This window comes from Pseudorasbora parva, chromosome 24 (assembly GCF_024679245.1).
Source record: "Pseudorasbora parva isolate DD20220531a chromosome 24, ASM2467924v1, whole genome shotgun sequence".
NCBI classification, from domain to species: Eukaryota; Metazoa; Chordata; class Actinopteri; order Cypriniformes; family Gobionidae; genus Pseudorasbora; species Pseudorasbora parva.
In genome coordinates, this window is record NC_090195.1 from 7,588,697 (window position 1) to 7,660,785 (window position 72,089).

General features: G+C 39.9%; 2 protein-coding genes across 2 annotated transcripts; one reads left to right on the forward strand and one right to left on the reverse strand.

The window, feature by feature from the left end:
* Window positions 1-29,834: 29,834 nt before the first annotated feature.
* On the reverse strand, window positions 29,835-35,158 carry LOC137063773 (uncharacterized). Its single transcript, XM_067435044.1, has 7 exons — window positions 34,890-35,158; window positions 33,200-33,317; window positions 32,040-32,094; window positions 31,342-31,450; window positions 31,140-31,259; window positions 30,987-31,065; window positions 29,835-30,892 (listed from the first exon to the last, which is right to left on the reverse strand). The coding sequence occupies exons 2-7, from the start codon at window positions 33,258-33,260 to the stop codon at window positions 30,801-30,803; spliced, it is 516 nt and encodes a 171-aa protein (XP_067291145.1). The 5' UTR covers window positions 33,261-33,317; window positions 34,890-35,158; the 3' UTR covers window positions 29,835-30,800.
* A 1,053-nt stretch (window positions 35,159-36,211) lies between these two features.
* Window positions 36,212-47,377, forward strand: steap2 (STEAP family member 2, metalloreductase). The gene is made up of 5 exons (XM_067435043.1): window positions 36,212-36,392; window positions 37,156-37,694; window positions 41,441-41,968; window positions 44,518-44,682; window positions 44,773-47,377. Exons 2-5 carry the CDS (start codon window positions 37,194-37,196, stop codon window positions 45,055-45,057), a joined length of 1,479 nt encoding a protein of 492 aa, XP_067291144.1. The 5' UTR covers window positions 36,212-36,392; window positions 37,156-37,193; the 3' UTR covers window positions 45,058-47,377.
* Window positions 47,378-72,089: the final 24,712 nt, after the last annotated feature.

Below are 72,089 nucleotides of genomic sequence, written 5' to 3' on the forward strand. Positions count from 1 at the left end.
ATCGTTTGACTGGACCTAACTGTTTATTAAAACACATATATATTGGAGACGGAGTTCAGACTGGCGCTCAGGTTGTGTTTGCTCACGTAATAACGGTAACGTCATACGCACATGACGTCAAGGAGGTGCGTAAAGCGAGTTACTCCTCCCACTTCTGCTAGTTTTACTGAGATGTCTTATCCCGTGCGAATTGGCCATTAATATTACAGACGTCCTGAGGTAAAATGACTTTACCCCCATGTCCCCATGTTAAACTAATCCAGTCCGAATAGGGCTATTGTCCGTAATGATTACCGAGATGGCACATTCGGACGGGACTAAAATCACAGAGAACCTCTGGTAATAATTACTTTACCCCCACGTCCCCATGTTAAACTAATCCAGTCCGAATAGGGCTTTAAAATTACAAGTGTGAAACGTTCCTTTACCCCGGGTTAAAAGTGGGGTTAAGAAAGATACCCCAGGGTTAAGCGAGGGTGTTGGCGCAAAAACAGTGTAGGGTTTATAACCCCAGATAATAAGTGGTGCTAATCCAGTTTCTTAAATTACAAGTGTGAAATGTTCCTTTACCCAAAGTAAAAATTGAGGTTTAGAATCATGATACCCCGGGGTTAAGCGAGGGGGTTAACAACACAAAAGCAGAGCAAGGTTTATAATCCCAGATAATAAATGGTGCTAAACCAGCTTTTTAAATTACAAGTGTGAAACATTCCTTTACCCAGGGTTAAAAGTGGCGTTTAGAAAGATAACCCGGGGTTAAGCATGGGGTTAGGAGCGCAAAAGCAGAGCAGGGTTTATAATCCCATATAATAAGTGGTGCTAAGCCAGTTTCTTACATTACAAGTGTAAAATGTTCCTTTATCCAGGATTAAAAGTGGGGTTAAGAAAGATAACCCAGGGTTAAGCGAGGGTGTTGGTGCAAAAGCAGTGTAGGGTTTATAACCCCAGGTAATAAGTGGTGCTAACCCAGCTTCTTAAATTACAAGTGTGAAATGTTCCTTTACCCGAGGTAAAAATTGAGGTTTAGAATGATGATAACCTGGGGTTAAGCGAGGGGGTTTATAACCCTGGGTAATACGCAGTGCTTCTTAAATTACAAGTGTGAAACATTCCTTTACCTGGGGTTAAACGTGTAAGGTTTCAAATGATGATAACCCAGGATTAAGTGCAGTGTGAAATGCCCTAGTGAAGTTGAAATCATCCGTTAGTAATGACTCCTTCCACTCCCCCTCGTTATGCAAATTATCATTAGAAATCATTGTAGTTCTTCCCACAAAATGAGTGTTTGTGGTGTTTTGCCATGTGTTCCCCACTGGGGGGCTGAGTGCTGGTCTGTGCACCGGCAGCTTGTGATGAATGAGCTGAGGGTGTGTTTTCATTAGGCTGTTTAATTTGGAGAACAATTAGACTTCATCCTCTTTTAGAAGACAAAGCAGATTCTAAAGTTGTTAATTAAAAGGCAGAGTTGCAGACAGTGAAGATGGATGTGAATGCAGGGAATCCTCTCCAACAACAACATTGCACTCCAAAGTCAATTCTTCCTTGCCTAACTAGCTGCTCTACTCTCCTCAACAACAAAAATGAGTTAGATCACTACCTAGTTCCATCTTTTGTTTCCTCTGTCCTGTTTTGTTCTTTTAGTCTCCTTTTTGTTCCATCACTTTTCTTTTTGTCTGGTTTCCTCTCATCTCAGTTTATGTTTTTTTTTCATCTCCTCTGCTCTACTTTTGTCTTGTGGTTTCCTCTTGTCTCATTTTAATTTAGCTTTATTTCATTTGCTCTGCAGTGCACTCTTCCCCATCTCCTCTCTTCGTCAAAAATTAGTTAGTAATCACCCCCAGTTCCTCATTTTGTTTCCTCTGTTCTGATTTGTTCTGTTCATTTATTCCCCTCCACTGCCGTCGTCTTATAGCTTTCTCTGCTCTTAACATTTCAAACATTTCATTTCGTCTCACCTGCTCTTGTCTCATCTCATTTCGTCTCACCTGCTCTTGTCTCATCTCATTTTGTCTCGCCTGCTTTAGTCTCATCTCATCTAATTTTGTCTCGTCTCATCTCACTTGCTCTCGTCTCATCTAATTTCTTTTCTCACCTGCTCTTGTGTGGTCTCATTTAAATTCTTATCTCACTTGTTCTAGACTCTTCTTGACTCACCTGCTCTTGCCTCATCTCGTCTCATCTCGTCTCACCTGGTGTAGACTCCTCTCACCTGCTGTAGTCTCGTCTCGTCTCACCTGCTGTAGTCTCGTCTCGTCTCACCTGCTGTAGTCTCGTCTCGTCTCACCTGCTGTAGTCTCGTCTCACCTGCCGTAGTCTCGTCTCGTCTCACCTGCCGTAGTCTCGTCTCGTCTCGTCTCACCTGCTCTTGCCTCATCTCGTCTCACCTGCTGTAGTCTCGTCTCGTCTCACCTGCTGTAGTCTCGTCTCACCTGCCGTAGTCTCGTCTCGTCTCACCTGCTGTAGTCTTGTCTCGTCTCGTCTGCTGTAGTCTCATCTTGTCTCACCTGCTGTAGTCTCGTCTCATCTCGTCTGCTGTAGTCTCGTCTCGTCTCACCTGCTGTAGTCTCGTCTCATCTCGTCTGCTGTAGTCTCGTCTCGTCTCACCTGCTGTAGTCTCGTCTCATCTCGTCTGCTGTAGTCTCATCTCGTCTCACCTGCTGTAGTCTCGTCTCATCTCACCTGCTGTAGTCTCGTCTCGTCTCACCTGCTGTAGTCTCGTCTCGTCTCACCTGCTGTAGTCTCATCTCGTCTGCTGTAGTCTCGTCTCACCTGGTGTAGACTCGTCTCACCTGCTGTAGTCTCGTCTTGTCTCACCTGCTGTAGTCTCGTCTCGTCTCACCTGCTGTAGTCTCGTCTCGTCTCATCTGCTGTAGTCTCGTCTCGTCTCACCTGCTGTAGTCTCGTCTCACCTGGTGTAGTCTCGTCTCACCTGCTGTAGTCTCGTCTCGTCTCACCTGCTGTAGTCTCGTCTCGTCTCACCTGGTGTAGACTTCTCTCACCTGCTGTAGTCTCGTCTCGTCTCACCTGGTGTAGACTCGTCTCACCTGCTGTAGTCTCGTCTCACCTGGTGTAGTCTCATCTCATCTGCTGTAGTCTCGTCTCGTCTCACCTGGTGTAGACTCGTCTCACCTGCTGTAGTCTCGTCTCGTCTCACCTGCTGTAGTCTCTTCTCGTCTCACCTGTGTAGTCTCGTCTCGTCTCACCTGCTGTAGTCTCGTCTCATCTGCTGTAGTCTCGTCTCGTCTGCTGTAGTCTCATCTCGTCTGCTGTAGTCTCGTCTCACCTGCTGTAGTCTCGTCTCGTCTCACCTGCTGTAATCTCGTCTCGTCTCACCTGCTGTAGTCTCATCTCGTCTGCTGTAGTCTCACCTTGTCTGCTGTAGTCTCGTCTCACCTGCTGTAGTCTCGTCTCATCTCACCTGCTGTAGTCTCGTCTCACCTGCTGTAGTCTCGTCTCACCTGCTTTAGTCTCGTCTCGTCTCACCTGCTGTAGTCTCTTCTCGTCTGCTGTAGTCTCGTCTCGTCTCACCTGGTGTAGACTCGTCTCACCTGCTGTAGTCTCGTCTCGTCTCACCTGGTGTAGACTCGTCTCACCTGCTGTAGTCTCGTCTTATCTCACCTGCTGTAGTCTCGTCTCGTCTCACCTGGTGTAGACTCGTCTCACCTGCTGTAGTCTCGTTTCACCTGCTGTAGTCTCGTCTCACCTGCTGTAGTCTCGTCTCGTTTCACCTGCTGTAGTCTCGTCTCGTCTCACCTGCTGTAGTCTCGTCTCGTCTCACCTGCTGTAGTCTCGTCTCGTCTCACCTGCTGTAGTCTCGTCTCGTCTCACCTGCTGTAGTCTCGTCTCACCTGCTGTAGTCTCGTCTCGTCTCACCTGCTGTAGTCTCGTCTCGTCTCACCTGCTGTAGTCTCGTCTCACCTGCTGTAGTCTCGTCTCGTCTGCTGTAGTCTCATCTCACCTGCTGTAGTCTCGTCTCGTCTCACCTGTGTAGTCTCTTCTCGTCTCACCTGCTGTAGTCTCGTCTCGTCTCACCTGCTGTAGTCTCGTCTCGTCTCACCTGCTGTAGTCTCGTCTAACCTGCTGTAGTCTCGTCTCGTCTCACCTGCTGTAGTCTCTTCTCGTCTCACCAGCCGTAGTCTCGTCTCATCTCACCAGTCGTAGTCTCGTCTCATCTCACCAGCCGTAGTCTCGTCTCTTCTCACCTGCTGTATTCTCGTCTCGTCTCACCTGCTGTAGTCTCGTCTCATCTTACCTGCTGTAGTCTCGTCTCGTCTCACCTGCTGTAGTCTCGTCTCACCTGCTGTAGTCTCGTCTCATCTCATCTGGGGCGGCAGTGGCTCAGTGGTTCATGTAGGTTGTCTACAAACCAGAAGGTTGGCGGTTCCACCTGACCAAGTGTCGAAGTGTCCATGAGCAAGACACCTAACCCCAGCTGCTCCCGACGAGCTGGATGGCGCCTTACATGGCTGACATCGCCGTCGGTGTATGAATGGGTGAATGTGAGGCAAAAATGTAAAGCGCTTTGGATAAAAGCGCTATATAAATGCAGTCCATTTACCATCTCACCAGCCGTAGTCTCATCTCATCTTACCTGCTGTAGTCTCGTCTCGTCTCACCTGCTCTTGTCTTCTCATCTCAGCTACTTTTTTATAGAATTAAGCATGTTATACAGTAATAATGATGACCCCGGTCAGGCTCAGCTCAGCCCTGTCTAAATTGCACTACTACTGTGGGACATTTAACTAAATCTATTTGCAAATAACATTACACCTGCCTATAAAAACACCAACTCTGAAGTGCACAAAAAGAAAACACAGGTTTCACAGGAGCACATATCTTATCCGACGTGACACAGGATGTTTTTTACAAAGCGTCACAAGATTGCGTAAGGCCATCAAAACCAAGAAAGCATGTTTTGACGGACACGGCACATCCCATTTGTGTCCATTTTACAGTCCCTATAAACCTTGGCGACAAGGGAAGTGAGAAACAATACAACGTCTCTTCTCTCCGAAGCATCCGTGCGAAAAAGGCACCTGGCGCGGTGGCGAGAAGAGTGAATCTTCTGGAGGAAATGGTTTATGAAGTACTAAATCTCGACGTGGAGATGGATGGAGTGTTTCTAGCCCTTGTCCCTGCATGCTGATAGGACGGACCTGTCCCTTCAGGTTAATGCTGAGATAAAATGAAGTCTTAGGTAAAAGATGACACATTTAAGAGGGGGAACTTCGATAGGAAGGGAAAGAGGAATTACCCATAATTCTTTGTGAACGTATTTAAAGAAATATCTTTTACAGAAGTAATAATATGAATTTTTGATGATGAATACCGAGTCTAGTCAATGCTAATCGCTCAAAAGCTTGACTGAAAGAGCGAGGAGAAAGAACAGAAGATGTGTAGACACGTTGCTGTCGGGGAGGGGAGCGTGTCTCGGTTTGATTTACGATGCTGTCGTTCGATATCCTCTCAGGTACCTGTTGTCTTGCTTTCATAAAGCCACCAACACAAACGCATTCACTCTTTAGCCTTCCAGCTCCATTCATCAGCGCAGAAGGTCCCCGTTCGGCTCTTTTCATCTCAGATGCACAAGCTCTGGCCCTTCGCAAATCCGCCGCTCTTCTTTTACACGACCAAATCAAAGTGGTCAGAGATCTGCCCGTGCGATAACCTCCAGCCTCTTTGTGCTCTAAGGTTAGTCCCGCTATGTATCCGGCTGCCACACGCACTCACCGCGAGCAGATATCTCACTCGGAGCTGAATGGACCCGGGGTTTCTAAAGAGTCACTGATACATCCCTGTGATAGTGGGGTCTACTATGTGTCTGTGGCCTTTAGCTGAGAGAGAGATTGAGAGATAGACGACACTGGTCTCCATTTTTCTTTTCTTTTCTCAGGACCGTGCAAAGAGCAGAGAGCTTTGGGCTTGAGCGCTTTTAGCAGTCTGGTATTAGACACTCACACATAATGGACTGCTGTGGTGGATGCGGGCCGTGATGTCATTTCCTGTCTCACTGTGAGGCCACAGTGATTTCAGACAGCAAAAGAAGGCAGACTAATGAATAATGCTATCAATTGAATTTAATGTAAAAGGCTTGTTTGTATTACCAAAGCACTCATTAATTACTATTGTTCCAATCTAAATTTTTGTCTATAGAAAAGAAACAATCATTGATATCAAACTATAGCCTGACAAGCCAGACCCACATCAAGATGTTTGGTCTGGAAACTCACCATTGACAGCTCAATCCGAGGGCCGGGATAAACGGTTGTCTTTCAAACTCCCTCTGCACGCGATAGGATAGCGCTACACCAACCAGAGCAACGAAGGTGAAACAGAGCTTGCTGATAGATTAAACATTCGCCGTATCTGGTCGGCAAAACTCAGAACACATCTTCCCTTTTTAAGAACGACTTCAGTGCCGTTCTTTGTTCTTTTCTCAGAGAAAAGCTTAACTCCAAGTCTTCCAGAGTCGTGGTCAAAGCTGATTCGAAAGACCGCCGTTCGCCAGTTTCTGTGTTTACTAGAAGCACGCAAACGCAACTCGGCCGTCGTCATTATAGCCCCGCCCACTGACTCTATACACGATGTGATTGGCCCGGCAAGAGTTTGGCGATTACAGCTCAGAAGGGTATTGAGAGTTGCTAGACGACACTCGCGGGCAGATTAGATTTGCTGCCGCTAGGGTGCGTCTAGATTTCTAGGCTAATCCAACTAGACAGATCTGAAGAAAATATAAGTGATGTTTGTTCATAAAAAACTTGATTGCCAGGTTTCAAGTTTCAAATCAGTTCCTGTCTTTGAATTGATAAGGGTTGTTATTAAAAATCATTTTCATCAATTGAAAAACATAAAAGTAATATATTTTCAATAAAATCTTAGATTAAAGTTTTTGGAAGTAACTAAAAATAAAATAAGGTGAAGTTGATAAATGGCAAAAAAAAAAAAAAAAAAAATTAAAGCTAAATAAAAACTAATACAGTTGACAAAAGCACTTCAAATATTAAAACTAAAATGAAAATGGAGTAGGAAAATATAAAAATAAAAGCTAATTCAAAATATAAATAAATATTTTAACAGTATATACGTAATGCTAAAATAACATTGGACTTTATTTAATAAACTGTGTGCAGAACTGCAGTTCAAGGAAGTAGAATAAAAAAAGAACTGAAATTAAGAGATTCATAGAAATTTTGTTAGGAAAGTTTTGCAAATTTAAAGTTTGAAGGTTAAAGGCCTTACAGACAGACAGACAGATAGACAGATAGACAGATAGATAGATAGATAGATAGATAGATAGATAGATAGATAGATAGATAGATAGATAGATAGATAGATAGATAGATAGATAGATAGATAGATATTTTTTGTGTAAAATATGGCCATTGATTCGCTTCAGAAGGCTTTTATTAAGCCCCCAGAGACGTACGTTTATGATGGATGGATGGATGGATGCACTTTTTTGAGCTTCAAACTCGTGATCAAGCTATGAAAAATCAGGATATTTATTAATATAACTCAGATTGTGTCCATCAGAAAGAAGAAAGTCATATATACCTAGGATGGCTTGAGGGTGAGTAAATCATGGGGTCATTTTCGTTTTAAAGGGAACTAATCCTTTAATACAAGGGACAACAAAAGATGTTGATCTATGAACATGCCACTTGCATAATTATACGGTAAGTGATATGTACACTTTGTAAGGATTTTATGATGCTTTAATACTGACTTTTTGTCCCCAGAATTGATCCAAGCTTGTCCTGGTGGGTGAACAGCTCCTCTAGGTGGATGAGCCGAACTGCCCAATCTCTCCTGGCACTTTGTGATTTATGACCTTTTTGGTGACAAATCGCCTCGGTTACACCGCATCGGAATAGCAGCGTGTAGAGTCGGCCTACCTTAAATCAATGGCCCATTGTTCCTCCTCCGTGGACGCTCTGCGGCTGCCGAACAGGGACAAAGCCACCCAGATCTGCTTGAGAACAACAGCACTTTCAGAGAGCTCAGAAAATGGTGAACTTCACGTGTACACTGCTGAGACTAAATAACTTTGAGCCTGAATTAAAAATTAGAATTAGATTAGATTTTTAAAATTAGATTTTTCATTCATCTAGTCTTGATGATCTGTCAACATGATCTGAAAGTTTAGAACGACCAATTAACCAGTAGAGGGCATCTTTAAAGTAATCAACCCATTGGTTTGCTTTCTGTATGTAAAATTTAAGGGCAGGGACATCTAAAATCAATGACACCACAATAACAAACCAGCATGCAGAAACGTGAAAAAAAAATAAACACATAACCAAATAAGTCATTAAAGGGATAGTCCACTATAAAAATGTCATCATTTAGGTGAAGTCAGGTAATGAATTCACCCCCTCATTCTCACTCTCTTTGTTTTTTCTACAGAACACAAATTAAAATTTTATGAAGAATGTTGGTAACCAAACAGTTTCAGGTCCCATTAACTTCAATTGTGCAATCAAAATATAATGGAAGTCAATGAGAACCACAACTGTTCAGCTATCATCGTTCGTCAGAATATCTTCTTTTGAGTTCCACAGAAGAAAAAATTAATACAGGTTTGGAACGACATTGTGTGTGATTAAATGATAACAGAATTTACATCTTTGGGTGGACTATCCCTTTAAGTTCTGATCGGCTCAAAATTCTGACTCATAAAAAAAATGTGCCATGATAACATCACATCAGTCATCACAACTGACCCTACAATAAACTCTGATGACTAACCTTGTTTTCCTGCTCCTAAAGGTCATGGTTTCCTCAAACTATGTTCAGCTGGATGCACTGAGAGCTATTCTATGTTGTTTTTTTATCATGTGTCCATGTCACATACAATATTTCTCTCAGGCCACTGAATCTGCCTTTTTATTTGTACAATGCTGTATGTTGATGTTGCATATTTTTCTCTTGGTATAGTGGAGAAATCTAAAGTACAATGTGATTGTTTGTAGATGCCCACCTGTCTGTTTTCATACTGACAAAGCACATGGAGAAAGTAATGAGGGACGACAAGTTACAGTGGCCATCCACCAACTGAAGGTCAGGTCCGGTGGGCTATTGAGTTATTGATAATGAATAATTGATGGTTTATTGTTACTCGTATTCCACCTTTTACACAAAACAAAATGTCTGGAGTTTTTACATCTCAATCTGTGCTCACTTAGTAAGAAAAGATTTGAAAAACAGTTTTTACTTTGTCTGGAGAAGATGTAGCCTGGATGCCAGCCGAACTTAGCCCTGCCCACAATTTTTTTAGGTCGGGCAATTCGGTCTGGCATCGCTCCATAGAGGAGTAATTATCCCCAAACAGAAACTGTTCGGACCAATGAAATCATCAGGGCGGGCTTTAGACGATGACGGACAGATGATCAACAGTAACGTAATCATCACGTCACCAAAGGGGCTTGGATTATATTTTTTCAAATCCTAAACGGAGAGCTTGTTTGTATCTGCATCACCTTCACTATTTCTCTCAGAAATGATGATCATGTTGGGTAAGTACTCTGTGTATCATTAAATTATTTTATTTTTTTACAACACCGGCAAAGATCGTGTATTCCAGCCTGATTTCAGCGCGTGTGCAGACAGGGTTGCCAAGATTTTAAAACAAAACACGCCAACAACTAGCCCTAAACAATAGCTTCTCGGGGGGTTCTCCGGGGGAAAAAATGGCATTTGGGGGGTAAAATGTGTGTTATTTTGGCAAGGTTGTCTGCTAAAATTCGCACTCATGGGTCTATATATCACATCATAGTCGCTTCAACCCACGGACATAGAAAACAACCTGCGGGGAAAAAAACGCGGACTTGGCAACACAGTGCAGTTGAGCTCTGTTGACATTTGACAATGCGTCACTTCGTTGCTCTGATTGGTTGTAGGTCTATCCAATTGATGTCTTTCCTGGTTCGGTTGAAACACCCCCATAATCACAGCCCAATGGAGCAGTCTCAGACTCCTATTCTGACTAGAATTGAGTATGACCACGTCAGGCTAGAGAAGATGTGTTTTCCTTTATAAAATCAGCCATGATTGGGGGGTTGGTATAGGTGGAGCCAGGGTGGTTCCATGCCGTTGCTGTGGGTGGAGCCAGGGCGGTTCTATGCAATTTTTGTGGGTGGAGCCAGGATGGTGCTATGTTGTTGGTATGGGTGGAGCCAGGGCGGTTCTATGCCATTGCTGTGGGTGGAGCCAGGGCAGTTCTATGCCGTTGCTGTGGGTGGAGCCAGGGCGGTTCTATGCAGTTTCTGTGGGTGGAGCCAGGGGGGTTCTATGCAGTTGCAGTGGGTGGAGCCAAGGCGGTTCTATTCCGTTGCTGTGGGTGGAGCCAGGGCAGTTCTATTCTGTTGCTGTGGGTGGAGCCAGGGCGGTTCTATGCAGTTGCAGTGGGTGGAGCCAGGGCAGTTCTATGCAGTTGCAGTGGGTGGAGCCAGGGCGGTTCTATGCAGTTGCAGTGGGTGGAGCCAGGGCGGTTCTATGCAGTTTCTGTGGGTGGAGCCAGGGGGGTTCTATGCAGTTGCAGTGGATGCAGCCAGGGCGGTTCTATGCAGTTGCAGTGGGTGGAGCCAGGGCGGTTCTATGCAGTTGCAGTGGGTGGAGCCAGGGCGGTTCTATGCAGTTGCAGTGGGTGGAGCCAGGGCGGTTCTATGCAGTTGCAGTGGGTGGAGCCAGGGCGGTTCTATGCAGTTGCAGTGGGTGGAGCCAGGGGCGGTTCTATGTGGTTCCAAATAACTTTAAAGGGATAGTTCACTGTCATGTCATTCCAAACCCATAAGATCTTCATTCCTCTTCGGAACACAAATGGATCCTTCCATAGACAGCTATTTAATGAACACTTTCAAGGTCTTTCCTTGAACCACGTACAGACAGAGCACAATCCACACAAATGTAACATAAAGCACCTTAATAATAGTTGATTACATGAATATCTGATTTAAACTAAGTAGAAATATAAGCTTTAAAAAAATAAATTAAATGGGACTCCTGGCAAAGGTTTGAACCGTAAATTATAGGGGGCATTTCAGTCCAATTGGTTAGAAACATAACTTCCATTTTTATGCAACAAAAAATAATACTTAAATTTAAGTGTTTATTCATCCTTAAGGATATAGCATTCATAATTATAATTACACTAATGTTTAAAATATTGGGGTATGTAAAATGTTTTAATATTTTTGAAAGCAATCGCTTATGCTGTATTTATTTGATCAAAATAGAGTAAAACTATTTATATATCTAAAGTTATATTTGTGAAATAAAATAAAACAGTTTTCTATTTTAATATATTTTTAATATTTTAATTACAATATTTATTATATAGACAGTAAGGATAGACAGGAGGAGATGAAATAAAGAAAAAAATTAGCAGCGAGTAACTGTCATTTTTCAGGCCTCGACTCAGATCTGGGAGAAAAGGGCCAGTTAGATTTATGGGACCAAATGTATGGGATATTTGTTACATATCCCTGTGATTGCATATATTGCATCTATAAATGTCTTTACTGTCACTTTTGATCAATCTAATGCATTCTTGCAGAATAATAAAAATACGAAATAAATCTTACTGACCCCAAACTTTTGAACAGTAGTGTTTGATTGACTTGGTAACCACTGCTAATTGATCTGACTGGCTGGCCTGAAACTGAAATGTCTTAAATTTAAGAGTCCGGTTTTAAAGATTTCCTGAAGCGAGTGTCTATTCTGATCTGTGGTTACAGCCATACAGCTGACAGTGTGAAGCACTAATGGCAGGCCTGAGAACTATCTTTTATGTCTTAATAAACCTCTCTCTCTTTCTCTCTTTCTCCTGCCACCAATGAGAGACGATGCTTTTTCTCCTTCTGAGAAAGGGGGCTGCCCGCAGAGGATCAGCTTCCTGTCAGTGGGTCTGTCTCTTAATGAGTGGGACTTCACATAACCTTCAAACTGGGCCGTGGAGCCGCCCAATGCCTGACAGCTTGGCCCATCTCCCCTTGCACCAATAAATGTCAAGCGTTGATCTCTCTCTCCATCTCTCCCATCGCCTTGCTCGGTCTTAACGGGGGTCCCATAAATCTAACTGGCCCTTTTCTCCCAGGTCTGAGTCGAGGCCTGAAAAATGACAGTTACTCGCTGCTCATTTTTATTCTTTATTTCATCTCCTCCTGTCTATCCTCTCGAACTGTATTTAAAGCACTGATACAACGTCCGTGCCGCCGTTTGCCTATAGGGCTTGGGGTTGCGAAGAGAGTGACTTCATAACTCACCTTAGATTAACAGAGAGAACGACCGTGGCAGAGACAGAGGGAGAAGTAAAGAAATCGAATAGGTTATGGGGTTATATGAAGGGCACCGCAGTGGCTTTGTCATTCTCAATGTGATCTTTGGCATCAATTTCTTATTACAGAATACATCAATACAATCATGAGCAGGGGGTCTATTTGTGGTTGAGTGTTTTACGAAGCACAGCAAAGGATTGCAGTCTGTTTCTCTTCATTACAGACCAGTGGCGAGTTCCAAGCGAAAGCGATCATCAGTATATCCCAGGGCATATATATATAGTGTTAGAAGCAAGAAAAATGGGTAAGCGTAAGGATTTAAGCAAATTTGAGAAGGGTCAAATTGTGATGGCTAGTCGACTAGGGTCAGAGCATCTCCAAAACTGCAGCTCTTGTGGGGTGTTCCTGGTCTGCAAAGGTCAGTATCTATCAAAAGTGCTCCAAGGAAGGAACAGTTGTGAACCGGTGACAGGTCAAGGCTCATTGATGCACGTGGGAAGCGAAGGCTGGCTGTGTGGTCAAATCAAACAGATGAACTACTGCAGCTCAAACTGCTCAAGAAATTAAAGGGTTATTTCACCCAAAAATGAAAATTCTGTCATTGATTTCTCACCCTAATGTCGTTCGACTCCCATAAGACCTCCGTTAATCTTCGGAACACAAATGAAGATATTTTTGTTGAAATCCGATGTCTCAGAAAGGCCTTCATTGACACCAATGTCATTTCCTCTCTCAAGACACTAAAGGCACTAAAGACGTCGTTACAAAGCCCATCTCACTACAGTGACTACAAACTACACTGAAACTACAATTTTTCAAGATTTCAAAACAAAGCTCCATTATAAATCAGTGTTTCGGTTCATGATTCGAGATCTACAAAGTCAGGTGATTTCAGCAGTTTGACACGCGATCCGAATCATGAATCGATACACTAATTCACTGATACACCTATTCTTCAGGAAGCTTTGTTTTGAAATCGGCCCATCACTATATAAGTCTTTTTTTTTTGCATACAAAAACTATTCTCATTGCTTCATAAAATTATTGTAAAACCACTGTAGTGAGACTTTTAACGACGTCTTTAATACCTTTTATTGGTCTTGAGAGAGAAAATGTTGGTGTCAAAAATATCTTCATTTGTGTTCCGAAGATGAACGGAGGTCTTACGGGTGTCGAAGGACATTAGGTTGAGTAATTAATGACAGAATTTTCAATTTTGGGTGAACTAACCCTTTAATGCTGGTTCTGATAGAAAGGTGTCAGAACAAACACAGCGCATCGCAGTTTGTTGCATATGGGGCTGCATCGCCGCAGACCAGTCAGGGTACCCATGCTGACCCCTGTCCACCGCCGAAAGCATCAACAGTGGGCACATGAGCATCAGAACTGGACCACTGATTAATGGAAGACGGTGGCCTGCTCTGATGAATCACGTTTTCTTTCATGTGGACATCATTTAAGTGCATGTGAGTCACTTACCTGCGGAACACATGGCACCAGGATGCACTATGGAAAGAAGGCAAGTTGGCAGAGGCAATGTGATGCTTTGAGCAATGTTCGGCTGGGAAACCTTGGGTCCTGCGGATGTTACACGTACCACCTACCTAAGCATTGTTCAAGACCATGAACACCCTTTCATTGAAACGTTATTCCCTGGTGGTTGTGGCCTCTTTCAGCAGGATAATGCGCCCTGCCACAAGGCAAAAATGGTTCAGGAATGATTTGAGGGGTTGACTTGGCCTCCAAATTCCTCAGATCTCATCCAATCGAGCATCTGTGGGATGTGCTAAACAAACAAGTTTGATCCACCTTGCAACATACAGGACTTAAAGGATAAGATCTTGGTGCCAGATACCAGAGCACACCTTCAGGGGTCTAGTGGAGTCCATGACTCGACAGGTCAGGGCTGTTTTGGCAGCAAAAGGGGGACAAACAAAATATTAGGGTCATAATGTTATGCCTGCTAAATGAATATATAATTTTAGATTTAAAATTGTGTTACTGTAGCCTGACGTGGTCATACTCAATTCTAGTCTGAAACTGCTCCATTGGGCTGTGATTATGGGAGGTGTTTCAACCGAACCAGGAAAGACATCAATTGGATAGACCTACAACCAATCAGAGCAACGGAGCGGCGCATTGTCAAATGTCAACAGAGCTTAAATGCACTGTGTTGCCAAGTCCGCGTTTTTTTTTCTTCCGCGGGTTGTTTTCTATGTCCGCGGGGTGAGGCGACTATTATGTGATATATAGACCCATGAGTGCGAATTTTAGCAGACAACCTTGCCAAAATAACACACATTTTACCTCCCAAACGCCATTTTTCCCCCGGAGAACCCCCCGAGAAGCTATTTAGAAGCTGTTTAGGGCTAGTAGTTGCCGGGTTTTGTCGTAAAAACTTGGCAACCCTGTCTGCACGTGCACTGGAATACACGATCTTTGCCGGTGTTGTAAAAAAAATAACATAATTTAATGATACAGAGTACTTACCCAACATGATCATCATTTCTGAGAGAAATTGTGAAGCTGAATGCATACAAACAAGCTCTCCGTTTAGGATTTGAAAAAATATAATCCAAGCCCCTTTGATGACGTGCATGATTACGTTTCTGTTGATCATCTGTCCATCGCCGTCTAAAGCCCGCCCTGATGATTTCATTGGTCCGAACAGTTTCTGTTCGGGGATAATTACTCCTCTATGGAGCAAGGCCAGACCGAACTGCCCGCCCTAAAAATTTTGAGGGCGTGGTTAAGTGTTACTGTATAATTAATATAATTATATTTTCATATAGCATCGCATTAAATTGACCAAAAGTGACAGTAAAGACTTTTACATTGTTACAAAAAAATTCCATATCGAATAAATGGTGTTCTTTTGAACTTTCTATTCATCAAATAATCCTGAAAATCCTTCAGAGTGAGTGCAGCATACTAATGCTCACGTCTCAGTGCACAAAAAACATTGGCAATAGAAGGATATCAGCTCCACAATCCACTGGGATGGATGGTGAGGTGGAAGAATGATGAGCGGATTACCTGTAGAGCAAAAGAGTTAAAACTAAGTAGCATTTATTAAAATCACTTTAATTAATAATCAGGAAATATCTAACACACGTAACTAAGTTTCATATAAAGCACATTTGAAAACACCCTGGAGTGTAATCAGCCTACGGCAAAATCCGCCGTGAACATTTAGTGGACATCATCGGATCATAATGGTTATTTTTCATTAAACTAAATGGCACAGCTAAGGCCCTGTCCACCCGCACAATTAGATGCTCACTTCAGACTTGTTTACTGTGTTATACTGAAAACACATTTATCAGTAATTGGCTGCTGTTCTTTGTTGGGGGAGGCCAGGTTATAGATTTATCCCATAGCACTGCAAACAGTAAAGTAATGAGGGTGAGAGCTCTTTAAAGGATCTAAGTTGTGTTGAACAGATTCAGCTCAAGTATGTGTTTAAAGCTGACTCAACTGTTGGAATGTGTTGGAATGTGGCCTAGTGGCTTTGCATTCCCTTTAAGCAGTGACACGAGCGTTTGTAAGTAGTATGTAGTAATACAGCTGATTACAAATGCCCTGGAGAAACCTGCTTTTAAGTGCTTTGCTCAAAGAGCACAACAATTATTGTTAATGATATGTATACCCTGCATGAATTAAGAAGCAAACCTTATGTCTCACCGCCCCATTTATGTTTGTACATTTGTGAATTTCTAAATATACATTAATGCACTTGGCAGATGATTTGAGCAAAGCAAATTACAGGTAGTCACGTTTGGTTTTGGGTTTTGTATCATGTTTATGTTTTCATGACTTATTTTGGTTCCTGGTTTGGTCATGTGATCATGTTATGCGTTTCCCTTGTCTAATGTGTCATGTTCTGATTAGTTGTTTTATTCATGTGTTTTGTTCAACAGTTCTGTTTCCTCATTGGTTCATCATCATGATTGCTTTCAGTTGTGTCTTGTTTAGACATTATAAGTCCTTGAGGATTTAAAGGTGTGTTCACACCATGTTGTAATAATGCAATTACGGGATTTCAAGTACTAAAAAAAGCTCATGTGCTCGTAGAGCTCGTAATTACAGCTTGTAAAATAAGAATTGTCTGACTTACATTCTAAAAAATGCTGGGTTGTTTCAACCCAAGTTTGTGTCTAATATGGACAAACCTGTTAAAATTTTAAACCCAACGGTTGGGTTTATCCATATTGTCCATACAGCATTTTTAGAGAGTACTTACAGCATGTAACTGCTTGTTGTATATTTGGTGAGTCTATTATAGTCAAGTTTTATTTTCTTTTTTCACTTTGGATTATCTTCTATACAGCTGCACATGGGTTCAGCTAACTTGTCTTCAGTGGACTGATTGTTACAGATATAGTCAAGTCATCTTTGACTTGTTTGTTCAGCATATCACAAGGCTTGTTCGACTTCATCACAGACTGATCGGTGGCTGACTTGAAGCAGTGCAATCCGGTTCAAAATTTTGTCTGACTTGAGAGAGTACCGACAACATCTGACTGTGACTCCCTGAATTCAGGCGGCAACCCTCACCGATTGGTTGCCTCCAGCCGCAGCCGATGACGAACACACCTAAACAGATGCTCAATTGGATTGAGATCTGGGGAATTTGGAGGCCAACACCTTAAACTCGTTGTTGTGCTCCTCAAACCATTCCTGAACCATATTTGCTCTGTGGCAGGGTACATTATCCTGCTGAAAGAGGCCACAACCACTTGGAAACACTGTTTCCATGAAAGGCTGTATGTGGTCTGCAATATAGTTAGGTAGGTGGTACGTATCAAAGAAACATCCACGTGGGTGGCAGGACCCAAGGTTTCCCAGCAGAACATTGCCCAAAGCATCACACTGCCTCCGCCGGCTTGCCTTCTTCCCTTAGTGCATCCTGGTGCCATGTGTTCCCCAGGTAAGCGACGCACACGCACCCGCACCTGCTCCCGGCCACTTTCTTCCATTGCTCCATGGTCCAGTTCTGATGCTCACGGGCCCACTGTTGACACTTTTGGCAGTGTACGAGTCAGCATGGGCACCTGGTCTGCGGTTATGCAGCCCCATACACAACAAACTGCAATGCACTGTGTATTCTGACACCTTTCTATCAGAACCAGCATTAACTTTTTGAGCAATATGAGCTCCAGTAGCTCATCTGTTTGATCGGACCACATGGGATAGCCTTCGCTCCCCATGTGTATCATTGATAGACTGACAAGCCAGACCCACATCAAGATGTTTGGTCTGGAAACTCACCATTGACAGCTCAATCCGAGGGGCGGGATAAACGGTTGTCTTTCAAACTCCCTCTGCGCGCGATAGGATAGCGCTACACCAACCAGAGCAACGAAGGTGAAACAGAGCTCGTTGATAGATTAAACATTCACCGTATCCGGTCGGCAAAGCTCGGAACACATCTTCCCTTTTTAAGAACGACTTCAGTGCCGTTCTTTGTTCTTTTCTTAGAGAAAAGCTTAACTCCAAGTCTTACAGAGTCGCGGTCAAAGCTGATTCGAAAGACCGCCGTTCGCCAGTTTCTGTGTTTACTAGAAGCACGCAAACGCAACTCGGCCGTCGTCATTATGGCCCTGCCCACCGACTCTATACACGATGTGATTGGCCCGGCAAGAGTTTGGCGATTACAGCTCAGAAGGGTATTGAGAGTTGCTAGACGACACTCGCGGGCAGATTAGATTTGCTGCCGCTAGGGTGCGTCTAGATTTCTAGACTACATCATTGAGCCTTGGCCACCCATAACCCTGTCGCCGGATCACCACTGTTCATCCCTTGGACCACTTTTGATAGATACCACTGCAGACCAGGAACACCCCACAAGAGCTGCAGTTTTGGAGATGCTCTGACCCTAGTCCTCTAGCCATCACAATCTGGCCCTTGTCAAACTTGCTCAAATCCTTACACTTGCCCATTTTTCCTCTTTCTAATACAATATCTTTGTAGACAAAATGTTCACTTGCCGCCTAATATATCCAACCAAGTAACAGGTGCCGTGATGAAGAGATAATCAGTGTTATTCACGTCATCTATCATAACGTTATGCCTGATCAGTTTATCTCTCTCTCTCTCTCTCTCTCTCTCTCTCTCTCTCTCTCTCTCTCTCTCTCTCTCTCATATATATATATATATATATATATATATATATATATATATATATATATATATAATTAGCATTGCCTCAGAAATGTGTTGCTTAAATGAAACAACCAAACTCCCTTAAGCCTCCTGATCTTTGAATGAGCAAACTAGACAATAAAACATTTCTCGCTTATCATCGCAACAATCAACAGCTCACTTTAACTCATCCGCCCTTATAACATCTCCGGACCTCTCAAACAAGCGACACTTTTGAGTCCAATAGTTCCATCTCCATGGCGATTATCCCGGCTATTACTACAATCCCGATATCGTCCTTGATCTCTGTCTCTCCTCCTCGTCATTAAGCTTGAGCGTGTTCAGAACACAGCATAACAAATGAGTCTCATCACTCGCCCTCTTCGCTTAACCAATTCTACCAAATAGTGTTTTTTTTAAACGCCCTCCGCAAGGGAATTGCAATTATTTGTCATTTTAATTCATCTGGTCAGACGCTGGAAAAAGAAAAGGGACATGAGCTTGTATTCGACATCATGAGTGCTAATGATTCATGGTTCTGTCTCCGGGCCCGAATTAATATTTGAATGTAATTATTACTTTCTCTGCCATTAGTGCACAGGCCAAATGAAATCATGTGAGTGAGGATTTCATTAATGCACTGCGAATCTAAAAAGGAAAATAATATCACAGCAAACCACCCCTGCAAATGAGTGACTGGATGCTTTAAATAGACAATCTGTTGAGCATTCTAATGGAGGCTGATTCCTGCCAAACCAAAGCAGACATTTTCCTGATGCTTCACTCGCATTCACTGAAGCATAAATCAGCGGGAAAGCACAGACCTCTGGCTTTTTACTATAAAACACTAAGGAGATTTAAACCTTACTTTTTTTCCTAAATGTATAAATTATAACATAAACTATACTGTTTGAGATGTGGCCTAGCAATTAGAGCACATGCTCTGACACTTAGCTGTGGCACTTGGTGATATTCTTCACACTACTTTCTAACTTCTCCAACCTGATATTGTGAAAGCCCATTTGTGACACATATGAAAAAAGTAATTATCATGCTTTGGAATGAGTATGTAAAATTACAAAATACTTTATTTAGTCAAAATTGTGAGATAAAACGTTAACATTAGGATAAAAAGACAAAAAATAAGAACACAAGTCAAACAAAGTAACAGTAGTAAGAAAATTGTTACTGTTTGTAAGGTGCAAGTGGCCTTCACTGGGGTGGCACCCTTTAGGTTACATTTTTGTACCTCTAAGTCAGGGGTAGGCAAGTTTGATCCTAGAGAGCTGATGTCCTGCAGAATTTAGGTCCAACCCTACTAAGCCACCACAGAATAAGACTCATGGCTCCCAGCATGCATTGCAGCATTAAGTTAGTCACCATTGTTGAGGTTTATATGCTGATTCTTGATATCTGTGTGCATCTAAACTTTTTTCCCCTTGAATGTTTTTAAAAATCAAAATTAAAGATGTTTCTGATTTGTGTCAAGAAAGTATTGTTGGTGAATAGTCAGGGATGAGTTTAGTCCAAAAAAAAAATTCTCATGACAAATTTAGTTTATTGGCTTCTTTTGATTTGAACAGATTATGTGTTTTGTTAACACTGTAACAAAAACCCCAAAGTCGCATAGAAAGCCAAGAGTTAACTGGCCACCTAAAGGAAAAACACTGATCACCATAATGGTGACCAAACATTTTCATTAAAACATCAACATCTAAATCTCTGTTCATTCTCAATAGGCGCTTCTATAGATGTCTTTCAGGGTTGGAGCCAAACTCTGCAGGACAGCGACTCACTAGGACTGAACTGAGGAAAACAATGGTATAATTGTACTCTGAGGACCAATTGTGTAGACTACCTTTAAAGGTACAGTTATACGTTTTGTTCCCCAAGGAATAAAATTGTACCTCCACTATACTGTTTTTTTCTGAGAGTGCAAAACACCAACAATCGATGGTATCTGGATGAATTACTACACTTTTATATGCTAAGTTTTTCGGATTAGTTTCAATTACCATCTAACAAAGCTAGTTAGTTAACAAAGCTAAACAGTGTTGCACTTTGTGTCATGAGTTACATAAACTGTTAAACGGACCAACTTACATAATAAAATACACTTACCGGTTGTGGTCCATAACAACGCCTTCTCCAGACAAAGAGGGAACTGCGTCCTCTTTTAAGAATAATCTTTCTGTGAATCCGGCATTAAACTGATTGATATTGTAAGGCTGGAAAAAGCTAGTAGATGCCGGAATGTCTAATCGCTCTGAGAAAACAAAGGAAATTAGCATCTGAACTCATTCATACAGTTAGCGTCTCTGTCCGAGACAACATCACACTGAGTGAATCATCTATGAATGACTCTAATTTACATGCCTTTCCTCTCACATGAAACTTCCCCCAAACTACTGCTCCCCCAAACTTGAGATCACCTGAAATGCACCAGAAATCTCTTTGTTACAATATCAATCCACACGATACAGTATTATATGTGTTTGATATCGTTTGAAATGTCTCAGTGCGACTGGTACAAAGATCTCATCCCTACAGAAGTTAACCAAAAGATAATCAATGTTTTAAGAGTTTAAAGATATCTTGTCTTAGTTTGGTGGGTGTGGCTTTCAGCCATTTGGCCTTTGCATCAATACAAGTCTTGATCAATGCAAATTCCCATTGTGAACTAGCGTTTACACTTCAACGAGTTTCTACATTTGTTTCTGGGTATTTAAGGAAATGTTGCAAAGAGCTCAGGGCTTGACACTTTAAACCGGTCAGCCCGTAATGTTGGATGTCTCAAGATAGCCAGCATTATGTAGTTTTCAGAAGTCAGGTATATATTTCATTCTTTACTTCAGAGTATTTGATGTTATATATGGATTAACTTTGAATTGACTATGTAATTGGCTTTATACATTTACCTGACTGTAAATAAATTGTTAGACTTTGATTGATTCTGACTTGCTCTGGAATTATTCAGGTTGGGTATAATTTCAACAAAGGGTTAAACGGAATAATTAAATGTGTAGTGAAACTATTAAAGAATGACCAAATAACAAATTGGCATTCTAACCCAAATTCTAAATTATCATTAAATGGAGTCAGATTAACGAGGAATTGGGAATAAAATCCCCAGTGCCCCGCTGAAAAGACGAACGTGCAGCGACCTTCACCCGCCGATCGTTAGCCTCCATTGGGACGATTTGGGCGGCCTTACAATATTGAGGAAGCAGTCCTCAGCAAAATGTGCTGCACATAGTTTTAAATTGTGATTATAATTTTCCGGAACCGAGTTAACCATAAACTGTAGCCATTGATTTCTACGTACAGCGTCCGTGGGAAGGCCAAACAAAGGTGATTTGACTCCGGGATGAAAATAACAGCTTTTCAATGGCATGGCGACAAACACACTCTACAAAAACAACGCTTCCTATTCTCGACCTGCGAGAGCAAAAGGACCACGCCCCCGAATTTGCGTGTTCTTGTGGGCGGAGGGTTCGTCAACAAAGGTTTTAGTTGCGTCATTAAAGCAGGAAGTGCAGCAGTGTAGTCCAAACCGGCCGTTCGCTGTAGGCTTTTAAAGGGAACTTCAGTTAAATAAAATATCTCGCTTGGCATTGAACTTTGAGCTTTATAATTTTACAGGTATTATTTATGCTCTAACAGCAACATTACACACTAACTAAAGTTTGAAAGATGGAATCGCAAAGAATGGGACCTTTAAAAATGATAAACTGCTGATAGTTTGCGTTCCAAATTGTCTGTGCGCTGATTTGCAGCGAAAAGGAGAAAAAAAAAAAAAAAGATATAGCGGAGGAAATGGTTGAGGAGAAGCAGGGAGCAGGGATTGTGCGTTCTGCAAAGAGAGTTTGCGGTAAATAAATTATTTAGCAATGTGCGATTGTAGTCTGCCTCCGCCCTTCAATGTTCTTTCGCTCACTTTGAATTTTCCTTCAGAACTCCGTCTGGGATTGCAGTATAATCCCGCTTTTCTTCGGTCAAATTTTAAACGGTCCAATCAGCGAACAGAAGGAGTGGCTAAGAACGATGACATTGATGATGTGCGCTAGTTTGAGATGACATACATCACGACCAAACCTTAGCGATTGATTATGGCTGATCCAGAATGGCTCTGGGGAGATCCAATAGTTTTAAACTTCAACAGAGTACCTGGCTTCAAGGAAGTTAATATTTGTCAATGGAGAATGACTAGACTCTGTACAAATGAAATATACGAGTCTGGTAGGACCAGCTGTTGCGGCTGGTCAAGCAAATGTTTGTGCTTTTGTTTCTGTTCGATAGAACTGTAAATATAACTATTAAAATACTGATATTCTGGTCTATGACTCCTCCCCGAACCTGCCGCTGCCCTCTATATTGCTCTCTCATTGGTTGTAGGTTATCGCCGACGTATTTTTCAGTCAAAACACATTTCACACAGCAGGATTTTGAATTGAAGTCCAGATATTTAGCATGCCAGATTTCTCGCGGGCGTCGACTTGTCTGCGATTCTCTCTGATAACGTCTTTGATCATTCACACATTTGATCTGTCACTCACGTACACAATCACCAATTTGCTTATGATGTTGTGCATTTGTCTGCGATTTCACAAAACCTTTCGGCAAGTCAAAATTGGGTCTAAAATCGGTGTGAACTCGACATTAGTGTCTCTTAGTTAGTGTTTCATAGTTTCACATTTTTGGCACTATTATCACGTAGTATCTACTAATTAGTGATGCAATGATTGATAATTCTTTATATTTTAAAGCCGATAACCGATATATTGGTAACTCTAAATCCAAATTTTTATATACTTTTTGAGAGCCTGATTACAAAAACAAAAGTCTCCCCATTAAAAGCCATGTCTCAAGCACACAATTATAACGCTCTCATTATAATTTTATGTAGCCTATATAGCCCCTTTCACACTGCAATTCCGGCAAATACACGGATAATGCGACCCGGCATTTGTTCCCGGGCCGCTAGATTTGGTCCATTCACACTGCCAGCGAAATACCGTAATATGTGCGCTTTCACACACATCCCGTAACGGTCCCGGATCGAGTTGACACGTGACATCCGGATGTGACGTATAATGGCGAGTGATCTCAGCTTTCAGCACGGATAGTAAGGAGCTCCGTGGTCTCAACGTGGTCAGTTTGTGCACGTTTCTGCTTGTTTAATTTTAGTTTCTTTTGTATACGAAAACTCTCTGCGTTTAAAACACTGACTAGCTCTTCTGGCACTGCAGGGTTGTATTATTGAAAACACAAGCTCCAGGAGTCGCACGATCACTACGTACACGTTGCGGCTTTTGTTCACACAGCGCTTGTCCCGGATCGAACCCCGCAATGTTACTAGGTCCCCGACCCGGGTTCAATTCGGTAATCAATTCCAGGACGTAGTTGCTTTCACACAGAAGGCGACCCGGCAATGTTCCGGGAATATTGCGGATCCGACGTGCAGTGTGAAAGGGGCTTATGACAGACTTGCATGTTGCTCTTTACAGTATTTCACTGTTTGAAGTGGTTTCAATCATATTTCAAGCCAATAAAAACCATCATGGTGAACAGTGCACATCTGACGTGTCTCAGCCGAAGGAAATAATACATTATTTATCTGCTTTAAAATATCAGCCAAATGTTCTTATTAGGCCGATAACGATAACATTAAAATGAACATATATATCATCAGCCGATACCGATATGTTGGCAAATATATATCGTGCATCCCTACTACTAATTACGACTTATGTATGATTTACAATGTGATGGAAATGGGTTTCCATATGATACAGTCTATAAATGGAAAATAAAAATAAATGCACAAAATGCATAATAAAATAATAATAAAACAAAAAAATACAATAAAAATACAAAATGCAGACTAAAATTAAACAATACAAAAAATATAATATACAATAAAAAAGCTAAACATTATTGCAGTAATATCACCCGAGCAAGAACAATGGCGAATGGTCAGCAATTGCGTTATGACAAAATAAAAAACAAGTAAAACATCTAATCTTAAATTGAGAGGACCTTGGGTGCAACAGATTAATGGTCTCCCGTCAAAGTTCGCACATACCTATCAGAGACCACGTTGGGTTTCTCCCTCTGATTTTCTCCTGTGAGAAGGGGACAAGATCTGTGATGACAGGCCTAGTGAGGGGGAAGAGATGTCAGAGAGGCACTGGTGACAGGCCTAATGCTGTCAGGTAGTGCTCTCCTTATGTGCCCTCTGGATATGCATACCGCTCCATGAGCCTAGTCGAATTTAATCTGTGCTGATAGTATAATGACACATGCAGGTCTATTTGTGCAGGAGAGATGTTTAGATGACCATATTATAACATGTGAGTAGCGGAAGGCCAAATCGGAGGGCAAAAGTGGTGTGGTAGAGTAGTAGGGTGATATAAGTCACGTACAAAAAACCTGTCCAGCACCAATAACAAAACGTATAGGTGTGCCTCAGCTGCAACTGCATTGTCTTGGAGTCCTACATGGGTAACAGGTCATAACTAGTCAGGTGGAAAGATTCACTCACTCCAGCCCGCACTCCCGTCCCGCTACTGGGGTGCCACAAGGTTCAGTGCTTGGACCCCTGCCACAAGATGCATTGTCAAAGGCATTGACTGGGAACATAGAAGTCAATTTAAATGTAAAATGAATGTTATCCAGTAATGTTGTACACTTAATATGAAGAAATGTTTTTAATAGATATGCAGTGTTGGGCAAACTACTCTGCTCTGATTAAGCATATGTTTTAATAAATATAAAATAGTCAGCTGTCATTAAATCTAGCACTTCATAATAATAATAACAATAATAATAATATGTAAAAAATTATATTCTAATAAACTATATTCCTAATTGCTAAAGTCTTTGGTACTGTGATTGCATGTACTGTTAGTGTTTTGAACAAACGTTCTTTAAATAATGTCAACAGAATGTTTGTTCTAAGTTATCTGGTCTTTATTAAAGGCACAACGTGTAATTTAGAAAGCAGTGGAGCTTTTATTTTGCTGCAGAAAAATGCTTCTGCTTGTTCTGCTCATGCGCATATGGGGTAGCGCAGCGCTAGCCTGGGAAAACCCAGACAAATTTTAGGCAAATTTAGATTTGCTCTGCATGTAGTCTGGCAAAGAGCTCATTCAAGCCCATTTCTAATCCGTCAAAATCGGGGCACCAATCAGAAACGTTGGGGCGGGCTTTACAAGATGACGACAGCGCAGGAATGCCAGGATGCCGCCATGGAACATCACTCGTTCGAATCCGCTATCGCGTCTGTTTTAAGCGATTTAAACCAGAGCAAAGAACAACCCTCGGCTACCAGATGTGGATTACACCGGTTACTTGAATGAGGAGGATGGGGAGTGTGATCATGTGCTAACACACACAGCAGCTCTGGATCTGGCCTTTCTGGGCTTATTTCCTCACACTAGATCTAGTAGTCAAGTAAATCATTGTAAATAAATTACTAGCGTAATGCATAAGTCTGAAATTTTTCTAACACATCTAAAATGACTGAATTTGAATAAAGTTTGTGAGACAATTTTCCAAAGACTCCTCAATATTATTTTATTTTCAAAATATTGCAAATCACATTCTAATCGCAATACAAATGGCTTACAACAGGGGCAAATCCGATCATAGCTTGATGTTTTCTGTTCATCCGTCAATAAGAGATGTTTCAGTCGGTCTGAGATGCTATTAGGTTTTACAAATTTGAGTGGTGGTGGACACCAGCTATTATCATATTTCTTTTAAAACAACAGCAAAAGTCGTCAGAAGCCATTGCAACATCTTCCTCAAAATCACAAACAGAGAATTGCTGTCTCAGATGTTTGTCCGTCGCTCTGCTACGTCATCGTCCGTTGGTGACGCCCCTTTGGAAATTATTTGTCTATGAAGCTTTGCCAGACCATAACTCAGTTACTACTGAGAATGGTCTGGTTTTAATCAGACTAGCACAGAGCTGTTTTATCAGATACATTTGAGTGTGTTGGAGGTTATGCCATAATTCTACTCTGTGTGTTCGCTCTGTGGCTACTATGAGACACTTGTGGCACTGGCACACTACAGTAAACTAGATCAATATTAGTCACGGTAACTCGCGGTAAATCAAGAAAACGAGATTGAAACAATAAGATTAACTGTGTTGAGCTATATAACAATCATTAGTTTTCTGTCAATGAATGTATCCAAACAGTTGTTCACCTGTCTAATAAAACATAATATATTACTAAAGCATCTTTGGTGTTTCCATGGTTTCTACAAAATAAAAACCAAAAATTGATTGTAATACAAGTAGATGTCGTTGATAGGCGATGCATGGCCACGGTCTGCGTCCTGGTTAAAATTGCTTATTTCTCTGGATTTCAACATTCTTGGAAACATTTGGGATAATATAAGTAGGCCTACACATCAACAAAATATATAACACACTTCGGTTTTTGGAAAAAAAATCGTACATATTGTGCCTTCAATTTTTTCAAAACTTTCTTCTCTGAAATGTTTTAGTTGGACGTAAATGTTATAACTTGTTTCAGACTATCATATAGGCTATAACACTCAAAAGTAATTATTTTTGAAAAATGATTAAAAAAAATTATCGATTGCATATAGAAAAGCGTTTTTTAAAACATTTCAACCGATGGAGGTTTTGAACGCTCAGATTTAATTCAGAAATACGTTTTCATAACGTAATGGGAGCGTATTTTGTTAGATATGTCAGAATTTTTAGCAGACAGAAAATATTCACACGCGCGATTTGATACTCAATCTGTCAGTCAGCGAAACTCTAACGTTGTAGCATACCGTGCATTTAATCAGTAAAATAACATTTCTACAGATATCTAGCGATAATATTGTCACACTCTGTAAATAAGTAAACAATCTGACAGCAGACAGAAAGGTGAGCATGTCACAAGGTGTACTTAAGGAGACGACCTATTTGTCCTTGAGAACCTGCACCACTCAACGTGATTTATTGTGCGATATTGTTGTGCTTTTCAATATTGTTCAAAAGCAAGGCACTGATTACCTCTCTGAGTTCCTCTGTGGTCTCCTGTCAGCCCTTCGCTCACCGCCCCTGCGGGCTAAGGCCTCTTTAATTGGTTTTGAAAGGATTGTGCACCCTTTCATCAGTGATATACTTCGTAATGTTGAGGACTGGACTGGTTAAATTCAACTAACTCTGTTCTAAAAGAGATTCAAAAGGCTCCCAGTGTGAACATTACAGTACGAAACACAGCAAACTAATTACAGAGAAAACATTAATTAAATAAACTTAAGATGGCTTCAGTGAAACGTTAATGAGTTTAAAACGCAGCACAAATTTCCCTAACTGTGTATCACTTGTTTACAGACTTAGCTTTGTCTACACCTCCTGGCACAGATCAACAGATCCTAGCGTTTTATAAACGGCTTGAGTGGGTTCCAGTATGACATTATTTAATACTTTGTCTCTCAGTCTACAGTAATGGTTCAGTAAATGTGAAAAATCTCTGCAATATTCTGGGATGTAATGGAGTGCCTTTCTTCTTTCTGATACTTAAACTTCTTACACCTGAGACGGACCATTTCTTGACTCAAGAGAGTGTCCAATCTCGTCTATGAACTCTCATCACTGCCACACTGGTATATGGTTTAACCTCGTATTTTAGTCACCCCCAGCTGAATATCTGAGTAAGGCTGGTATATTTGGCCTCTAGTAAGCTATGTGTGGAGTTCCTTCCACAACATTTTTATTTATAATAAAAACCATTACCCTAAAAATATAGAAAATAAAAATCTACTGGTTTTGAAAGGGAAATATAATACAAATAAGAATTTGTATGTAATGTTTAGCAGAACCTACTGAACTACAAAAAAAAAAAAAAAAAAAAAAAAAAAAAAAAAAAAAAAAAAAACACGCACAAGCAACAGTTCCCTCTACTGGTGGCAGAACGCCATCGCAGCAGCGTGAGAGTGACGCCATCAGCTAGGAAGACTCCGGTGATGAGTGACATCCATGATGGATGGCTGCACCCAGCGTAGCATATTGCTGCCCTTAGAGAGAACAATGTCTGTGCAGAACACTGAGCCTAACACCACTGAGAGCTGCTATATTTGTCTCTAAACATTGTGCTAAGGACAGCATATGAAATGTCACCCTCATCCTTACTGAATGAGAAACATACAGAAGAGGAGCACAAAACTCAAGCAAAGTCGCCTGTAAAAGAGTCATACAATGGCAACAACATTAGAACTATAACTATGATTTTATGAGAGTAATACATAAAGAAAAGCAAGACTAAAAGACCCTAAGAAATGCCCCATGAGTGTATTTTCCTTTTCTGTATTTCCTAACGTAGTTGGAATGTGAGACAACTATATTGGCAAAAGTTTTTTTTGGACACCTGCCTTTACATGCACATGAACTTTAATGACATCCCATTCTCAATCCGTAGGGTTTATTATGGAGTTGGCCCACCCTTTGCAACTATAACACCTTCAACTCCTCTGGGAAGTCTTTCCACAAGGTTTAAGAGTGTGTTTATGCAAAAAAACAAAACAAAAAAAAATTACCATTCTTCTAGAAGCGCATTTGTGAGGTCAGGCACTGATGTTGGATGAGAAGGCCTGGCTCGCAGTCTTCGCTAGAATATATCCCAAATGTATTCTATCTGGTAAGGACTCTGTGAATGGGCCATCCCGTTCCCATAAATTTGGGACCATGAAATCGTCCAAAATGTCTTGGTATGGTGAAGCATTAAGAGTTCCTTTCACTGGAACTAAGGGGCCAGCCCCAACCCCTGAAAAACAACCCAACAGCATAACCCGCCTCCACCAAACTTTACACTTGGCACAAGTAGACAAGTACCATTCTCCTGGCAACCGCCAAACCCAGACTCGTCCATCGCAGACAGAGAAGCGTGATTCGTCAGTCAAGAGGACAAGTCTCCACTGCTCTAGAGTCCAGTGGTGGCGTGCTTTACCACGCTTGAACTCACTGAGCTCCTGAGAGTGACCCATTCTTTCACAAATGTTTTGTAGAAGCGTCTGCATGCCTAGGTGCTTGATTTTATATCCCTGTGGCCATGGAAGTGAATGGAACACCTGATTTCTATTATTTGGAGGGATGTCCCGATACTTTTGGCAATGTATTAAAGCTTTTGCTAATGCTAGATGGGACATTCTCCTTCTACAGAGCATTTGATTGTTTTTTAATACAATACAGTTTGGGGTTAGTAAGATTTTAAAAAATATTTGTGAAAGTCACAATTTTTTTTATTTATTTGATCAAAATACAGTGAAAATAGTGAAATATTACAATTTAAAATAACTGTTTTCTATTTTAATACATTTTAAAATGCAATTTATTCCTCTGAGGGCAAAGCTGAATTGTCAGCATCATTACCAAGTACTACGTCTTCAGTCACAAGATCCTTCAGAAATCATTCTAATAATATTATATAATATTATAATATAAAATTATGCTTTTTGTAAATTTACTTTAGCCTTCGATCGATTTAATACATCCTTGCTAATATTACAAATATTAATTTCTTTCAAAAAAAGAAGTCCTACTGCCCCGAAACATTTGAATGGTAAACCCCAGCCATCAATAGTTTTTGTCCATATTCAAAAGAAAGAGACCATTATTTTATAAATATGTATATTGGTTAAAAATGTATTTTGTCAATTCAAATTTAATAAACATGACACTCTTAGAAGAAACAGTTCTATAGAACATTAAAGGGTTCTGTCAGTGCTTCATACATAGAACCTTAGGGGTTCCCATAATGGGATAATTTTAAGGATTTAATTTAATTTAAAGGTAGGGTAGGCAATTTCTTTTATACATACTTTCTGTTATACTGATTGAAACTCTCTTCACATCCTGATGGCAATAGAAATGGTCTAAATACTAAAATGTACATTTTCTGTGGAAGTCACAGGATTAAAAAATGTTTGTCCAATCATTGCATTCAGTCCGAATGATACGCTTTCCCGCCTGCCTGTCAATATGTATTTCCATACCTTCAGACATCAGACGTCACATCACCCGCTGTTCATGTCTTCAGGCTCGGATTTATGCGCTTCCACGTCAATCATGTGTTTTGGAGGAGGCGTGGCTTTGGAGATGATCTGAAGTGAGGGTGGGATCTTATGCTTCCAAAGCTAGCTTGCTATTTACAGCCTGTCCGAAATTGCCTCCCTTACCTTTAATGAATTTTGTTTTAATTTCTCATTTCATAGAGCCTCTTTGTCATATAGGGTTCTTTAAAATTGAGTCCAGAACCCGAGTGTTTTGTATAGAAAGCACTGAACCTTTTTTTCTTAGAGTGTAAAAGCCACAAAAGTCAAATTTTGATATAAAAAGTATGAACATGTTTGCTAGTAGATGGTACAGTTAGCAGATGACCGTTGAGTGCACAGGAAGTCACTGGTGATCTCTTTATATCCTGGAGATTCAGTAAGACCGCTGCCTGCACACAGACAATAAATCTCAGAAGCCGGTTTTGTCTATATATAATAATGGTGTTTAAGTAATCAAGTGCAACATAATGTAGTTTGACCTACCTTCTATTAAATTGTAGAGATTGCAATAGTTGGTGCCGTGATCTGTGACAACATACCAGGTCTCTGACACTGACATAGCCTGGAGAACAAGTTAAAACAGGTTATTTTTTGGTCAAACATGATACTACATCACATTTAGTTCCAAACACTTACAGACACATGGCAATGTGTAAAAAATCCATAGGAGACGAGTCTGAAGTTGATGTCATCAACATATTTCTTTACTGGCGTTGTGTGTTTGGCCGATATGAAGTGCACAGATGCAGACTGCAACTTCAAGAGAGAAAGAGCAACGTATTCATGTAAGTTATACAGATAAATATATACACACATCTCCTTGAATCAAAACACACACCTTGTAGAGGCACTTCTCTCCTCCCATGGCACAGGTCGAGACTGTCCTCCACTTTTTAATCTGTGTGACCAGAGCTTCATACACACTACTGCAAGGGAGACTGAAATACCTGGGAAAAGCCAAACAACTTTTAAATTGCTAAAACTGCATACAAATGCTGCCACCTAGTGGATACCGAAGCATTGCACTGCCCACTAAAATGAAATGTGTAATACACATTGAAAAATCTGTTTTCTATAGAACTATATAATCGTAATTTACCCCAAATAAAATGTAATTTAAATTTCATTCATAATAAGAATAATTCGATTTTAAATAGACATTAAACAATGAATTAAACATTAAAACCAAAAATATAGAACAAATAACAAAGACTGATTCAATTTAGCTTATATTGTATATAAAGTAAAACCTGATCTCTAAGCAACTGAAAACAAACAAAACTGTTAAAAAAATTCAAGATTTAAAAGTTATTTCACACCCTATTTTTTTATCTAATCAAAACCTTATAACTGTTCCCTTATACAAATATAAATAATAATATAAACAAATACATGAATCTGTATCATTTTCTTTTCTTTTCAACTATATAACTATTTACATTCTCCTGTGTGCAAATATAACACAAAAGATGTTGAATTCTTTAATCCAGATCAAATAAAATAAAAACAATCAAAGAAATGAGTATGATACTTTACCACTCGACTTTGCACTGTGCATGTAGAGGTCCTGCGGAGCACAATTCAGATGTCCCTATAGTCACAATACCGATAAACAGCAAGTTAGAGAAACGCATGGTTATTCTGCAGTCCAGTGTAGCAACTAGTTCAGTCAATGCTGAAAGTTTTCGAGAGGTCTTTACAGGAAAGAAACAGAATCATAGGATGGTCATGAGTGAGGCTGCAAGGGAAATTGACAAATTTAATTAGAGCATCAAGTGAGCTCTCAAAAAAGAAACAGGCCTACAGGGTGCGTGAAGGTTGAGCTCAAAAATAAGTCTCTATCTGAGAAAAGTGAGAAAGATTACATTTTTAAAGTGAGTTGCAGACATACAATTAAAGTCACTCTTTCCCTGATGTGCGTTTCCCTCGAGGAAAAAAAAAATCATATTCTTAATAGACTTTAAACCTATTTAAACTGAGGATCAGAAACTGGAACAAACATTAGGGATTCGGTAAAAAAAAAAATAGACATAAAAGTACTGTAGGACAGTTTGGACGAGATCAGGGAGAAACTTGTAAAGTTCATCCAAATGGGAAAATGATGTCATAATTTATTCACTCTCAATGTCATGTTGCATGCACACACAGAGAGAATGAAAGTCAATAGGTTCCAATGTCAAATATCTTCTTTTCTTTTAAAGTTGTCATGAAATCAAAATTGACCCATTTACTTTAGTGTATATATCTAGTCTTGCAGTGTACAATGAATCTGTGCAGGTTAATACACAGAAAACCGCATGGGTTTGTTGTGGTAATCTTTAATCAAAATCTGAAAAAAAAAAAAAAAAAAAAAAACTAAAAACCCTGCCCTCTATTCAATATTCTGATTGGAGTATATACTCACTTGGAAATATGTCACAACACTGAAGTAAAATTGCATCTTCTGGTTCACAGGGAGAGGGAGGAACTCCCAACTCTTATTTTTCCCTTTTGTAAGAAAATATGAGCAGTGCATTTTTACACTGTTCCTTTATAGAAACCAACAAACAAAAAAAGACCTCAAACCAAGCTTTTGTACTCTACCAACACAATGCATAAACTGGTACTCAGCAAGTCATATCATATTCATCAGACCTCATGCACACACTCCTCAAGGATGTCCTGCAGCATTGCATGTCTCACAGTAAATGACTTACCATTCTGGTCAGAAACAACATGCTTGCTGTTTTTGCAGGCCTGAAGCTGCTGTCTTGACATTGCAGAGAAGTTGAAGAAGAAGAGGAGTAAACAGCAGTGTGTGAACTCAACGGAGGGCTGGAGGAAAGAGCAAAAATGCTATTTTTGGAGAAATTGGCATGTTGTCGTCAGCATGCTCTTGCTGTGGGCTCTCTCGGTCCACACTCTTGCCAAAGGACCTTAAGGTATCACAGATTTTGACACAAGGTCAAGCAGTAAATGGCACAGTCTATTTCTATGCATGCATGTATATGCGTATCTATCTATCGATCGATCGATCGATAGATAGATAGATAGATAGATAGATAAATGGAAAACTGCAAATAATGACGCATCCCAGTGTCTTTCACTCAAACACACACACACACACGCACACACACACACACACACACACACACATATACATATATATATATATATATATATATATATATATATATATATATGTATACACACTCTGTTTTTGGCCTTTGAGTGAAAGACAATGGGATGCGTCATTATTTGCAGTTTTCCATTAATCTTTTTAATGAATTGTTTCAATCCCTCTGACATGAAAATGTCATCAGCTTCTTGGCTTTTGGCTGAAAGGGTTTTATCACAGTGCATTGCCCTTTCATTGTTCATCTGTGATGTGCAATTCATTGTGGCCAGATTACAAACACTGTATTAAAAACAGAAAACAAGCTCATTTGAACCTGTCCTACTGAAGTGAACAAAATATTAATATTATTGTGTTATTAATATTAATACACAGGAAAAAAGTTTTTTAATGTGGTCTGTTAAAGTTTGCATAAAATCCTATTCTTAAGAGATAATAGTATACATTCAGGCATAAACATTTAAAATAATGGCAAATATATATATATACTGATCAGGCAGATAATGTTTTGAACACTGACAGGTGAAGGGAATAACACTAATCATCTCTTCATCACCTCTTAGTGGGTGGCATATATTAGGCAGAAAGTGAACATTTTGTCCTCAAAGTTGATGTGTTAGAAGCAGGAAAAATGGACAAGCGTAAGGATTTGAGAAAGTCTGACCAGGGCCAGACAATGGCTAGACAACTGGGTCAGAGCATCTCCAAAACTGCAGCTCTTTTGGGGTGTTCCCGGTCTGCAGTGGTCAGTATCTATCAAAAGGGGTCTAAGAAAGGAACAGTGGTGAACTGGCGACAGGGTCATGGGCGGCCAAGGCTCAATGATGCACGTGAGGAGCGAAGGCTGGCCCGTGTGGTCCGATTAAACACATGCTTGACTGTAGCTACTGTAGCTCAAACTGCTCAAGAAGTTAATGCTGGTTCTGATAGAAAGGTGTCAGAATACACAGTGCATCACAGTTTGTTGCGTATATTATTGCCCATGCGGACCCCTGTCCACTGCCGAAAGCGCCAATGGTGGCCACGTGAACATCAGAACTGGATCACAGAGCAATGGAAGAAGGTGGCCTGATGAAAAGAATCATGTTTTCTTTTACATCATGTGGATGGCTGGGTGCGTGTGTGTTGCTTACCTGGGGAACACATTGCACCAGGATGCACTATGGGAAGAATGCAAGTCAGCATAGGCAGTGTGATTCTTTGGGCAATGTTCTGCTCAGAAAACTTGAATCCTGCCATCCATATGGATGTTAATTTGACAAATACCCTACCTAGGCATTGTTGCAGACCATGTTCCCCCTCTCATGGAAACGGTATTCCCTGGTGGCTGTGGCCTCTTTCAGCAGGATAATGTGCTCTGCCACAAAGCAAAAATGGATTAGGAATGGTTTGAGGAGCACAATGAGTTTGAGTTGTTGACTTAGCCTCCAAATTCCCCAAATTTGACTTAGCCTCCAAATTCCCCAAATTTCAATCCAATCAAGCATCTGTGCGATATGCTGAACAAACTAGTCCGATCCATGGAGGCCCGACCTCGGACCATAAAGGATCTGGCGGTAACATCTTGGTGACAGAAACCACAGCTATATATATCCACATATGATTTATGTTATTTGCTTGTTTTTTTCTCTTTGGCATTTTATAGACACAGATTTTTCATGTCCATTATTAAATATTTAATATTGTTACATAAACGAACTTATAAAAAAAGGATAAACTGTTGATCACATTTTAACTAAAGTGTTTTTTCCCCCTTCTGTTGGGTCTCTGGGGTGCACATTTTAAATGTTTAAAGTTTAAACTACTGAAGGGTATTTTATGTTTATGTGTATTTTGATGAAAACAGAACGTGTGTGATGAAATTGAACAATTTTAGCACTTTTGTTTTAGCACCTTTTTTTCCAAAAAACAAAAACAAAAAACGCAAACATCCTTAATTAAACAGTGTCTTTCTCAAAAACACGATGGTGGTTCATTGTGGGGCTGGAACCTATTATTTTGAGTGTCCAATCTAGATGAGCCCAGAGGTGTATTACTGCAGAGGACTGCCTTCACAGAGCAGATGCTGCAGCACTCCAACATGTAAGAGCAAAGAAACTGAATAAAGAAGCATGGCAAACGATCATGAAGCGAAGTGTACAGTGAGTAGACGTATGGTGGCCCGGAAGTTATTTATAAATGGTCAAAACAGAACGGTCTAAATAATAATAATGTGTATGTTTAAATAATGGCAGTTACAAGTTTCTCTGCTATTTTAATTTTATTTATTTAAGGTATAAATAATTTTCGGCTCCTTGCTGAAGCAGCGCCAGGACGTTTTTGTCACGTGCTAATAGTTTTTCCTCTCAGCGCCGCTCAGGATAGACCAATCACGCTCGTTCATGATAAAAGAATTGACGCAATTATTAAATTAATATTCCTGGCAGGGATTTCTATTTTTATTACAGGTTAAAATATAATACAATTAATAGATTAAAATGATTACACAATTACGTGCAAAGATATTTCCAATGAAATGAAAAGCGTTCTGAAATTTGATTTAACTCAATGTGTGTAATTCGGCTGTTTGAGCCACCACGCGCCCCCTGGAGGTAATATCAGTTCTTGGCTAGTACCAGCTGCCGCCCAATGAATAAGACGCCAAATCTCCGAATGTGAATATAGCGGTGGGTCATTACAAATCAAACGGACAGAGGGCGGGGAAACAGTCACCGGTGAGGGACAGATTCATCTTATCCATTTGCTAGATGGTGTCACGGCAGAGTCCATTAGAGGTAAGGTAACGTTATAACCTTGAGATGTTTTTCGCAATTGCATATACAATCGGGTGCGTCATCCTCTTCTCCGCGCATAATGCGTGATTTAGAGAGCAACTGTTATTTGCAACCATTGCAAATATATAAATGTTACTGTTTCTGTTCTTTTGATGAATAATCAATGATGTATGTTCTGCTGTTTCCATGAGCAGTCACGTTTGACGCTCTAACAGGTCACACTCAGGTCTGAGACTTCAAAGTCATAGTATTGAATACAGAATTCTATTCTATTCTATTCTATTCTATTCTATTCTATTCTATTCTATTCTATAATACATGTGTACATTTAAAACAGGAAACCTTATGCCATGCATCAACCGGTGGATTTTTATAACATTTACTAAATAATGAAATTGAATTTTAAATACAATCTTAGTAATTATTTTTTTTGTTATTATTAGCTTTATTGAACATTAGGCACATTTCCCCATTTTCCATCCAATTCTAATACCACAATCGATCCAGAGGTTTTACTTGCAAATGTGTTTATAATTGTGATTGCCATTAGATTCTTATTAATTTAACACAATAATGAAAATCATCCTGTGTGCCTGGAGACAGTACAAAAAGCAGTACAAGAAATACCGGTACTGTTTGAGTATACAGGGTGTACGGAAACACCCTGTATACTCAAACACATAAGTTTAGAGACATTCACTTTTAACTAAATGGAGCAAAAGAGATATTTGAGATATCTTTTAACCAAGTATTATTCCATTAGTGTCTTAAGATCCAGTAGGAGGTGGTTTGGGCCTGAAAATGGACTCCATTTCCCTGCTGGGCAGTAGCCCAGCCAGCACCAAAGTTTGCTTCTTACCCAATGGACTGAAGAACGTTTCCAAGGAGGGATCTGGCAAGCCCACAGTCGGCATCATCGGCTCTGGGGATTTCTCCAAAAGCCTGACCCTCCGGCTGCTCCGCAGCGGTTTTCATGTGGTGGTGGGGAGCCGACAGCCCAAGAGAGCGGCCGAGTCGTTCCCGCATGTGGTAGACGTGACCCATCACGAGGACGCGGTGGGGAAGGCCAACATCGTGTTCCTGGCCATTCGCAGAGAGCACTATTCCTCTCTCTGGGACATCAAGCACCTGCTGGCAGGAAAAATACTGGTGGACGTCAGCAACAACAGACGGGTGAACCAGTTTCCAGAATCAAACGCAGAATACCTAGCCTCCCTATTCCCAGAATCAACTGTGGTCAAAGGCTTCAATGTGATCTCGTCCTGGGCCATGCAGTCAGGCCCCAGAGACTCCAGTCGACAGGTATGTTGTACAAACAGGGAAGGTTTTTTTTTTTTGCTTGTGTACTTACATTATCCCAAAAGTTTCCAAGAATGTTTAAATCCAGAGAAATAAGCTATTTTAACCAGGATGCAGACTGTGTCTGTGCGTCGCCTATAATTACATAATACCTGCCTTACTCTCAATTTCCGGTTTTATTTTGTAGAAATCATGGAAACACCAGAGACGCTTTAATATATTATGTTTTATTAGACAAGGGAACAACTGTTTAGATACATTCATCGACAGAAAACTAATTATTGTACAGTAATACAGCCTTTTCTCCATGAAATTAATTGCATGGCATTTAGCAAAACAAGCCATCCAGCATTTATTAACAATATCGACCTAGCTTACTGCAGTGTGCAACAAGTGTCTGATAGCAGCCGTGGAGTGAACGCACAGAATAACGTTATAACTTAATTTTGCACACACTCCAATCTGTCTAATATGATAAAACAGCATTGTGTTAACACACATACACTTGACCGGAAGAATCGGAAGCGCTCTACAGCGGGATGATAAAAGCTCCACTGCTCTCGAGTCATGTGTCACCACTGTTCTATTAGCAATCACTTCAGTGACCATGTTCAGTTCCCACAACACTCTGCTTCATACTACAATAATGTTAATAATCTCATCCATAATATGATTTCTGCACGAGTCCTATCCCCATTATTTTCTACCAGCTGTACAGGTGAAGACGACAACCCCCAAAATTCTGCACTCAATCTAGGCATCATTAAAAGAGTAGGGTCATCAATGTAGTAGAAATGTGAAATTATTTTTGAATTTGGTGCTTTCTAGACTCAGAAAAGACAGAAAATGTATTTTTGTCTCATGGGGATGAAAGACTACAATTCCCAGAATTGGAGAAGACACTACAACTAAAAACTTAACGTGTCTGTTCAATATAATGAGTGAGTCACCGCGCGAGTATCACAGCACTGAGCACTAACTGCAGGAGTGAGATAAATGAGCTGATGAGCTCTCATGATGAGAGCTGAGGTAATCGCGACTACACTCGCGGCATACATTCACAACGCAAGTTCAGTCTGGCACGTTTTCAGTTCATGCCTTTGAAAGCTTAACTTTCATAGAAATTAATTTGAGAAGTTAAAAGACTTACATTCCTCACCATAGCTCTGTTTAAGGGTGCGTTCACACTTGCAGTTCAGTTAGTTTGGTTCGTTTGGTCCGGACCAAAAAACAAAAACAAAACATAATAGTCCTGGTCCGCTTAGCGTTCACACGGGCATTTTTAACAGCGAACCTAAAGTTACCGAACCAAAGGCATAGGGAAACGGTAACAACCTGATTGGTCGGTTTATATGACGTAGGAGCTGCTTACGAACATTCAAAACAATGCTGTGTGCGGATTACACGCGGGCATTTTATGCGTGTACATATGGCATTATTTTTTTACCAGAGAACTCATGAAGAGCTCATAAAATGTTCAAAACATTCAAAACAGCATCAGTATTTCCTCCGTTGTGCAGAAAAGAGACGGCCGTTCTGTCGTCTGTACCTGCTAATAATGGGCAACACAGGAACTTTGATGAGAAGAGCCAGGTATGCTTTTTGTGTGTTATTTCTAGCATTGTTGAAACATGCTTGTCTGACCAAATATTGATTAGGCACTTCCTCGTTGCTCCACGTTTGCCCTCTAACGTTAAAGTTACTCATTTTGGATACACCGATCTTTCCGCGTCGTCAAATCAGCTGCATTATGCGTTGCATCTTGTGACATTATACGTCCGGTTTTTGGTCCGTTTACATGTCTTTGGTCCGTGTTGCGTTCATATATCAATCGAACCGCACCAGAGTTCGTTTGGAAGCGGACCGAGACCCATCTTTTTAGTGGTCTCGGTCCGCTTGTTTGGTGCGCACCAGGGTTCGGATGGCAGCGTTCACATATGTTCAAATGAACCGCACTAACCGAGCAATCGCACCAGGGTTCGTTTTAATCAAACCAAACATGACAAGTGTGAACGCACCCTAAATGAGTGCCTGTAGCTGCGAGCTGAGCTCCGAGTGTGATCTCCATCCCCCATGCGCGGGTTCAAAACATGCGGAAATGGATCCCTCTGCTGGCTGTAGTCTTTAGCCTTTGGCCAAACATTCCTCCTATGATGCAAATATCGCCAATTTGCGTCATAGGACGAATTTTTCCAGAAATAAAATGCATAAATCTCTTGTCTCAGGGGGATATGTGGGGGGAAGGCACAATCATTTGAATATACTCCAGGGTTTCTACTGATACAAAGTCATATGCTAATCGCTGAAGTAACCCTTTAAGCTACAACTTTGTTTTGAATAGGCGACCTCTAGTGATGAAAAACGACATATACGGGAGTGACAAACTGCATTCTGCAACCAAATTATCTCCCATAAAAATACATCAGAAATGTTTCTTTCTTCATTATGTGCGGTGCAAGAAATCAGAAAAGTTATGAGCCTAATCTCTGTACCGATAATCTTGTCGTGCTGCCAGATCTTGCTAGAAAAACTTTATGTTGAAAATGTGACCAAAACATTGCTCAACATGGTCAAAACAAGACATAGCCCTTGGTATGCTAATGACACTCCTGAAAGACTTAGGATCCAAGAAATGATGATGAGGAGGAGGAAGAAGAAGATGAGGATTATGTCTTCTGTTTCAGACAGCAGTAAAAGTAAATGCCTTACTTCCTGTGAAGAGCTGATTAAAATGATGAACAGATGAGCTGTCCTCTGTGGAAACTCTGTGAGCTGAAAGAGGAATAGGTTTTATTAACACTATGAAAGATCCATTAAAGCCATGCCATAAACCTGCTCTTATCTCACAGTCTAATTTTAAACGCTTATAAAACTGAATTAATTTCACTTTAGTTGTGGGTTCTAGGGAATTGTTCTCACTGTATAAAAGCATTCACAGTAGTTCATTAGGAATATATTTTTTTCTGTTGCTTTCTATGCAATGTATTTAGCTACTTGTGGATGCACGGATATTATAAATGACTTGTACTGATAATTATTCTATAATATTTTCTTCTAAATTAAATAAAACGAATACACTAAAAACAAAAGTCAGGTGTTTAAAACGTTACAAGTGAATTAACGCATCACATTATAATGCACTGTAAGAAAAATGTATATTCAATCAGAGATTTGCTCAAGATTACATTTAAATGTCTTATTAATTTATCAATCATTTAAAGATTAACTTTAAGTGAGCGTGCTGCGTGATATATATATATATATATATTTGATATTGATATTTGACAAAATAAATATAGATGCAAAAATAGTAAAAACTATATTAATAATAATCATCATCATTAAGTAAATACAATTTAAATACATAAACAAATATATAGATATAACAATAGTAATAAAATCCATTGTTGCCCAAAAATTGTGAGCTGTTTTAATTTACATATATATATATATATATATATATATATATATATATATATATATATATATATATATATATATATATATATATATATATATATATATATATATATATATATGTATGTGTGTGTGTAATATTAATGTTAATCGTCAATTTAAAATATATTAAAAACCAATAACCAATATGAAAAAATACAATATGATACTGACATAGATTGTGCATCTCTAATGGCTCATAAATATATCACTATATCCAACTAATTGCTGTTGTGAAAGAATGACCGTTTTAAAAGTAATGATTATTGATTGCCTGTAATCTCTTTATATAGGTCTATATTTGCAGTAATTCGGTGGACGCGCGACAGCAGCTGGTTGAAATGGCCCGTCAGCTCAGTTTCATACCTGTGGACATGGGCGCTCTCTCCTCTGCCAAAGAGATCGAGAATATGCCACTGCATCTCTTCACAGCCTGGAAAGGACCTGTTTTGACCACCGTCGCATTATCCATCTTCTTTTTCGCTTACTCCTTTGTGCGGGACATTATCCATCCTTATATGAAGACCAGACAGAGTTTTTTCTACAAGATTCCTCTGGAAATAGTGAACAGGACGCTGCCTGTGGTGGCCATAGTTCTGCTAGCGCTGGTGTATTTAGCAGGACAGCTTGCTGCCGTGTACCAGCTCATCTACGGGACGAAGTACCGGCGTTTCCCGCCCTGGTTGGAGGGCTGGCTGGAGAGCCGCAAACAGCTCGGCTTGCTGAGTTTCTTCTTTGGCTGCATACATGTGCTGTACAGCCTCTGCCTGCCCATGAGACGCTCAGAGAGATACCTGATGCTCAACATGGCCTATCAGCAGGTGTGTGTGTGTTTTACATCTTTGAGATCCAGCAATTCCACTTAGACTATCATGAACAACCTGGACTGTTTGAAGCCAATATAATAATAAAGTAAAGACAAAATAAATACAAAAATAATAAATCATTATCATCTCAATAAATAAGTAAATACATAAATATATGCATCAATTCATATATGCATACATACAGATGCAGCACCAACAACACTGCCAATATTAATAATAATATTATTATTAATAAGCAGACCATTAAATATTGACCAGGCTAATAATTGTCTATTTTGAAATTATCTGCATTAGTCAATAACCTTGCCCACCCAGACAATTAACAAAAGCGTTTCAATAGATAGATCATAATTTCTGTTATTTTTTAATGAATTTTGAGTAAATATCGTGTTTTGTTTTAGCCTTTTTAATTGATTAAATTCTGCATTTTTAACTCATGAAATTTGGATGTATTGTTTTGGTATGAGCATTATATTAGCCTGCTCTCTTGATATCAGTCATCTCAGTCGAGCACTGATAATAATAATAAGGTTTTTCTTGTTTTTAATAATATAATTATGCACCAAATCCCATTAAAATGTCATAAATTAATGTAAATTTAAAATAAGTATGTATGTGAAATAAATATTGAATATTCATATATACATTTGATACATATATATTTAAAAAATAAAAACATTAAAGGTGCAGTATGTAGTATTTTTACATTAAAATATCCAAAAACTACTAGGCCAGTGTTATATATTTTGTTCAGTTGAGTTCTTACAATATTCCAAATGTTTCCAACTATTTGTAAATTGTGAGAAAATTGCTATTTTAACCAAGGAGCCGGGACGTCTGAGGGAGTCGCCAGTCAATGGCATCATATCTGCGTTACCCTCGGTTTTTCCGGTTTTATTTGGCAGAAACACTTTACTCTCAGCAGTGTGAACAAGTGTCACAGCAGCTGCTGAACGAACGCACAGAATAACGTCATAACATCATTTTAAACACACTTAAATGTATCTGATAGGGCTGGGTTTTGATTCAAATTTCAAGAATCGATTCGATTCCGATTCTCAAGATCTTGAATCGATTATCATTATTCCATTCGATCCGATCCGATCTGTGTTTTTGAAGAAAGCATTTTTTTCCAGCTGTTACCTGAATTACAGGACTGTAGTTATGCAACATATTGATACTATTATTTTAGACATTCAACTGCAAATTAATGGAGTATTGATGGTTGTAAAGAACAATCCCCCTTCCAGAGTGCTCTAGTCAGCAAACGCGCGCTGTGGAGAGGGCACGTGCTGTCATGACAAGGCAGCCATTGCAACTTCCTTGGCAGTAAGAGCACGCTGCAGTGAGAATGGCTGTGACGTAAGCCACGTTCTTGACATATCCAAAAGCCAGAGTTCACTCGTCTAACTTACTCTAATATTCTTTGTCCGCGAAGGTCCTTAGCGCGACGGAACGAGATAAGAGGAAGAGTGCGGAAAGCTCAGTCTGTCTGCGACGCTTCTTCAGCACGGCGGGATAGTGACGAGAGCTTCGGCTCGAGTTTGTTTATTTACTCTAGTATTATCTGCGGCGGAACGAGAGAAGAGGAAGAGTGAGGAAAACTCGGTCTGTCCGCGGCCTTCTTCAGCACGGCAGTGGTGGTATAATGATGAGAGCTTCGGCTCGAGTTTGTTTATTTACTCTAGTATTATCTGTCCGCGGCGGTTCTTACCGCAGCGGAACGAGAGAAGAGGAAGAGTGAGGAAAACTCGGTCTGTCCGTGGCGCTTCATCAGCACGGCGGCGGCGGTATAATGATGAGAGCTTCGGTTTGAGTTTGTTTATCTACTCTAGTATACTCTGTCCGCGGCGTTTCTGGAGTTTTCAAAGCTGCAATGTTCGTTGTTTTAATGTCCTTCCCCCTCGCGCGCATGCGTGAATTCAATGATGCGGCAAATTAAAATTCACAGGGAAAATGTAGGTCTATTATTAAAGCGATCCTCTAAGTTACGGATCGATCTTTAGAAATTAATATGAAATTTTTTTCAACACAGCCCTAGTATCTGATATGATAAACAGAGCTGCGTTACCTCATACTCATGACTGGAAAAGCAGAAATGGAGCCGGCGACTGTGTCCCGTCATAATAAAAGTCCCGCTGCATGCATGTGTTTGTGTAACAATTGCTCCAGCGGCCTTGCTCAGCTCCTCAACACTCGGTCCTGCTCTACTTCATACTACATTAATGTTAATAATCACATCCATGAACATGATTTCTGCCCGAGTCCTATCCCGATTCTTTTCCACCCGCTGAGAGGTGAAGATCACATGTCCCAAGATTCTGAGCTCAAACATGGCATCATCAAGCTACGCCTTTGTTTTGAATAGGCGCCCTCTAGTGGATGGAAAAATTACATAGTGCAGCTTTAACAGAAGTATTGCATTATATAGTATATAAAATATACTTATATTAAAAACCTGTTGTTATATTAGAACACATTTATGGTTATATAAAGTTATATTAAAATAATTTAAATAACAATATATTTTTATTTTTCTGTAGGTGCATGCCAATATAGAGAACTCATGGAACGAAGAGGAAGTTTGGAGAGTGGAGATGTACATTTCCTTTGGCATCATGGCTCTGGGGCTCCTCTCTCTATTAGCTGTCACTTCCATCCCATCCATCCAAAACGCACTCAACTGGCGGGAGTTTAGCTTCATCCAGGTAAGACATCAGACTTACGCAGGTCATGCCACCTCACCATCTTGCATATTCAGACAAATATGATGTAAGTAAGCATGTTTATCCTGTCAGTCTACTCTAGGTTACATCGCCCTGCTTATTTCCACGTTCCACACTCTGCTCTTCGGCTGGCAGCGGGCCTTTCTGGAAGAGTCTTATCGTTTCTACATGCCGCCCAATTTTGTCCTGGCCCTGGTTCTACCTGTCACGGTGATAATCGGGAAAGTGGTGTTGCTGCTTCCCTGTGTGAGCCGGAAGCTGAAACAGATCAGGCGTGGATTAGACCCCAGTCAGAGCCGCACCAACCACGAGAGACCAGCTGCCCACTTTTCACCTGAAAGGGTCACCATCATGTAGCGCCACAATCTTTAATGTTACAGTAATGGTAAACTCTCGAGTCTTTTGTTTCTAGCTGTGCTAATCATACTCATAATACCTGGCCAGCGTACAACCCATCTATATAAATTGACACTTCAGTTGCTTTTTTGGATAAGGATCATGGACCAAAAGGCTTGTTTGTAGTTAGTACTCGGTTTCAGATGATGAATAGAAATTGGAACTGCACTGGTCATGTGACCTGAATTACCCTTTGAAGGAGGATGTCATGTGACTGGATGACCTGATCAAGTGCTTTATTGAATCCCAAACCTAATTATGCACACACACAAACATTCGGGGTTGGTAAAATGTATCATACTTACCAAGGCTGCACTTGATTAAAGTACAATAAAATAGTAATATTGTGAAATATTGTTAAAATTTGAATATATTTTAAAATGTAATTTATTCCTGTGATGGCAAAATTTTCAGCATCATTAATCCAGTCTTTAGTGTCACCTGATCCCTGAGAAATTATTTTAAAATGCTGATTTGGTGCTCAAGAGATGTGTATTATTATTATTATTATTATTATTATTAATGTTGAAAACAGTTGTGCTGCTGAATATTTTTGTGGAAATGTGACAATTTTTTTAATCTTTCATAAATAGAACTTTCTTTTCCCAATGTTAACCAGCATTCAAATATCTATTTAAGTATTGTAAAATTTCGCCAAAGGATAACACTTTAAAGGTGCAGTAAGTGATTTCTGAGGAACACTGTTCAAATCTGAAATCAACCCAAACAAACACACTCCTCCTTTCATTGCTCCGCCCCCAAAATGCATGAACACGCAACTCAAGAGTGCCTGTCTCTTGACTGTTTATTATAGCTGTCTATCAGCTTTCTACAGTCTTTCTTCAAATTTCTCTCTTCCTCACTCTCTCTCCTCCCCCATCATGAATAGACACGCCCCCTACTGCTGATTGGCTACAAATGTGTTGTGGTGCTCGGCCTGTTTCACTTTCAACAGCGTTTCTCAGAAATCGATTACTGCACCTTTAATTGAATTGCCAAATAACAATAATGGACCGTTTTACAGCAACTACGTAAATATTTCAGCAAAAATACCACATAACAATAGCTTGGAAAAAGAAAACTACCTAACGTTCATGTCTCCATTCTGGTATGGAAACACCCTCTTTTCTCTATCCAATTAATTCCCAATGGGAGTTCATAAAATGGTCACGGAGAAATATGTCACATTACAGAGGTTACATGAGCAGTGAATTTCATGTTGACTTCTATTTTGAGCATTTATAAACATTTGATTATTTACATATGACAGACCAGCATATCATATGTTAGTGTCTCACCGAATCTGTTTTATCATGAATTTAACATTTGTACAGGCAAAGCGGTGCAATGAAATACTAAACCACTGGAAAGGACCTGCACAGACTCACGGATAACCATCTCATGTTAAAAGACAAGTTCTTTTCTTCACTGTTTCTTGTGACCTGTACCTGTTTTGTGTCTCTTGTCTTGTTGCACAACGCTATCTGCCTACAGTGTGCTGTTTGGTGGAGTGTGAACACAAACTCCTGTGCCTCACTTTATGCTTGGAGTGAGTACCAATAAATCCACATGTACAGTATTTCTCCAAGATGTTCTTAATACAGTTTTTTTTTATATATGCATATTTTGTCTGATTTTACCTTATCTTACACTTAAGTACTATAGTAGCCTATGGTATTATCATAATATTGTAGTACTTCAATGTACAGATTCAAAGTTTGAAGTTGGTAAGGTTTATTTGTATAAATTTGAAAGAATTATCTTACGTTCACTAAGGCTGCATTTACTTGATAAAACATTTATAAAAATACTAAAAAAAGATTAATATTTTGAATTATTACCACATATCAAAATAATGTAATTTATTCCTGTGATTGCAAATTAAGCGGATCATTAATCCAGTCTTCAGTGTCACAAGATCATTCAGAAATCCTTCTAATATGTTGATTTGCTGCTCAAGAAAAACATTTGAAAAAATTCTGAAAAAAGTTGCTGCTTAATATTTTTTTGTGGTACTTGTGATACATTTTCTATGATGAACACCATGTATTTGAAATATATTTTTTGTAAAAGTCTTTACTATCACTTTTGAGCAATTTACTTGCTAAAAAAATAATTAGTGTACTTTTAAAAATACCATGGTAATACCATATGAACATGATTAAACAACAACGATATAGCCATGGTAACATGGGCAAAAGAGACTGTACTAACTTTTTTAATATGCATACAACTTTTTATGTTAAAAACAAATAAAAACCAAAATGCTGCATTACATAAATATTAATAATTTTATTTTAACTGTATATAATACACAAACTTATGTTGTCGGCTTTGTGAGGGAAAGGCAACTGGTCTTCATTTTCACTCGGTTTTAAAATCAGATACACAGAAAAACTTGTACAAAAATATAGAGTAAATTATTTGGAATGAGTTTTGTGATATATTTTGGCATACAATGCTTTGAAATATGGTGTCAATCCTCACACCATTCCCGCTGGAATTTTTGTGGGCTCCTAAAATCATTCCAACTGTTCAACTCCTACACATTTAACACATTCACCAGCAGGTGGCACACTTCTCCCTCTCAAACAGAGCATTATGGGTAAACTCATCATTGTGTGGGTGTCTAGTAGTGCAAGATCACCCACCAGTTTGTCATTAATATACAGTAAGAGATAAAATGTAATGTCTTAATCTCCAAAACGTTCAGTTTATATCTCAGCAGTTGTATCTGAACTCACGAGGATCTCCATAAGTTCTGGACACATACCCTGCGTCTCAATCAGCTCCCTAGTTCACTAGTCAGGGCACTGATCAGGACATAAGTCAATGGGCTAACTCCCTGATCAGTGCCCTGACTAGTGAACTAGGGAGCCGATTGAGTCGCACCCAGAATAATATCAATTCTAGATCAGAAGAGCAGAGTTTGTCTCTATGCTCACGTGTTGTTCTGAGGCCTTAGTGCACGCTGTTAAATCTTTTATTAAACCGTTATGACCGAAGGGAGCTCAAGTGTTGGCCTGGGCGGAAGGTTTTCAAATGTTTCAGTGAAATGTCAGTTTTGCTTGGGCCTCTATAAGTGTCAATGCTGAGCATTTACTAGGAAACTTCCCACAAATCACTGCAAATGCAAAACAGATACATTTCTCACGACATGCTGGGATTGTAACAGTCACCATGGTTACAAATGTGCTTCCTGCTAAGTTTGAAAGACGGAGAGAGATTAGTCTTAATTACCACTAATGATCAATAAACAAGGAGAAATTGTCTGCCTGTTATACTCCGGTACAGGTTATCACCCCAAACCATAATGGCCCCACAAACTTACATCTAATTTATGTTGATGCCGTTCATCAAAACAGCAGTGTTAATTGCAGGGGAGAGTAAAAAACTACAGCTTAGGAGAGCGTGTGGCCAGCGTGGGCTCATAAATAAAATACTCAGCCTCATTTGCTTCTTAATACATCTATGGTGGGTTCCTCAGGGGTTCTTATGTGGAACAATATACTCACATGGTATAAAAGAAACAATCATTTCTGCTTCATATACATGCTGTTATTTTGAATATTAATCAAAGAATCATGACAAATGTATTAATGTATTTAAAAAAATCAATGTAATGATAAAACTACTTTCATGGCACTTTTTAATGGTACTTCATATGATAAAGAGCAGCATGGACATTCTTCAGAACATCTCCTTTTGTGTTTCACAGTGTAAAGAAGCCAAACAAGTTTGAAATTACATGAGGGTGAATAAATTATGACAAAATATATGTAGTAACAAGTGCTAAATCATCCTATCAACATGCTAATCTGTGATAACATGCTAAAGATTTTAAAATATCGTTAGCAACTTGGTCATTCATGCTAAAACATGCTAACCACATGCTAATTCATGTTAAACATACTAGCAACATATTAAATCCTACTATTAACATGCTAGCAACATGCTAAATTATGCTTTCCACTTCACAAAATGTAAAGCTTATAAAACTTTCAAACTTTCATACGGCTTTGTCAAGTCAACATCAACGTTGTCCCAACAAATAATGACAAAATGTTCATTTTTGGGCAAACTATAAGCAGATTTTGCACCTATAACCAAGTGTGCAAGTGCTAAATCATGCTAGCAACACACTAATTAATGCTAAAACATGGTAAACATACAAGCAGCATGTTAAATCATACTAGCAGTATGCAAATTCATGCAAAACATACTAGCAGAATGCTAAATCATATTATCAAAATGCTAATTAATGCTAAAAAGATGCTAGCAACATGCTCAAGATGTTAAAAGATGCTAGCAACATACTAAATCATGCTTCTACTTTCAATCTTTCTCAAACCAAGTAGCCAACATCAAAGTTTCTCCCAACCAACTTGTCTCCTTATTACATATATGATGTTTAAAATCAACACAACTTGAAGGTCTGTTTCTTGCATAAAGCTATAATATTTGGCTTCAGATGCCATGGAAAACAGTGCACTATATATGAATGACTTTTATGGCACTTTTTTTGGTACTTCATATGAAAAAGAGCAGCGTGAACAAACTTCAAAACATCTCTTTTTGTGTTTCACAGAGTAAAGAAAGCGAAAAAAGTTTGAAATGACATGAGGGTGAATAAATGATGCCAAAATGAACTATAGGCAGATTTTGCACCTATAACCAATATAGTAACCAATTTCCTCAGCTTTCTGCTCATCCAAGTTTCTATCCAACGTGATTAGGGTTTTCTTGATTAGGGGAGAGCGCTGGTTTCTGTGATTCTCAATTGTGGGTGTTGAATAAGTATTCTCTCACTTTTTTATTTTGCCTTCAATCCTTCCCTTTCTCTATCCCATCGATTGCCTTTTCTACTCCTCTCACCAGAAGGCCTGAACGACTCTTCCTCCTCTCACTGATTGCATAATCTTTACTATTAACATATGAAAATGGCTTCCACTGTGCATGCGTTAAGATCTGCTGATCCTTCTCTTCCTCTTTTGCTGATGGTATGACAAGGAAAAAGTCTAATAAAGGTGCACCTTACTTTAAAAGAATATAAACCTAAAACTGAAAAGGCTGTCACGATTTACTCACCGCCATGTCATTCCAAACCCTATGATTTTTTTTCTCTCAGAGGAACACAAATGGAGACGTCGAGCACAATGGCTTTTCTTTTCCTTACAATGGAAGTGAATGTCGACAGATGCCGTCAAGCTTTAAAAATGACAAAGAAGCAGAAGAAAGAAAATCATACAGGTTTGGAATGACACAATGACGAGTAAACGATGACAGAACTTTCATTTTTGAATGAACTATCAGTTTAACTGTTCTACTGTGCAAAAATCGACCAACATCTGTAGTAGTTTTTGTCATCCTGTTTATGTGATCTTTCTTTCTGGAGTTATACACAGCACTCTTTGAGTGTCCTTAAGTCGCTCTGCTGTAGATTAAACAGGCCTTGTTCTGTTTTAACCTCAAAAGGGGATGTTGTGATGAATGTAGAAGTGCTGGTCATTCTGACACGGAATGATACACTTATGGAGGCACTTTGCTTTCCTCCCGATTAAATGAAAAGGAAATTGCTCCACTATCATTTATGTGCAGAACCATCTTCATTATGAAAGCCACCAGGAAGCCGACAGTCTTGAACCACTGCCAATAAAACCAATCAGAGCGTAGCCAGGGCCTGAGGCTGTAAAACGGCACAGAGAGAGAGAGAGAAAAGAGCCTGTGAGATTCATCAGAGAAGAACATTGCAAGGCGACACTTAGAAAACGCTTAGGATTCATCTCAGAAAGGACAAAATGAAAGTTTGAATCAGAATGGAGCATCTGGATAGATTAGAACAGATGGGAATCAAATAGAATAGAAAGTTATCCTTTCTTTTGATCATCTACTTTATACATTCTACTAAGTATACCAGGAAAGAAAATGCCTCTGCACTCAATTGGATAGACCTGCAACCAATCAGAGCGATGGAGTAAGTGACGAATGTTGACTTCAGCGACGCATAGTCAACAGAACTCAACTGACGCACACTGGAAGTAATAGAAGAAGAAGAAGAAGAAAAAGAAGAAGAGGAAGAAGAAGAAGAAGAAGAAGAAGAAGAAGAGGAAGAAGAAGAAGAAGAAGAAGAAGAAGAAGAAGAAGAAGAAGAAGAAGAAGAAGAAGAAGAAGAAGAAGAAGAAAAAGAAGAAGAGTGTAAACGATCTTTACTGGTGTTGTAAAAATAATTTCAGGATACACGGAGTACTACTTAACAACATGATCATCATTTTTAGAAATAGTAAAGGTGAATGCATATACAAAAAAGTTCTTGTTTAGGATTAGAACAAATTTAACCCAAGAACGCTTTGGTGATGTGGAAGATTACGTTACTGTTGATCATCTGTCCATTATCGTATAAATCCCCCCCTGACAACTTAATTGGTCTGAACAGCTCTGGTTCGAGCATATTTGCTTCACAATGGTCCAGACCGATAGACTGGATGCCAGCCGAACTTAGCCCCGCCTACAACATTTTTAGGTTGGGCAGTTCGGTCTGGCATCGCTCCATAGAGGAGTAATTATCCCCGAACTGAAACTGTTCGGACCAATGAAATCATCAGGGCGGGCTTTAGACGATGACGGACAGATGATCAACAGTAACGTAATCATCCACGTCATCAAACGGGCTTGGATTATATTTTTCCGAATCCTAAACTGAGAGCTTGTTTGTATATGCATTCACCTTCACAATTTCTCTCAGAAATTATGATCATGTTGGGTAAGTACTCTGTGTATCATTAAATTATTTATTTTTTTACAACACCAGCAAAGATTGCGTATTCCAGTGCACGTGCAGACAGGGTTGCCAAGTTTTTACGACAAAACCCGCTAACTACTAGCCCTAAACAATAGCTTCTCGGGGGGTTCTCCGGGGGAAAAAATGGCGTTTTGGGTATAATGTGTGTTATTTTTGCAAGGTTGCCTGCTAATATTCGCACTCATGGGTCTATATATCACATAATAGTCGCTTCAACCCGCGGACATAGAAAACAACCCTCGGAAAAAAACGCGGACTTGGCAACACAGTGCAGTTGAGCTCTGTTGACATTTGACAATGCGTCGCTTCGTTGCTCTGATTGGTTGTAGGTCTATCCAATTGATGTCTTTCCTGGTTCGGTTGAAACACGCCTCATAATCACAGCCCAATGGAGCAGTTTCAGACTCCTATTCTGACTAGAATTGAGTATGACCACGTTAGGCTACCAGACCGAACTTCCCGACCTTGAATGTTGTGGGCGGGGCTAAGTTCGGCTGGCATACAGGCTGTGTGTCAAGGAAAGTTGAAGTCTGGGCAACTTTATGGTACAGCTATAACGTGGTTCGGCAGCAACCAGTCGGAATGTAGAAGTCCTCCGCTTGAGAGGTTTCCAGAGAACGCGGTCATGTAAACTTTGGTTCTGATCAAACAATAATTTCCTTATTTTCTGCAGGTAGAGCAATGCCACACCAAATGCAACAACTTGATGGTCCATAGTTATGTCAATTTGAAAGAAGCACAACACTATTTATAGTCAACATTTTCACTCTCGAATGCCTGTTTATGCTTAATTTGTTCAAATCAACACCGATTTGACCAATTGCATTGGGGCTACACTTCAACCAGGACAGTTATTGTAATGTAGGCTGCACACAAATGAATGTTAATGTTAATAAAAGACCAATGTCTCCTATAAACTGCATGCTGAAATTTGACTAGACACATTAGATTAGACACAAATGGCTTTTAATTGGATTATTTTGTTAGCCAATTATTAAGTTCTTTCCATCGATCAATTTCTTACTTTCACATTTAAAAGATTTCATGAGGTTACCTTTGTTGGTCAGTCGGCACAATGCACATACTGATCAACATGCTTGTTTGCTTTTCGGCTCCTTTAAATAAAGCTTTCAAGACCAAGCATTTAAACTACTTTAGAGGGACCACAAAATCTTTCTACAGCATTGTTAGCACGGTAGCCATTGCGAATTTTGGCGCTCTAGCCAGCAGCGGTCTGAATGCATAGTTAGTGTTCACATTGGCATTTTAACACTGAACTTAAAGATGCTGAACCTAAAGGCATAGGGATACATCACAAACCGATTGGTCAGCTTTTATGACTTTATGACTGAGAACTCAAGAAGAGTCAAAACAGTGGTAGGAATCACATGCAGAAGCCAAAATTTGCTGCGAGGAGACTCGGTTCTGATGCCTGTGCCAAACTGTGATGGGCAACATTGCGACTATGACAACAAACAGTTAAGCTATGCTTGAGCATTCTGTCCTTTTTAGGGTTGCATCTTGTGGCATCATGTCCCGTTTTTTGGTTAGTTTTACATGTCTTTGGTCTGCGTTCATATTTAATTGCGAACCACACCATAGTTCATAGCTCTTCCACTTGTTTTGTGGGCACCAGAGTTCAGTACACTTCAGTACAAATCCTGGGTTGGGCTTTTTGGATAAATTTTTTTGGGGTTATTTTTTTTGAGTGTTTGGGTAGTTTTTGTTTCCTAGATCTTGGGCCAGACGCAACAGCCTAGTGTTTGGGTAGTTTTTGTGTTACCAGCGTGTCTCATGTGGAGCTGTTGCTGCTAGTTGACGAACAGCAAAGGCCTATACTTCATGTATGCTTCATGTTAAACATAAATATATAGCCTACTGATACAGCAAAGACAACATCGGCACTCGGCAGTATTGACCATACATATCAAAGGTATTGATGGCAAAATAGGCTGCAGAATATTTTGTTCTGTATTGACGTGCATATTTGAAAATCGATAATTATTATTATTTATTTAAATTACAGTTATATCTGCATTTGTCTGCAAATAAAGACTTTGAAACATCAAAATGTAATTTATTAATATGCATTCATGTCAAAATGACATCTAAACATCTTTTCCTATTCTATTTCGCCTGGAAACGCTTCCAACACACTTGCGTGTCGTGTGAAAAATAGGCGTCGGTTCTATTTCTAGCATGCGCGCTTGTCATGCAGGCAGTGTGCAAGCTCTAAGAGCCGAAGCGCTCACGACATGCTTGCAGTGTGTCGCCGGGCTGAAGTCTTGCAAGATTTCCTGTGTTTACCATGTTTAAAATCTGTTTGTGTGTGGTGTGCTGTCTTTGTCACATCATGGCACACCACACACTATAGAAGTAAAATGGTTAAATCTAGGATTATTTGTCCTCATGTTTGAGGTCTATCACATTTTGAAAATCTTATAAGATGTAAAAAATATTTTGGTGTGTACCCAGCATTAGTCATTAGAATGTCTTTTGGGGAAGTATCAAAATAAACTGAAAGCAGATACTCTAATAATACTCTAATGAGAGTTAGTTGACATGTAGTTTCAAACCTAGTGTAACAGAATAAGATCAAACAGAAAAGAGTGGGAAAAGAGATAATAGAGCATACCAGAATATAACAGGCATTGATTAGTCATTAATAAAGCTGCTATGTGGTATCAAATGTAAACTGTAAAGCTGACAGAATGTTTTGAGAGGGGGCTTGTTGGCTTTCAGATCTGGGTCTGGTCCAGTGACACGGTGGCGTGGGAAGGACAGCTGTGATGTGCAGCCTGCCGGGGAATGAGTGGGCCTGACTGGACTGCCAGCTTCCCTCATTAAGATTTGATTAAGATTATTGTGCCCTTTCACGGAAAGCAAACAGAATGTTCTACATTTGCTCTTCTTCCACTCTGTCTTCCTGTCCAGGCTGTTTCTTTTCTTCCTTTTACGTCCATCTGCGAGGATGTGTGTTAAGAAAGGTTAGCATGCTAAACAGCGCATGACAGGTACAATGACATTTACGTGTATTTATCAAAGAGAATGGAATTATGTTCTTGATCAATATCAATTCTGAGGTCTTAGTCTTGGGCTTTTCTCTATACCCATACAAAGAATATGAGCAAGATTATGTATATGAATACTGCAGTTACTGAAGAACTGCAGCTTTAAAACTGCTGTTTAATTTGATATAAAGCAGGCCTATATCGGCTGTAACGGCAGGCTACACGAGCCTATTGGTCCCGCAAATTTTTGGTCCGTTTTATGGTTTGGTACAAATATGTAGACATTTAATCACTCATTATAATTTAGTTTTTATATGATTTAATTAAAAAAAAACAAAACACTCTTTTTAGTTTGGTTTTGGGAATGTTACAACTTTTGGTGTTCAACATATTGTTTCAGAAATGCAATTAAAGATATTGAAATTTCAACTTTGTTTTGGTTGGTTTTATGTTAAGTTAGTTTTAAGAAAATAAATATGACTTTGTAAAAATTTGTAAAATTTGTAAAATTTGATTATCTAAGGTCTTTTTAAAATAGGTAAATTATCTTTACAGTTTCAAATGGGTTTAATTCAGATTCGTCTGTTTACACCTGGAATGGGGAACTTACCCACTGAATTGGATAAACTTACCTATAACCTGGGGTAAAATGAGCCACAGGAACACTTTTTTTTTATAAGAAGACATATTTTAAGAACCCATTGTCAAATATGTATTCTGATCATTTAAAATAATAGCAAACATTCAGAAATTACTTTTAATACTTTCATTGTACTTATGCCTTATTTTTTCTTATCTAGAGGAAGTAAAAAGTGGCTCATTTTACCCCACTCTCCCCTATATGACGAATACAGCATTGCAGCTTAACCACTTTTAACCATCAGCCACCATTAATATATATAATTTTTTTTTACATTTACAATTTTTACATCATCAGATTAAAATATTAAGAACTATTCAAATATTCCCTAACAGCAATTCTGGTATTTTGTCAGAAACTGTGGTTGCCATGTTGATTTTTGTAAGGACGTCAACATAAACAGACTCATGAATTCCCCGCAACATAAGGGCAACAGACCGTCTGTCTTTCCTCCTTGTGTCCCTGTGGAAAGGTGACGGGATCGATATCCACATGTGCGATTAGTTTTCCACATAAGGCTGTGACAGATAGAGATAATCCCTGCATAAATCACACTGCTGCAGTGTGCGTTTCATCTAGCCAATCAATCACCTGCAAGGGTGATTACGCCCTGCCACTCCGTCATCCAATCAGAATCCAGCTCTCTGAGATTAACAGGTTGTTCTGCCTGACGACAATGCCTGGAGCTTCTGTTCAGAACAATATATGAATCTCTAAAATGTCTCCAAAGCAATAAAATATTTTTTTTTCCTATTTTTTTTTAAATATCTTCCAATGTGTTCTGCTAGGAGTAATGAGATATTTCCGAATCTGGATCTTGAACCTATCAAAATGGCAATAATCTATCTGAAAGAAATACAGCAACCCCGGAATCTGGTTGATATGTTGCCACGGAGATAAGAATAGCATGTTGTGTTTCTCATTGGGTGAAGGACTAGCTTGACTGTCATTTGACTTATGGAGGCCGGAAAATGGAGACTTCATTTGGGATTGTTGGCAAATTGAACATGGGTCTTTATATAAAAACACGATAATATACTGCGGCAAAAGAAATGTTACATGTAATATATTTTATATCTCACAGTGCAGGACTCATGCTATTAAGGCCCTGTCCCAAATGGCACACTTAGTGTGCACTTTCGGTTTTGTGGACTTACAATGGCCACTGCATGCGCGTGCCACAGATGCTCGATTGGATTGAGATCTGGGGAATTTGGAGGCCATGTCAACACATCAAACTCATTGTGCTCCTCAAACCATTCCTGAACCGTTTTTGCTTTGTGGCAGGGCGCATTATCCTGCAGAAAGAGGCCACAGCCACCAGGGAATCTTCACCGTTTCCATGAAAGGGTGTACATAGGCCCTGTTCCAAATGGCACCCTAAACCCTCTCGGTCTTCCTCTGAATCCGCACTTTCACAATGTAATGCTGCTATGAATTCCGGGTAGAAGTCCTCTGTGTAGTTCGCAATCTTGTGCATAGCAGCCACAAAGGGGCGCTCACGAGCACCCTTCTTTAAGCTTAAATGACGAATTGGACACCCTAAGGTCTTGTGGACTTAACAGACACGCACACACAGCGGCCATTGTAAGTTGACAAGACCGAAAAAGCACATGAAGTGAGCCATTTCTGACAGGGCCTTCGTCTGCTACAGTGCTTAATGTAACCCCTCTTGTTCGAACCGCCCTGGTCCAAGTGAGACTCGAACTCGTGTCTGCCGGCATGAGAGTCAGACGCTCTAATAAGGAGGGTAAAGGCTGCAACCTCTAGTGCCAGTAATCAGAGCATCTCTCGAGATTAGAAGAGTGAGGTTTACTCGCACAGCAACTACTAGCTGGCCTCCGTTACATTAGGTAGGTGGTACGTGTCAAAGTAACATCCACATGGATGGCAGGACCCAAGGTTTCCCAGCAGACCATTCACCAAAGCATCACATTGCCTCTGCCGGCTTGCCTTCTTCCCGTAGTGCATCCTGGTGCCATGTGTTCACAAAGTAAGTGACACACATGCACCCGCCCATCCACGTAATGTAAAAGAAAACATGACTCCAGACCACCTTCTTCCATTGCCCCGTGGTCCAGTTCTGATCCTCACGTGCCCACTGTTGGTGCTTTTGGTGGTAGACATGGGCCAGCATGGGCACCCTGAATGGTCTGGGGTTATGCAGCCCCATATGCAACAAATTGCGATGCCCTGTATGTTCTGACACCTTTCTATCAAAACCAGCATTTACTTCTTGAGCAATTTAAACTCCAGTAGCTCATCTGTTTAATCGAACCACACGGGCCAGCCTTCGCTCCCCATGTGCATCAATGAGCCTTGGCCGCCACCCTGTCGCCGGATCACCACTGTTCCTACCTTGGACCACTTTTGATAGATACTGACCACTGCAGACCGGGAACACCCAACAAGAGATGACATTTTGGAGATGCTCTGACCCATTCGTATAGCCATCTGGCCCTTGTCAAACTCGATCAAATTCTTATGCTTACACCTTTCTCCTGCTTCTAAGACATCAACTTTGAAGACAAAATGTTCACTTGTTGCCTAATACATTCCACCCAGTAACAAGTGCTGTGATGAAGAGATGATCAGTGTTATTCACTTCACCTGTCAGTGGTCGTTAATTTAATAAATACTTATTATTGTTTATATTATATTACATATACATTGTGTGAGAGAGTGTGTATGTATAAATTCAGTTTTTCTTAGTTTCTCAGTGATCAATAGTGCAGTGACCTGGTGACCTCCAAGAACAAAATTATCTTTGCTGAATGACTGTTGCATTTAATTTTAATTCAGTAAAATCTTCTATTCAAATTCCAATTCAACATGAATTGAAAGGGAGCCAGTTCTTAAATTCTGAATGGTGCTCTTTAGTAGTTTCGGGGGGAAATGCTAAATCAAATCTTGGCTCAGTTTATTTGTCGGAAAGAGCAGGGCGGAAACTGCAGCAGATGTGATCAGCCCAGGCAAAAAAAAAAAAACCTATTTGATGCTGCTCTCACACTCGACAAAGTGCACTCATGAGCTCTTTCACTCTCAGAGATGATCTACAATGACCACTATACTTTACAAGACCCATTGACGACCCTTTCAGGCTGGTCATGTTATCCTGGAGGCTTTAAACAGGAACCATCTATCAAAAATAATAAGCTTTCATCTCTTCATCTGACTGAGCTGCTTTTGGCTTCATCGCTGAACCAGATGGAGAGAATCCTTTCACTGAGCCAATCGGCTGTATCTCTGCCTAACTTCAAACAGTTTAACTCATCATTCCTCCTGGAGAACAGTGTGATTTCTTTTCCCACGCAGTGAGATGTGTCCTGTCCAGCTTCCGTTTCTTTTAGGTCTAGTTTGTTCATGTACGGTTTCCCCAGGTTATTTTAAAGTCAAACAGCTGAAATCGTGCCACTGTCAGCCCACACAAAGAGCAAAACTTTTTACTTGCACTCAAGTCCTGCTTATTGACCTCCCCATTTGAATGTCCCTCTCAGTGTCTATGGTGTTAATGACACTGGCTGACTATTTATTACATACTGCGCAATATACACTTTACCCTGCCAACTGTTCTTTAAAAATAGCAAGTAGAACTGCCGGCATTATTCCAAGGTGATAAGACTATTACAAACTATTACAAATAATTCTCATTAATTGAATTTGAATTGAATTGAAGCTTGAAACAGCTTAAAGGGATAGTTCACCCAAAAATTAAAATTCTCAAATTGATGCTTTAAAAAACGAATCCGTATGAATTAAGCGGTTAAGTCCAAAATTTTCTGAAGAGACACGATTAATTTATGTGATGAACAGATTGAATGGAGTCTTTTATTCAAATATAGACATTCATAAATTCTCACTTAAGTTGTGGAAGCTCAAGCATGTTCGCTTGACGTGTGAGAACCAATGAGGTTCATTCTCGTGTTACACAGAATGTTTGAGCTTCTACAAGAACCAATGAGGTTCATTCTCGTGTTACACAGAACGTTTGAGCTTCTACAAGAACCAATGAGGTTCATTCTCGTGTTACACAGAATGTTTGAGCTTCTACAAGAACCAATGAGGTTCATTCTCGTGTTACACAGAATGTTTGAGCTTCTACAAAAACCAATGAGGTTCATTCTTGTGTTACACAGCACGTTTGAGCTTCTACAAGAACCAATGAGGTTCATTCTCGTGTTACGCAGCACGTTTGAGCTTCTACAAGAACCAATGAGGTTCATTCTCGTGTTACGCAGAACGTTTGAGCTTCTACAAGAACCAATGAGGTTAATTCTCGTGTTACACAGCACGTTTGAGCTTTAGCAAGAACCAATGAGGTTCATTCTTGTGTTACGCAGCACGTTTGAGCTTCAACAAGAACCAATGAGGTTCATTCTCGTGTTACGCAGCACGTTTGAGCTTCAGCAAGGACCAATGAGGTTCATTCTCGTGTTACGCAGCACATTTGAGCTTCAACAAGAACCAATGAGGTTCATTCTCGTGTTACGCAGCACGTTTGAGCTTCAGCAAGAACCAATGAGGTTCATTCTCGTGTTACGCAGCACATTTGAGCTTCAACAAGAACCAATGAGGTTCATTCTCGTGTTACGCAGCACGTTTGAGCTTCTACAAGAACCAATGAGGTTCATTCTCGTGTTACGCAACACGTTTGAGCTTCTACAAGAACCAATGAGGTTCATTCTCGTGTTACACAGCACGTTTGAGCTTCTACAAGAACCAATGAGGTTCATTCTCGTGTTACGCAGCACGTTTGAGCTTCTACAAGAACCAATGAGGTTCATTCTCGTGTTATACAGAACATTTGAGCTTCTACAAGAACCAATGAGGTTCATTCTCGAGTTATGCAACACGTTTGAGCTTCTACAAGAACCAATGAGGTTTATTCTCGTTTTACACAGCAAGTTTTAGCTTCAGTGTAATTTGATTCAGTAAATATAATTGTACTATTATGTATACCAGTTGTGGCATAATAATATAAACATATGCAGCATAGAGCACACTGCATATACAACATAGCCTGCTACTGTATCCCACAATGCAATGTGCTCGACTTCCAAGCCCAGTGTGATAAATTAACTATATTGCATATAACTTGCTTTAAAAAAAGAAAAGAAAAAAAGGACTATACAGGCTCCATAGAGTATGCTAGTATTTCACTCCAAATCTAGTTAATGTTTGTTCTGTCCTGAAAAGCTAAATCAATACATTTTGTCAGCTGTCTTTGATTTCAGTACAGATATACAGTAGCTGCCATAACGTCAGTGTGTGACAGAGGATATCACAACAGTAAGAGCACAGTCTGACGTGGTGTCCCTTGTCTCTCATATCATATAACAACATCCTACGCTGAGAGCATTGTTCAGAATTACACCGATAAGGCAGGCTGGTTATCGGCAAATGTTTTATGTGATTATGAGAGTCTCTCTGGAGTGGACTGCAGACATAGCGTCCATCTAATGTTTATCTCTCAGTGACAGAGCAAAATAATAATCCTCCCTTTGTGGATTCTGATAAAGTGCACCACCTGATCAGATTGGAACACATCCTCGATCATGTAAACTCTTGTGTGAGTGGTATAGTCCAGCTACCATCGATCTCCACCACCAGCCTGGTGTCTCAGCAGTTGCTCTATCGAACCGAAGAGCAGCGGTGCGTCCGATTCGAGCATCACACACTGCCGGACAGCGGGAGATGTAGGGCTGCGCGGCTCAGCTGATTCATGTTTCCTGCTGCTTTTGTTCACCTCTGCTTAAATCTGTGATCGACCCTCCAATCAGGACTGAGAATGCAATGCATGATGGGTTATCATTTAGTGGGGATTGTATCTGACAGGAGAGAGGGATGTGAAGGTTTACTAAAAGAGCAGTTACGTTTGTATTTTCTCTGTTTAGCCGCCCTTTCCAGGCCAGACTGATGTTGAGTAAAATGCTGTATTACTTGTAGAAGATTTTATTCACAGCAAAGCTTTTAAAAAAGAAGTGCCTCATCCAATAACCCAAATGGATTTTGTTAATAGTTTAGGTGAACACACCAAAGACTGGGGTGAGGTGGACTAAAAGATCTTGTTGTAAGGAACAAAATGTACCTTAAAGCTACACTGTGTAACTTTTTTAGTTTATTCTTAGATAAAAAAAAACACTTAGTTCTTTCAAAAATATATGTGCTCATTAATATATATTTACTTCTTTCAAGTAATAACGTATTCTCGTAAGTTTATAATATGCCATTGAAAATACATACGGGTGAGGGGTTCGAATGCTGGTCGCCATGTTGCCCCTACATCTTGAAAGTACATTAGCCAAAGAGGGACATACCCGTAAATTCAAGCTTCGCCTTTCGTGTTTTAACACTCGATGGCACCTTGTCGAATGTGAAGATGGGGATTGCCATGTTAATCTTGGACTAAATCGGCCACCGCAGGAGATGAAAAGAAATTGGAATTGAGAGGAACAGAAATTATTCATATTATTCACTGGATGGTCATATACCTTTACACCGCTAGATGGGGGGAAAATATCACACAGTGTAGCTTTAAAGGTGGGATAAGTGATATCTGGTAACTGTTGTTGTTCCAACAGTTGATTGTTCAAATCACCAAAACAAACACACCCCTACCCCCAAAAGGGTCTCGGCCCTATTTTGATAGCTCCGCCCCACACATACGTTACTCAGGCAACGACTACGGCAGAATCTGTGTGTTACTAATCCAGGTCGAATATTCAATGAAAAAGTCACCCCTTCCATCACAAAAACACAAACCGTTCTCATGAACAACTCGACAGAACATGAGCCGACAGTCCAGCTAACGACATATTACAGTTATAACAATATTAGAGTTATAGCGCTCACAAAACACAAACAGTTCTCATGAACAACTCGATAAAGTTAGTAGGCTATACAAGCTCGATAGTCCAGCTAACGACATATATTACAATTATGACCGGATGGGTTATATAGATGTAAAGAGGAAACAAACATACCGGTATATTAGGAGTATAGTATCTTACCTGTCGGACACATTTTGTAAGCTGACGCTTGAAACCTTGAAACACTGAGGGGATTTAGATGCTCCATACGGTGTGGAAATGAACAGGTCTTTATCATCGTTGAAGTGAGCCACAATACGATCGCAAATGGACAAACAAGCGAACATGACGACACGCAAGCATAGTCAAGCAAAAGCCAGCATATATTAATGTCCGTCCTGTGTGACTCATGTGTTTTAAATAATGACGTGCACTGGGCCTCTCTTCTCACCATAGACACGCCCCTTACCTGCTGATTGGCTACAAGTTTGTTATTCCACTCAGCCCGAGTCCTTTTTCTAAAACGGTTTTGAAATAACACTTACCCCACGTTTAAATGGGCATTTGAAAGAACATTTGAAAAACTTGTAATTTGTCATTTCAAATAGTGTTGGGTGTAGCGGATTACAAGCAATGCAAGTTACGTGATCAGATTACTTTTTTAAAGGGGGGGTGAAATGCTGTTTCATGCATATTGAGCTTTTTACACTGTTAAAGACTTGGATTCCCATCCTAAACATAGACAAAGTTTCAAAAACTAATGTTGGGCGTTTGATAGAGTATTTCTGTGTCAAAAATACTCCTTCCGGTTTCTCACAAGTTTCGGAGAGTTTTTTTCGAGTATGGCTCGGCTTGACGTCGATAGAGCGGAAGGTCCTTGTATGGGCCGTACGGGCTCTTCTCCCGGTAGGGTGCGCGCACGCGTGACTAGAGCGAGAGAGGAAATGCACGCCGTAAACACTCTCTCAGGTGCAGATCCAGTCGTCCGTGAACACTTGTCACGCCGCGCTCCACTTTATTCCTATGGGTGACATCAAGCGACTTCAACGCTTCAAAGCAGCAAGTCACTGCTGTCAGGACTTTACCAAATCATACCAAAGAAGTGTGTTTTTGACGGAGCGGTCCCAGCGATTAAGGTTCGGTCCTGCTTTGGAAGCAGCCGGTGAGTAAAACTGCTTCAAATGTCTATGCTGTTGGCTCGTCGCGTGAGTAAACGACACGATCGCGTGCTTCGTCATTCAAATGCGCTAACGTTACTCCATTGTTGTTCTATGAATAACGTTACACTAGTCTGACGTGCAAAACCGTTTTGCTTGCTACTGCTAAGGTTTAGTCGCATACAATAGTCCATAAACCGAATCATGTCCTCATAAACTGCGAGTAAACACAAACAAATGTTGACCGGCCACTAAATACAGTACATACCACAGAGACGGACATCCTGCTGCTGCTTCTCCTGTTGAATTTATTTCAGTCTCTGAATGATTCTGGATCATATATCTATTAGTTGAGCTCGATAGCCATGGGTTTTTCCACGCTTGAGGATGTCACCGCTTTGCACGCTCGTCATTCTTTAGCTCCGCACACACGATACGCCTCCAGGCGCTCGTTTTTTTTCCGGAAAGACTTGGTACAGCCCATATTTCTTTTATAAATATAATAAAACTAAAGACTTTTCGGAGATATGAAGGATGCAATACTACTCTATAGGTACTCAAGATTGACACGAGATTGACTGAAGCTGAGTGTTTCACCCCCCCTTTAATGTACAACATATTATCAGTTACTTTTTTCAAATAAGTAACAAGGTACTTTGTTTTCCCTTGTATTGACTGACACCTCTCTAGAAAGAATTCGGGAAGCCAATTGCCGAGCCGTTGTGTGTAAACATCATGGTCATTGTAGTTCCAGACTAAATGTGAGCATGCATTTACTATCTCACAAACAATCAAATTCAAACTTATACGCAAACCTGCAATAATTAAATATGTTACATTACACAAACATACTTTGTGTATTTAATCTCCCTTCAATGCCATTGCTACTGACCTTCGATGATCCTGTTCAACCACATCAATAAGCAAACATGACTTTAGATAAACATCACATTTGTTTTAGAGTTGTGGCCTAATTGTTAGAGTGTCAGACTTGTAACCTGAAGGTTACGGGTTCGAGTCTCAGTACTGGCAGTAAATGTAAGTGTGGGGGAGTGAGTGAACAGTGCACCCTTCCACCCCAGTTACCCACAACTGAGATGCCCTTGAGCAAGGCACCTTACCCCCAAACGCTCACTCCAAAAAATGGTTGTCCACTGCTCCGAGTGCGTGTTCACAGTATGTGTGTGTGTTTAGAACTTACATGGGTGTGCACTTGGATGGGTGAAATGCAGAGCACAAATTCCAAGTATGGGACACTGGCCACACGTCACTTCACTTGAGCTGTGCCCTTACTGTACAGGTGTGATTTTGCATCTCACTTTTGATGTGAAAAGGCCTTTGCATTTGCCAATAAAATAACTTTTGAGGGTTTTTTGTTATTATAAAACAAACAATCATGGTGAGAAAACGTTATGAAAAAGTAATGTAAAGCATTATTTTTAATTAAAAGTAACAGGCCTACTTATTATTAGGTGGCCTTAGTACTAACATTTTAATGAATAATTTGATACAATGCACTTATTGTGTGCATGCATGTTTTTACATTGTAATTACATTTTTTAAATTCGCTGCATGTAATTACATTTGTAATTAATTTCTGTGTAGTTATATTAATAATTACACTGTTAACCCATCCCTTACACTTAAACCTACCCTTGAACTTACTCATACCACCACACCTGCCCCTAACTTTACCCGTATCCCAATTCAATATCAGCAAAAGTGTTTTGTAAAATAAGAACATTATACTTATTTTTATTTTATTTAAGTACATAGTAGTTAAGGACACCTAATATAAAGTGGGGCAAAAGTAACTAAGTAATGCAACACTGACTATTAAAAATTAAACATATTTATTTATAAAACTTTAAATGATCGCCAAAGGCTCTTAACACAAGCAAGATATCGCTTCTGGCTAAGTTACAAGGTGCCATCCTAGTATGCATTGCACTGTCCCTAGTGGAAAAAAAAGGAAAATAAAACATAAATAAAAAAAAGTGGTGGATAAGTTAAGAGAAATGGTGATTATAAAGAGTTACTGTCTATTCAAAACTGAAAAAAATGCTTAAATAAATACCAATATATTTCATGTTTACTACAGCGTGGCATTAGAATCAATTGTGAATCGAGTCTCCCGTGAGGAAAACTATTAATGTTGCTGCGTTTGTGGAACTTTCCAAACCATTCACTTAGGAGATTCACATATGTCAGTAGACAGCAAGGCAGCTCTCACTATAGGCTTTGGAAGAGATCTGCAATGTGTGTGTGTTTTATGTGTGCATGTTTGTAGCATATGGCAGCACAACACAGTTCAGTAGAGCAAAGAATCAGGGCAAATTAATTCACAAAACATAGTGATATTGAACACTGAAACAAGATCCAGCAGGACCAGCAGCAGATCTAAACACACCTCAACTGAGATGACAGGGAGAGTTCATAACAATGTACTGTTTACTCTCCCAATTAAACCGTAGGAAATTCATGTCAACATTTGGAGAACATATAGTGCATTTTCAAATGCAATAACAAAAGAAGTGACTTAAAGAGAGAACAACTTATCAGCAGACAATACACACAGACACACGTCTGGTTCACTATCTTTGTGGGGACTCTCCATAGACATAGCGGTTTTTATACTGTAAAAAACGTATTTTCTATCCCTCTACACTGCCCCTGTCCCTAAACCTACCCATCACAGGAAACATTCTGCATTTTTACTTTCTCAAAAAAACTCATCCTGTATGATTTATTAGCATTTTGAAAAGTGGGGACCGCTGGCTGGTTCCCACAATGTAGGTAATCTCAGGTTTTACTATCCTTATGGGGACATTTGGTCCCCACAATGTAATATAAACAACACACACACACACACACACACACACACACACACACACACACACACACACACACTTATATATTCATAATTTTAATGGTGGGGCCTTACCCATGTACCTCTGTCATTCGAAAGGGGATTTTCACTGGGAAAGAGGATGCAGTTTTGTCTTGATTTATCTTGCAGCTTCCTCTCATATGTTCGGTGCAGCTCTGAAATAGCAGTTCCTTTCTGGCCCATACACGGGGCGCACCATCCCAAAACCGGTCAAAACTGGCACTAGAAATGTGTTGTTTGGTTCTTTAGCTGGCACTGACGAAAAATATCACAGTCATATAAGGAAACTTGGACTGTGTGTTGTTGGGAAGCAGGAAAAAAAAGACCCAGCAAGCACCATCTGTGTTTTCAATGTGAATCATTCACAGTTCTGTATGACATACTTTTGAACAGCACAAGAAAGGCCAAATGTTCAGATATCAGTGCGTCCTCAAACTGCCAGAAATGATGATGAATTGAGACCGCATGGACTTCTGCAAAGGAAAGGTTCAAAAGTCATACTGAACGACCAGTGATGCTTTAAAAGGATACTTCACCGCTTTTTCATATTAAACTATGTTATTCCCTTAAATAAAACGAGTTGATACATACCTCTCTTAGCCCACTAAGCCCAGTTCATTCACTATGGTACCAAACAGAGATCAAGTTAGAAGCGACCAAACACCTCCCACGTTTTACCTATTTAAATACAGTTACACGAATTGTTGAACGATCAAATATGATGACATTATACATTATAGTTCTCCTCTTCTAAATGTTCTATTTTTTAATCTGCTTAGAAAAGCGCCTCGTTTTATTTTATGTCGCCATACTTGATCGCTGGTGAATTATCCCTTTAAACTACCTCTCAACGCACATCATTACAACAATAATGAACATAAACAAGAGCACCTGTACCACCTGACTGCTGCATTCATTTCAGCGTCAATAGTGAAACTTATAAATTCGATTTACAAACTGTGCTATTATTATAGCATTATTAGCACAATTGAATGAATCTTCTTTGTAAGGGACGACACATGGCTGGACTTTGATGTAAAGTAGGACCCAGACAATAGCCTGCAACCCAAATGTCTAGTCTCCAGTATATGTATATATGAACAGTATATGCAGTATATATGAACATGTTTTTGGTTTTAAATCTCTGCAAACACTTGAAAACAAAACTGTCAATCCTCAGGCCAGTTCAGTATGCTCTCCATTATCGGTGACATGCACTCAAAGACGCACATCATCATATTACTGCGCTTCAACAGAATTCCCTTTACACACACACACACACACACACACACACACACACACACACACACACACACACACACACACACACACACACACACACACACACACACACACACACACACACACACACACACACTCACAGAACAGCACAATCACCAGACACACAGACAACTTCCCCTCTGTCGTTCACAGTCGTTCTTCTCCTCCCTCACGTTCCGTCTGTCTGAGAGAAAGGCAGAGTTTAGAAAACCATCCTCATCAAATTACCTGGCAAAGCTTAATGAGCAACATTTTTATAGTGCAAATGACTTGGTTGTTTAGTTTGAGATATATTGCTTCCTTCTCTTTCTTTATTTTAAGATATTTCACTCCCTCTGTCTTTTTTATTCCAGGATATATCACTCACTCCCTCCCTCTCTTTATTTCAGGATAAATCACTCTCTCCCACTCTGCTTTTTACTATCTTTATATCAAAATACATCATGTCAAGAATCCTTTTCCGTTGTACTCTATTATTGATAATTTAATAGTGTGAGTTCAGTCTGGTTTGAAAGTGCAGAGAGCAAAATCCAGACAGTGATGCAACCTGAATGTCTCTCATATAGTCTGGCTTTTTAATATTGTCTGAAAGTCTGGTTCAGTCTACAGTTTATTCTGGCAACAAACTGCTTGACTGACATGTAAAGCCATCAATAACTGTATTTGTTTTGAGTTCAGAGGTTAAATTACTAATAACTGCAGCTTTTGTGGTGTGCTTCAGTGGTCAATATCTGTCAAAAACGGTCCAAGGAAGGAACAGTGATGAACCGGTGAACGGGTCATGGGCGGCCAAGGCTCATTGATGCACGTGGGAAAAAAATAAGTTGGACGCTTGATGGAGTATTTCTGTGTCAAAAATACTCCTTCCGGTTTCTCACAAGTTTCGGAGTGCTTTCTTCGAGTATGGGTCCGCTTGACGTCGATAGAGTGGAATGTCCTTGTATGGGCTCTTCTCCCGGAAGGGTGTGGGTGGGTGCGCGACCAGAGCGAGAGCAAATGCACGGCGCCCATAAACATTGCTCTCACTGCTGTCTTAATTAGGACTTCAACAACGTCACCAAAGAAGTGTGTTTTTGATGAAGCGGTGATGATAAATGTTCACAATCGTGCTTTGGAAGCAGGTGGTGAGTAAAGTAAAACTGCTTCAAATGTCTATGTTGTTGGCTATCGTCGCGTGAGTAAACAACAGTAAACAAAACGATCGCATAGTTAATTTATCAATTAGCATGCGATGTAACTTATGGCGTGTGTTTAAATACATTTGTTTAGCTGACCACTATATATGCCTGTTTGTTTATTGTAAAATCACCCCAAACATAAAGCTAGGTGATGTTCACACAAAGCACATTCAAACGCTCTACTCCGTTGTTTTTCTATGTAACACTATCACACAGTCTGACGTGCAAAACCGTTTTGCTTGCTACTGCTAAGGTTTAGTCACATACTATAGTCCATAAACCGAATCATGTCCACGAGTAAACACACACAAATGTTGACAGGCCACTAAATACAGTCCATACCACAGAGACGGACGTCCTGCTGTTGATGTTTTTCCTGTTCAATTTATTTCAGCCTCCGGATCTGATTCTGGATCATATCTGTATCAGTTGAATCTGATTAATAGCCATGGTTTATTAGAGTAACGTTTTCTTTTCCACGCTTGACGGTGTCAGCTTTCAGACGCTCTCATGCAGTAGCTGCACGCTCGTCATTCTTTAGCTCCGCCCACATGATACGCCTCCACCCGCTCGTTTTTTTCCGAAAGACTCGGTACAGCCTATCTTTCTTTTATAAATATAATAAAACTAAAAACTTTTCGGAGATATGAAGGATGCAATACTACTCTATAGTATAGAGATTGACTGAAACTGAGTGTTTCACCCCCCTTTAATGCTGAGCCTGATAAAGGTGTCAGAATACACAGTGCATCATAATATTATGCCTTATCGGTGTTTGTGTGTGTGTGTGTGTATATATATATATATAAATATATATATATATATATATATATATATATATATATATATATATATATATATATATATATATATATATATATATAATGGTAAATGATATTTGCATTCAATACTGGAAAATATTTATATAATAGTACTTTAGTTAAAAATGTATAATTTTACTCAATATTGGTGTTAGCACATCATAGTGGCACCATGGTAAGGTAAAGTATTATTTATGATTTGAATCTCCCTGTAGAGGTTTCCAAATCAGTCAGGATGATGTCTTAGAAGGTAGTGCCTATATCGTTTACTAATACCTCTTAATGTTTACTTTAGGAATAAATTAAGTCTAAAGTCTTCATCTGAGCAGAAAAACAAAGGTTTTTCCAAACCTGCTCTGCTAAATAATGTTGACTGTGTAAGCTGGCATTTGCTGTCTCTTCAGTGAGTGTTTTACAGGCTATTGGTATAGTACAGTCCCTAGATACTGGTCCTCTGTCCTACTAAAGTACACCCACCCACTTACGTGGAGATGGAACCTTCTGTATTCCCCAATGATCGTGTGGGAGGCATCCCCATATCATGGAGCACAGTCACATTTAGAAATGCCTCTCTCTCCATGGTTCTACCCACATTCACTCATAACCGTGTGAAAAAAAATCAAAAGGTCAATTGTGCAAGCATCTTTACAAAGCTGTGTGTTACGTAATCCTGACTCCCAGCTACTCCCTACCTCTGTCTCTTAGTTTCACATCTCAACAGTTGCTCACCTGGAAAATGGATTCTACACAAAAGGTACTTTAAATAAGAGCTATTACGAATTTTTTACCAAAAAAAAAAAAAAAGGAAAAAAAAAAAAGAAGTAAGCAGGGCTTGTCTGTGCAAAACCCTCTACCGCTATGTTAAGATGTTGCTGGTGATGGTCAGAGTGTTGTTATAAGGTTGCTAAATTGTTCTGGCAGTTGTCAGGGTGTTGCTATGTGGTCCTTAAGGTGTTCTATAGGTGGCTGACAGGGTGTTGCTATATGAAGTTGTTGTGCAAAACCCACTAATGCAATGCTAAAATTTTCCTGGTGATGGCCAGGGTGTCGCCATGCGATTAAGATGTTCTGAACAATTGTCAGAGTGTTGCTATGTGGTTGCTAAGGTGTTCTATAGGTGGCTGTCAGGGTGTTGCTATGAAGTTGCTTAGTTGTTCTGTGCAAAACCTACTACCACAATGCTAAGATGTTGCTGGTAATGGTCAGGGTGTTGCTATAAGGTTGCCAAATTGTTCTGGGTGGTTGTTAGGGTGTTGCTATGTGGTTGTTAAGGTGTTCTATAGGTGGCTGACAGGGTGTTACTATGAAGTTGCTAAGCTGTTGTGCAAAACCAACTACCTTCCCGCTTTGGAACCTTCCCTTCCCAGTATGAAAGCCCACTTTCATTGACTTTGAAAACCCCTGTTCCAGGTGGATGACAGGGTGTTGTTATTCAGTCAGTGTTTCCAGATCTGTGCAACAAAAGTAGCCCAATGTTCACTCAAATGTTGCCCAAACATAGTCCAATTCAATTTTCTCCATCGGGCAGCCAAATTCTTCACTGAATATGTTCATCTGGGGGGTGTTTTGTTTTGTACTTAGGCCATCCTTAAAAATATTCTTGTTTGCCGTAACCCGACCGACCCTGTCAATTTAGGGCCGACTCAATTATTTTTCTTTTTTTTTCTTTTAGTCCGACCGACTTGCCGGTTGTAAATTTGCATTATTACTCTTCAAACATCTAATACAAAAGTAATAAAATAATATGAATATATTTTAGTAAGTATTATAAATATATAAATTGCCTGGGTCTACACATACGAAGGCTACGTTCTTTATTTTATAGAAAAACCCGTGACGTCATCTATGTTTACACTAAGGTTAACGGATGTCTATGCTATGGCCTGCACGTGCGTTCGTTTCGGCTCATTCTCTCATTCACTGTAACGTTAGACTATTAAAGCCCTGTCGGAGATTTCGCCACATTGTGTTGACAGGAGTCAGGACCATGGACACGTTACACACAGGCAAGTGCACTGCAGAGGGGAGGGCTTTCGGGGTTTGAACCCTTGCCCTTTTTGAAAATTAATCAAAAGTGCCCCTCTCAACATTCATCATTACTATATTGTGGCCAATAAAACAGAATTTGAATTATAATTAATATAACAACGTGTACAAAACAGTAACAAATGGCGGAAAAGCCGTTTATCTTGTCTCTGTCAGTCTGAAATATCGTTGTCATAACGCGTTGCTATGGGTAGCATGTGTTTTGCTCGACCGCAGCGCGAGGTGGGAGCGGCGGCACTGGTTGTAACTTGAAAATTAATGCTTTATGTAAAGTTCTTTCGATGGATACACGTGCTGGCTCCTCAGAGACAGGCTACACTACAACAGCGATAATAAAAGAAAAACGTGGGCAAAACGGTCT

Coding starts and splice junctions, on each gene's coding strand:
- LOC137063773 (XM_067435044.1), bottom strand. CDS start 33,260: ATGTCAAGACAGCAGCTTCAGGCCTGCAAAAACAGCAAGCATGTTGTT. Junction 32,095..33,199: donor TGTTGTTTCTGACCAGAATG/GTAAGTCATTTA, acceptor TTGTGACTATAG/GGACATCTGAATTGTGCTCC. Junction 30,893..30,986: donor TCTCTACAATTTAATAGAAG/GTAGGTCAAACT, acceptor GTCTGTGTGCAG/GCAGCGGTCTTACTGAATCT.
- steap2 (XM_067435043.1), top strand. CDS start 37,194: ATGGACTCCATTTCCCTGCTGGGCAGTAGCCCAGCCAGCACCAAAGTT. Junction 37,695..41,440: donor CCAGAGACTCCAGTCGACAG/GTATGTTGTACA, acceptor CTCTTTATATAG/GTCTATATTTGCAGTAATTC. Junction 41,969..44,517: donor TCAACATGGCCTATCAGCAG/GTGTGTGTGTGT, acceptor ATTTTTCTGTAG/GTGCATGCCAATATAGAGAA.